Consider the following 72,089-nt stretch of genomic DNA (forward strand, 5'->3'; position numbering starts at 1 on the left):
GTATTTATGGGATGTTGCTGGAAAGGATGATTCACATGATTCATGTCTGTAATATAATGAAGTTCAGTTTCCTGTAGAATTAAACGTTTCAGATATTCCTGCGGTTCACAGAAAGGAAAGAAGAATCCGATCATAAGTGAGTATTTTAACAGACACTTTCTGATGGTCAATGATGACCTGGTAAATTCAAATCAGTCACAGACAGGAAGTGATGTCATTGTGTTGTGTTACAGTGTCGTTCAGTATCAGACAGCTCTATGAGAGATGCTTCACAACTACACCAGTAAGATCAGACGTACACATGTTATTACAACAGTTATTACTATCTAACAACACCGAAACCTTTGACTGGAAACAGACACGACAGATCCAGCAGCTCATTCAAATGTGTTGTGATGTTTCTTTATTGTCAGGAGTCGTATCGGACAGTGAGATTGGTGTCGAGGCGTCCTGACGGGGACGAGACTGACAGTCAGTATTATGAATCAGACGGTCACAGAGAGAGACGTGATGAAGTGAGAGAGGAGAAACATTTCCACTTTTTTGTGCTAATCAATATTATGCCACAAATGCTGTCGATTGAGCTCAACTTGAACTTATTTGAGTTTCTGAACAAGCTCAGTTTGATTATTCAAGCAGTATTTGTGTTGGAGTAGTTTGAGTGAGTTTTGATCGTTCCAGACGGAGGCGCTGTATGTCAATATCACAACAAGAGAGGATTCTCCATCAGGACGACAACAGGCCGACTTCAGGTGAGAGATTATTTAATGTTGTTATTGACTCACCCTCATATCATTCCAAACCCGTGTGACTTTCTTTCTTCTGTGGAGCACAAAAGGAGAGTTTTGGCAGAAAGTTATCCTCAGTCAAGAGCGGTGTGAACGTTCATCAACTGGAATAAAGTAATTCAGGTTTGGAACAGCATGAGGGTGCAGACATGCTTGAATCCTATAAATGAGTGTGTCTGTTTAAAGAAAGTGTTCACCGTGCATGTTTGTCAGTCACATTAGTGTGTGTGTGTGTGTGTGTTGTTTGAGAAGGTTTGGACCCAGCCAACACATGCACGCACCACGCACACGCACACGCACACACACACACATTTATATACATATATATATATATATATATATATACACACACACACACACACAGAGATACACACGCTACACACACACTCACACACAGATATACAGACACACAGATACACACTCATACTCATACACACACACACACATATACACACAACTGTCTCTCTTAAATATCACCAAAGCTGCTGAATTATAATTAGTCCAGATGAAAATCTTCTGGAATTAAGAATGTTTATTTTAATTGTATAATTGAATTTCATTGTTTAGTTCAAGCAATATTTAAATTTTAAAGACATTATTTTAGTTAGGGGAGGAATATGTGATATATTGAGTGATCAGCCGAGTTTCAAACCGACGTTGTGTTTTACGTTCACAACAAATACAAATAACGTATATCATGTTTGTAGCACAAAAGCATTCCGGGCTGTTATCAAACGTGCATCCCATTTATTTTCAAGTGAATACAGTCATTAAGAATATGAACTCCTATCAGTTCATATTCCCACATCTTAAGGAAATGTTTCATGGCGTCTGTGGAGCGTTCGAGTGTGTCTGAAGCAAAAGGTCGCTGCTGTCTGGAATGTGTCAAACGGCTGTGAGGTCATTAAAACTCGCCGTCACTTTAAAAACCTCTTTGTTAGGCGGTTTTGGGTCTGAGTTCAGCGTCGGGTCGAGGAGTCCACGTTCCTCTTCATACAGTCGAGTGTTACGACGGGTCGTATACGACTGATAACAACTAACAAATCAAAGCTGAAACAATCGAGCTCCACGCAAGAATAACAGCCACTAAACAGCAGCGTCTGCAGAGAGAACTACCAACACATACAACACGATTATTTAATAACATCTCACATTGAGAATAAACGAGTAATGTTATTCATTATCATGACCTGTATTTAGTTTTCGTTTGTATTGAGTAACTCATTAAGGCCAAAAGTATGCATTAATGGAAAACGTTTTCGAAATATCTCGTGTGTAGGAAAGCATCATTCTAGCGTGAACGCGAGGCACGAACGTAGCAAAATTAATGTGTTTGCAAACGAAACTGAATTAGTGTGGACGTGGCCTCAGTTTTCAAAACGTAAAACAAAAACAACTTGATACAATAATAAAACGCAACACGGCTGGTTCAATTTATTAGGACAATTTATGTAAATTAATAGTTTCCGAAAACAATTCACAAATTAATTTGTGTTCTTGCGAAGATTTCAGCGACTCCTATTTTTCGTAAAAAACAAAATTGCTGTTCGTTGCCATGCTTGTGATTAATTTACATAAATGAGGGTTTTTCGAGTTTTATTAAAAGTTTAACTACTTTTAAATTTACGATAATCAGTGTTGGTGAGTCATTCATCAGGAAGAGAGGTATACGTGTAGCGAAATTAATGTGACTTTATATAGTAAGCTTCGGTATAAAACACAACAATGCAAAGATATTGTGTGCGGCATTTTACGTCTTATTTTCGTAAATAAATATTTAATAACCGTACTGTTCGTCTCTAATAGTGTTGGGTTAGTTACTCAAAAATAGTAATCCACTACATATTACTAATTAATTATCTAACAATGTAATCATATTACTTTAGTGATTACTTTATCGAAAAGTAATCACATTACTAATTACTTTAGTTTTAAGTTACTTGATTAAGCACTTCACAGAAAGGTGCTCAATAAATTCAAAATAATGTTCATATATTTTCTTTCTTGTTTGTTGTTGTTGTGCCTCCAGCTATCACAGAAACTCAATCAGATGAACATAATTCATGTTTTAAAACTGTTCTAAAGAAGTAATATTATTTTAGAAATACATGTAGTAAGTAATAATTAACTTGACATTCAGTAACTGTAATCTGATTACGGGTTAAAACTAATTTGATTACAGTAACTTGTTACATTTGAATCATATTACACCCAACGCTGTTCTCTATATTTGTGATTAATTTCTATAAATAAGGGAGTTTATAGTTTTATTAAAGTTTAACTACTTTAAAATTACGAGCAGATTAAAGTGTGACAAACTACAGTTTCAAAGGAGCTTCACCATCTCTGAGTTTCATGTCCTCACTTTTAAAAATAAAGGCTCTTCTGTGGCTCTTCGGCCACGACTACATGAGTTTGTTTTTGATTTTAATAACGTCACTGTTTTCCAAAATATGTAATAATGGAGAGAGTTGGGGTCTGGGTAGCTCAGTGGTAAAAGACGCTGACTATCACCGCTGGAGTCGTGAGTTTGAATCCAGGGCGTGCTGAGTGACTCCAGTCAGGTCTCCTTAGCAACCAAATTGGCCCGGTTACTAGGGAGGGTAGAGTCACATGGGGTAACCTCCTCGTGGTCGCTATAATGTGGTTCACTCTCGGTGGGGCGTGTGGTGAGTTGTGTGTGGATGCCGCGGAGAATAGCGTGAAGCCTCCACGTGTGCTACTTCTCCACGGTAACGTGCTCAACAAGTCACGTGATGAGATGCGAGGATTGACGGTCTCAGACGCGGAGGCAACTGAGATTCGTCCTCTGCCACTCGGATTGAGGCGAGACACTACACACACCACGAGGACTCAGAGCGCATTGAGAATTGGCCGTTCCAAATTGAGAGAAAAATGGGGGAAAAAATAAATATGCAATAATGGAGAGAGTTTTGAAAACGCTCCATTTTCGTTGGAGAAAAACACCATTCTAGTGTGAATGAGAGGCATAAACGTAGCAAAAGAACCATTTTTGCATGTAAATATCTAGAATATTCTTTGTTCAAGAGTTGCATTGGACTGATGTAGTGACAAACTATAAAACCCATTTAAATCCAGAGAGGCTCGAGTCAGTAAAACTCCTCATCTGGGTCCCATCCAACACGTCTGCTCGGCCCGTCTGGCCTTATGCCCCCCCAAACAGCCCAGAGGTCAGGAGGTCACCTGTCCGTGTCGGCGTCCGCTAGCCTGACAGTCTCCACTGAACACTTAAAAAGCCTGAAGTCAACTCTTAAAACAAACACTTAAATTAGACGTGGAGGAGAAATTGAGGGATTTCTCCCCCATTGGCCCTACTTAACCTATATTACACCGCCGGCGCAGAGTTTAAACACACGACACCTTTCCCACCTTTTGGTTTTAAAGGTTTAGCGGTTTAATTACATTTTAGCAACATACCAGACTCACTAAACTGTTTGTGTTGCACCAAATGGCTCAAGAGAACTCAACAGTGTTTAAGTAACTGATTTGCCAATATTATACGTAATTAAAACACTTGTAATGAAGATATTAATCGCTGTTGGGTCGTTTCCACACTTGTTGTGTTTCTCGTGCATTCCCACCATCTCTGTGAACCTCAGGCCACTTTCCCATGAGAGATATACACTTCCATAACATAGTCAAACTAGTGTTTTCAAACATCGCTGTGGTTGCTAAGGTGTTCTGACTGGTTGTTAGCATTTTGCTAGGCTGCTTGATAGATGATGTGACGTGCTTTACTTCAGTTTTCCTCAGAAATGTATAAAACTCGTAAAAAATGTCGATCTCGATCTCCAAAGCTTCGGTTGTGATCAAGTTCTTCCAGAAGATTCTTCTGGAGTTTGTTCCTCTAGTTTTGCACCACACTCCTAATTTCAGCCAGATTTTATAGATTAAATGATCTGAAAATGAGAATCTTTATTATGCCCTACTGAAGACAAGCATGCGTTTTAATGCCGTTTTCTTGACTAGCAATAGTTGATTTTCAGTGTTCCTGTAAACACTGACTATACTGATTCACCAGCTGGACTGTACTAGCCCAACACAAACCTGCTTAAACCGGCTTTTTCCAAAGAAACACTGCAAATATTATTTTTTTAATTTATTTTCAGGTAGAAATCTCCAACCATTCTTAAAACAAGTAATTAGTGACTGTACAAGCAGAGTGGCATGAGATATTAACCTGTTGTTGAACGCCCCCTTTGTGAGCACAAACCATGAAAATGACCTGAGGTTAAATGGTTGTCTTTACGGGACCCTTTGGAGTTTGGACACAGTTGTGGCATCGTTTGAAAGAGACACTTTGGTCTTTATTTCACAAATTTCAGTATTAATATTTGTTGTTATTTATTAGTTAGAGAAGCTGAAGTTTATAGTAATGGAAATATTTTGTGCTGAACATGTTTTTATAATCTAATAAAACAATAATAAAAGTGTCAAGACACTCCAGAAACACAATGTTCTCAAAGTCATGAGTCTAAAGAAGTTTCATTTCTAATCTGAAGATGATTTAATAATAAATGAGTTCCTGCAGCTTTAATCTCTGTAAAATCTCTGGAAGTGTTCAGAGTCAAATTAAGCTCCGCCTCTCAAGACGACACTAAATCTGACGGCACTGCTCGACTATTATGAATAAAACTACTCCACATTATTATAAATAGACTTTGGAGATGGGCTGGTTTTGTTTATGAGACTCTAATATATCAGATCATAAACAGTTTTACAACATGAATGCTGCTCAGATTGCAGTTTGATGAAGAACGATGACGAAGGCGAGATCTCATGTAAACAATGGAAAATATATCAATATATAATATATCAATATTTCTCACATTTATCACTTTTATGGACAAAAAGTGCGATTGGATGTTTTTAATGAACGCTTGTCATGGACGACTGACCCAAGTGTGTTGAACTGGATTCATCTGGCGATCGTGTTTTCATAATAAAAGTCCCGTTTTGATATCGCACGTTTTCATAATAAAAGTCCCGTTTTGATATCGCGTGTTTTCATAATAAAAGTCCCGTTTTGATATCGCGTGTTTTCATAATAAAAAGTCCCGTTTTGATATCACGTGTTTTCATAATAAAAGTCCCGTTTGATATCGGTTTCATAATAAAGTCCGCTTGATATCGCGTTTTCATAATAAAAGCCCGTTTAGGTATCGCACGTTTTCATAATAAAAGCCCCGTTTTGGTATCGCACGTTTTCATAATAAAAGCCCCGTTTTGATATCGCACGTTTTCATAATAAAAGTCCCGTTTTGATATCGCACGTTTTCATAAGAAAAGTCCCGTTTTGATATCGCGTGTTTTCATAATAAAAGTCCCGTTTTGATATCACGTGTTTTCATAATAAAAGTCCCGTTTTGATATCGCACGTTTTCATAATAAAAGCCCCGTTTAGGTATCGCACGTTTTCATAATAAAACCCCGTTTTGGTATCCGACGTTTTCATAATAAAAGTCCCGTTTTGATATCGCACGTTTTCATAATAAAAGTCCCGTTTTGATATTGCATGTTTTCATTTGTACTCCTGCACAAATAACTCAATTACTGTTTCTGGAGGATTACTATCGTGAAACAGAGATCGGATATCAATGTTTAGCCCTTCGACCTTTGAAAAGATGTATCATTTGTTAACATGAATTACATTTATAGATGGTAAATTATATATTAAATGTAAGCAGAGTGATGTCACTACCGCGTGCGGGCGATTGCGTATCAACAGATTATGTCTTGTGATCAGAGAAATCCAACGAAATTTGGTGGGATTTACGCTTATAACAGGAAACAACTATTCACCAATGCCATAATAAAAATAATCTTGTTTTCCCCTCGAATCAAGATTTATTTTCTCACCCCATTGGCATACAAATGTTGCGGAATGGTGTTCGATTTCTCTGAGAACAAGACGAAATGTTCTTATTTTGCTTGTCAAGTAAACTAATCTTGTTTTAAGAATGTTTAGATATTTTTATTGGAAAGCAAAAGTATACCTGATCAGAAAATGTTATTTTTAATAGTTTTACAGTAAAATGAGCTCTTTCTCTGTGGGAAACGTGCAAGTCACCACGCAGCTGTACTTTTCCTCACTCGTTTCTTTTTTCAGACGTTCCTTTGATCAGTTTCCATCATTTTATATTTTTAGGTGCAGTAGTAGAGTAATCCCTCAGCCTGCTGTCAGAGGTCAAAGGTCATTCGCTCCTCAGACTGTACACAATGCAGGAGAGGACGCGGTCCTGCGGGCCATCAAGAATCTACACAAACTGTGAGACAGCACGTCATGTTAATAATTACATCTGTTTCCCCAAAGCAAAGCAGCATGATGCTCTGAAATGGAGATTATAGAAGTGAAAGAAGTTCCTAAAGACTTTGTGACTTGTTTGTCGTCCATCAGTGTTGATTGTGAAAGTGTGGAACACAGGAATCTGAAGCCGTCCGTCCGCGGGCGTCCAACCGAGAGCAGATGCGAGCTGTCCAGTCACCAGAATCCCTCGAGATCTGCCAGCGTCCAAAAACCAAAACAAAAGCAGGAGCGAAAGCGAAAGTTCGCCTCTGAAAACGGCAGCTCTGCTCAAGCAAACATCGGCACCGAGCGACCAGGTTTTGCTTTAGTACACTACACTAACTCCTACTCTAATGCACTTCCATACTTCACTCTTCAGCTTGATCGTCAACGCATTTCATGTTATATTGGGTTTAATTGGACACATCCAGTTTAAAGACGTCCGTTTTAAGGGTCTTGTTTGTAGTCATTATTTATATGCTGTTAAGAGGCGCACAAACGGCTCTGTGTTTGTTGAATGATCGCTGAATGAACAGAATGTTTCACCTCGGTTTTACACACAATAAAAGCTCAAACTAAAGTCATTTCTGTAGCCGCTCGTTACTCTGCTAATGAATACACACACGACATGAAAGTGCATGACTGTTCATGACTGTCACGAATGCACTGAAACCATTCAGATGTGTCGGTAAAGTAAACGATGTTAACTTTCTCAACAGGAATACTGCTGAACGCTTTTGGTTTAGTCGTTTTTATTCCTCTGATTAGAAAATGTTTGTTGTTGTTGTGTGAATAATATGAATAACACAAGAATATTATTAGTGTGTTTGTTCAATCACTATTACTATAGAGCGCAACGGTTCTGGAGTTTCTCCTTCGGAAAATACATTTTTAATGATAACCAACTTATAAACCGTTAAAGACGGACCTACCGTGAGCTCTGAGGTTGCTGATCGATTGTATAAGCTTCTGTTGAAGACATCAGTCCATATCATTTCAACTTAATACAAAAATAAATCATATTTAATAGCTGAATTCCTGGTGAAGAACTACACTACCCATAATCCTGAAGAGAGATCCACCAATCAGTGAATCAAGAGCTCTGCAGCTCCGCCCACTCCCATGATGCATTGTGAATGATGCAATTGAGTCGCTCTCCCTACACTCAACCTACTGATATATTTGTTTATATCAGAATATTTAGCAATTAAATGAAAATATATTTATTTATATTTATAATCAACAACATTAAATCAATAGTTTTATATTTTCCCATTATTTTTAATGTGATTACATCTACAGTAAATTACATTTGCAATGCTTCATGGGACTTCATTGGACTGTAGTTCATTCCCTCATTAATATTCATTTAATTCCCTCATTAATATTCATTTTAGCTTCAAAACAAAGTTTGTAAAGTTGTGATACACCTTGAAGTTGGTTGGTTTGGTTCATGGATTACAACGCTTTAATGAATATTTTATGAAATCACTATGAATGGTAAAAATACTTCCATAAAACAAGATGGCGAGAAAAGTGGGCGGGCCACTGTTGCGCCTCATGTGAATTTAACACTTAAAGTGTAACACTAAGTATTACATTTCAGAGTGTAACTCGTCCTGCGCGGCTTGTCCCCCAAATTATTTCCTGTCATTCAGTTAAAAAGCCAATTAAGTTTTCCTTGTGCTGAAATGTTGTTTATGGACGTTTTGAAGACGGTTATTTATTTAATAGCTTTTTCGTTTGGAGTGCAGTTTGAATTTAGGAATGCATTTGATTTAAGCTTTTCGTTTTTTATATAAATGTATTAAATAATGAAATAAATCCCTCAGTCGGGGTTTGACGATGTAATTTATACATATATATCCTGAAGGAGGGAAAAACTAATTTATTCACATGCATGATGTGTTTTCGACACGAAATACCCGGCGGGTGGATAATGCACAGATGAACAACATGCATTTTTTTTCCAGTTTCATTTGAACTTTTAGTACAAATAAAAAATAAAGTTCAAAGTTTGAAATCAAGGAGACTTGTTTTATTGTATAGGATTAACCCTAACCCCGCTTAACCAAACTTACCCCATAATACCACCTAGCACTAATACCCGTGTTCGTTGGTTTCCTGCGACCAACCGGTGATACTGGTTCTAATAAGTTTGTCGTTTTTATGTGTTTTCCTGCGACTAAACTTCGACGTTTGGTCGAATATCAGAGGGCAGCCCTAAATAAATGTCTAAATAAATGAATAAGTGTCTAAATAAATTAATAAATGTCTAAATAAATAAATAAATAAATGTCTAAATAAATGTCTAAATAAATAAATAAATGTCTAAATAAATGTCTAAATAAATAAATGTCTAAATAAATGTCTAAATAAATAAATAAATGTCTAAATAAATGTCTAAATAAATAAATGTCTAAATAAATGTCTAAATAAATAAATAAATGTCTAAATAAATGTCTAAATAAAAAATGTCTAAATAAATGAATGCATATCTAAATAAATGAATAAATGTCTAAATAAGTGTCTAAATAAATAAATAAATGTCTAAATAAATAAATAAATGTCTAAATAAATGTCTAAATAAATAAATGTCTAAATAAATAAATAAATGTCTAAATAAATGTCTAAATAAATAAATAAATGTCTAAATAAATGTCTAAATAAATAAATAAATGTCTAAATAAATAAATAAATGTCTAAATAAATAAATAAATGTCTAAATAAATGTCTAAATAAATAAATAAATGTCTAAATAAATGTCTAAATAAATAAATAAATGTCTAAATAAATGTCTAAATAAAAAATGTCTAAATAAATGAATGCATATCTAAATAAATGAATAAATGTCTAAATAAGTGTCTAAATAAATAAATAAATGTCTAAATAAATAAATAAATGTCTAAATAAATGTCTAAATAAATAAATGTCTAAATAAATGTCTAAATAAATAAATAAATGTCTAAATAAATGTCTAAATAAATAAATAAATGTCTAAATAAATGTCTAAATAAAAAATGTCTAAATAAATGTCTAAATAAATAAATAAATGTCTAAATAAATGAATAAATATCTAAATAAATAAATGTCTAAATAAATGTCTAAATAAATAAATAAATGTCTAAATAAGTGTCTAAATAAATAAATAAATGTCTAAATAAATAAATAAATGTCTAAATAAATAAATGCAATAATATATAAATAAGGACAAAAATAAAAAATACTGATTTTTAAATGTATTTCTATGTTCTTTTTATTATATTATTTGTAATATTGTGTATATATTTATACACGCACACAATAAATATATATTTTATATTTTATTTGCATATATATACTGTATATATTGTTATTTCTTTTTAATTTAGGCAGATTTGGCCCTCCATATGTTCACGTTCCACTGAAGAAACAACGTCATACGCAGTCGGAACAACATGAGGGTGAGTAAATGATGACAATGTTAATTGTGTGTGAACCGTTCCTTTAAATGTGATGTCCTGATGTCCTTTACCGTCTCACTGTCACGTCAGAGGAAGACAGGACACACGCTGATCTCGCCGGAGGATGTAAAGATGTTCCTCCACACCGTCCTCCGTCAGCCAGCAAGGTATCGACTGAGACAAATACAAGTTATTATTACACGCTTGAAATTAAATGCGTTTGGGACTGAAAACTGTATTTACAAACAGATGTGCGTCTCCAGTGTCCCGCTTTTAAACGTCATGGACTTGTTCACAATAAGAGCAGAAACGTGTATTAAGAGCGTAAACGCTTCTGGGACTTTGGTCCTGTAATTACAGTGCAGATGATGATCGTGACCTCATCATGTTGAAATTGAAGACATTGTTGAAGAGCACAGAGACATCCTGAGGCCACTGCGGTTTATTTGCATTTCCAGAACTGAATGTACCATCTGAGGCGGTTTTGACCCTCGTCACTGAACATGACATCACTAGTTACGTAATACAAGTCTATGAAGATCATGAATGCGGTGCTTTTGAATCAATTTGACAAAGTCTCTAAAAATGTGGTTAAATGTTTAATCTTCCATGCGTGTGCATGTGCGGCCACTTCATTTCTCTTTTCCAGATATTTTTTTCCGATCTGGATGAGATTCCTGGTTTGGGTGGAGAACTCGAGGAACGTGTTGAGACTTCAGAAGAACGCCGAGCTCAAGCCATCACTACCAAAGCTGTGGAGATCGAGAAGGTGAGTTACGCACAATCGAGTTGCTCTCGCCCTTTCTAAGGACATTTCGGAGGAAATTAAGACTGTTAATAGAACGCTGAATGTAACGGGATAAGGTGGGCGAGGAGGAGGCGGGGCACACGGCTGTGTGTGTCTCCCATCCCTGTGCCTCCTGGGAACCTGGGGAGAGGGCGAGTGGGAGAGACACACAGAGAGAGAAAAACTTCGCCAGTCCCCGGACACGCCATCGCCTGGTCCTCAGGCACTCCTTCCTCCGGCGGATGACAGCCGCTTCTCTCCGGGCGATGGCAGCGAGTACTCCATTCCCTGGAGGACGGAATGGCTCCTCCGCTTCCTTGCGGATGCCGGCGGTTCCTGCGACCAGGAGTCGCGAGTTTGAATCCAGGGCGTGCTGAGTGACACCAGCCAAGTCCCCATAGCAACCAAATTGGCCCGGTTGCTAGGGAGGGTAGAGTCACATGGGGTAACCAAATTGGCCGGGTTGCTAGGGAGGGTAGAGTCACGTGAGGTAACCAAATTGGCCCGGTTGCTAGGGTGGGTAGAGTCACATGGGGTAACCATATTGGCCCGGTTGCTAGGGAGGGTAGAGTCACATGGGGTAACCAAATTGGCCCGGTTGCTAGGGAGGGTAGAGTCATGTGGGGTAACCAAATTGGCCCGGTTGCTAGGGAGGGTAGAGTCACGTGGGGTAACCAAATTGGCCCGGTTGCTAGGGAGGGTAGAGTCATGTGGGGTAACCAAATTGGCCCGGTTGCTAGGGAGGGTAGTCTCACATGGGGTAACCAAATTGGCCCGGTTGCTAGGGAGGGTAGAGTCACATGGGGTAACCTCCTCGTGGTCACTATAATGTGGTTCTCGCTCTCGGTGGGGTGTGTGGCGAGTTGTGTGTGGATGCCGCGGAGAATAGTGTGAAGCCTCCACATGCGCTACGTCTCCACGGCAACGCGCTCAATGAGTCACGTGATAAGATGCATGGATTGACGGTCTCAGACACGGAGACAACTGAGATTCGTCCTCTGACACCCAGATTGAGGCGAGTCACTACACCACCACGAGGACTCAGAGCGCATTGGGAATTGGGCGTTCCGAATTGGGAGAAAAAGAAAACTGTAAGTGCTTTTCTCACTGTGAGTTCTGCGAGTTGATAATGGCTGGGAATGATTTTACCCAGACTACATTTATCACTCCAATCAGCCTAAACGAAACACATCCACCGGAACTATTAGTGATAAAATACCTCTGAATATTCTCTAATGTGTCTCAGCCCTCAAATAACGCCCCCTCACAGACCCGCTGGTTTTACTGAGCACTGTTGTGTTTGTAATGTGTTACAGACCATTGGCGACCCTCAGTACACCCCACACAGCGAGTCGGTTCTGTTTGTGTGGTCCTCAGTTATCGAACCTTGAGATCGCGTCTTTTTTTCCCTCCAATTGAGGGTAGAAATGATGCAAACTTTGCCACTAAACAAAGAAACAGCAAGTGCACACGGGGTCAAACGCTCCCTCAGTTTCCGTAACTTCCCAGTATTCATAAATATCACGACTATAAATACAGACGCTCTCAGGGTGGAGTTCATCCTTCATCACGGCTTTTGTCATGTGTTTACTTTGTTATGTCACTGTTTTATTGCAATTGTGGCGTTGTGGTTTTGAAGATCCTGTACTGTCATGTGAAATCATGCTAATTTAAGTGCACCGTTTATTATTGTTGGTGAATCAGTGTTTTACAAGGTCTTTGAAGAGTTTTGGAAAGTGCATGACAACATTTAGTGGTATGGTTGTTAAAATACAGTCAGCATTACACATTTGGGTAAAGAAAATAAATTATAACATACGTTGTATTAAATAAACAATTAAAAATGACTGAAAATGACCCAAAGAACAGCACTGTACAGTGGGACAGTTTTACCTGCATTTGTGATTTAGTAATAGCTCAAATAAATCTCTTAATTCTTTATGTACTAATGTTAGCATGCTAAATACATGAGGGTTGGAGGCAGTAGTGTAGTCACTGTTATGGTTAGCACAAGCTCTATTCTTCACCATAATGGTAATCCACAAATTGAACAAAACATTAAACACTAACAGTCCCCCTTTATTTTCATCTTGCACTAAAACACCTGAAGTTTCATCAATGCAACTTTCATGTAGTTCCAACTCAAATGGATTTAGTAAACACCCAGAGGTTACCCAGAGGTCCTTAGTGTCAAAAAACTGCCATAAAAATATTATATATTAATATTATTTTCCACTTTAATTACAAATTTGTTTTTAACCAACATCATTCCTGATCACAACTACCAAATATTCATTTATTTTCAGGATTTAAATGCCAGTTTGTTTATATAATGCCACTGTTGTATTTTACAAACACACACACACACTCACACACACACACACACATCTGCATCATGTATTCAGTTGTCCTGCAGGTCTCTATAATAAACAGTAAATAGGGGAAAAGTTTGTATTTGCTCCACAGGATAAACATGAGGGAAATATTAAAAATGTAATTTTTGAAGTCAAGATTCTGGAATAAAAGAATAATATCATAGAATTCCTGATTTGATGCTTTACTGGCACTGGGATCAAATATTGCAGTTTTAATGAGTTTCAATGGGGACATTTGTGTCCTGAAGGTCCCGAGTGTGACTATTGTGTCCACAGTGTGTTATAGATGTGTTATAGATGTGTTATAGATGTGTTATAGGAACTGAGGTTGAAATATCAACATTCCCCCAATAAATACACACCTTTGGCAAAATGTACACCATTGCCAATAATGGCCAAAATGATCGAAAAAAACAAAAATGAAAAAGACAAAAATGACCCGAAGGTCACACAAGGGTTAAATGGATAAGACACAATAAATCAAGATGTGATGAAATATTCTAGAATTGTGTTGCTTTTGTTCATTTTAATAAAAAAAAATCTGTTTTTGAGTGTTTAATATGCAACAACAACATTTAAACCAGTCTCACGTGTGCAATAAGTATAATTTCTGCCCATGAGAAATGTCCAGTTACCATAAAGAACATGTACATTCATGTAAAAGCTGCGTGCTGATTGCATGGCCACACACATTAAAGCCTGTGTGCAAAAAAGAGAACAGCAGAAATTGATGCAATCGATCAATTAAAACGTGAGATAATTTACGTTTGCTTCAGGGTCTGTGAGCGTGGATTTCCAGAGGACGAGCTTATGCTGTTTGTGTGCTAATACACTGTAATTTGTGCTAATTAATGATTTATTTATTAGCACCAGTGTTAACACCAACAGAATAAGCGCACAGGCCTGCAGAAGAGCTGTGCTGTTATTTTTCTTCACAAAAACATCCGATTTTTTTACTGTTTGATGATAAAACATGTAAAAAAAATCCCATAGTAAGAAGTTGCAGGACTCTTTTTTTTTTATTTACTTGAGACAGTTAACAACCACATAGCAACCACCCTGAAAAACCTAGCAACCACCGGAAATACCCTAGCAACCACCGAAAATACCCTAGCAACCACCGTTTTATACCCTAGCAACCACTGAAGCATGTAATAATGAAAAATAAACATTATTTTCAAACAGAATTTCAGATACGCCCTCTGTCTTGTGTTGATCGAACAAACAGATAGTCCCGCCCCCAACTCAATGTTGTTGTGTCTGGCTGGATGGGTCGCTCAAAACAGAGACATTTTTATAGCATTTACATGTTTGCATTTATGCATTTGGCAGATGCTTTTATCCAAAGTGACTTACAGTGCACTTATTACAGGGACAATCCCCCCGGAGCAACCTGGAGTTAAGTGTCTTACTCAAGGACACAATGGTGGTGACTGTGGGGATCAAACCAGCAACCTTCTGATTACCAATGTATTATACAGTGCACTTATTACAGGGACAATCCCCCCGGAGCAACCTGGAGTTAAGTGCCTTACTCAAGGACACAATCGTGGTGACTGTGGGGATCAAACCAGCAACCTTCTGATTACCAATGTATTATACAGAGCACTTATTACAGGGACAATCCCCCCGGAGCAACCTGGAGTTAAGTGTCTTACTCAAGGACACAATGATGGTGACTGTGGGGATCAAACCAGCAACCTTCTGATTACCAGTTATGTGCTTTAGCCCACTACACCACCACCACTCTATAACCTACTCCATGGCCAGACAGCTGACAGTAGAGAAGCTGTTGTTTTGCTTCAGGACGCTCCCAGTCAACAAACTCTATGATTTGTAGCTTTTGTTGGTACAGTATGATTACAAGGGTGTGTTTGTCAGCGAGACAGTCAGCTTAAAGCTCTTGAGAACGGAGCGTGATTCGGCATTTTGAATGCGGACGGGTGTCAGAATGCTCTGCAAGTCGCCGGGATTTGACTTTGGATGTGGAGGTGTAATAAATCTTCAAATGTAGCCAGCGGCTCTGAGAGCAAACGGCCTCTAATTGAGTCTTCAGACGGGTGAACCTGGTCATTACATGTTTCTGGGAAGATTGTGGGATCTCCACTTTAACCAAGTTGAGACGAGTCACCATGAGTCGCTTTGGATTGACGCCAGTAAGTGGAAGGATTTTGCTTTAAAAACAGACAGTCAACCATGTTGTTCCAGATGTGCATTCTCTCTTCTGTGGAACACAAAATATTTGTTTAATACTTTGAAGGATCTTCACGCTGGTTTGTCCATACAATGAAAAAGGCAACAAAACTTCTAAAAGTACCATAAAAGTATCTGTGAAGTCAATGTTTTGTCCAGCTTGAGTGCATGCGGTCATTACAGCAAAAAGGCGGCATACCAAATTCAAAAACCGTCTCAATTTTTCCATGTAGCATTTCAAAACATACAATCATTTTATGAATCAAATTACTATGACAACAGGTTCATTTTTAATTAGCAACGCGCAACGTAGAAGTGTTTCCACTTACATTAAGGGTGTGTCCACACTTGTAGTCCGGTTCTGTTGGTTCTGTTGGTCCGGACCAAAAAAGAAAATGATACATTTAGTCGTGGTTCGTTTATCGTTCACACTGGCATTTTAAACACCGAACCTAACCATATAAAACCAAAGGCATGGAGAAAAAGTCACAACCTGATTGGACAGATTTTATGACATATATTTTTGTGACAGAACATGCCCGTCATCTAAAACAATGCTGCTACAAACTAAGAGATGATAATAAAATGTGTAAAAAAGTCAAAACAGCGGCAGGAATTCCTCCGTTGCACACACAGATGAAGATATGCTGCGAGGACGCCTGACGGCGGTTCCGACGCCTGTCCCGAACTGTAATGTATCGCTCCTATGATGAGAAGAACCAGGCGTGCTTGAGGTCATTATTAGGCGAATTACTTCCTGTTATTGGTCCGTTTAGACGTCTTTTGTCCATGTTGCTTCATATATCAATCGGACCCCACCAGAGTTTGTTTGGAAGCGGGCAGAGACCCAATATTCAGGTGGCCCTCTTGTTTGGTGCGGATGGCAGCATCAGTACCGCCGCTCCCTACGCACAAACTCCCTACCATCTTACCCTAGGAGGGCACCAGAAAGTCCACCGGCTGCGTTTACTCACACGTTATACGTTATTCAAGGACCCGAAAGCAGCTGCGGAAAAAAGACGAACGCTTCACGCTTATATCACGCGAATACCCCCCCACGCCCGTCCACCTGGAACTCACTTTGGCCAGCGGCGGCCCTGGGCAGCAATAACAGAGCAATCGTACCAGAGTTCGTGTTAATCAAAAGTGTGAACACCCCCTTAGAAATAAACTAGAACTTGAGTGATGTAGATTTGTTTGGCATTTTGAGTTGCCGTTTTAAAAACGAGGACATTATGATGGAATCTGACATTACGGAGACCTGCTTGGTGCTCCTTTTGATAGACTGCAGACCTCTTTCAATCTCTCGCTCTGTTTTTGCGCTGGATCGGACTGGACAAACACTCTCTTTAAGAGGAAACAGACATCGTCCTCTGTTGAAGCTGTGCTGATAATCTTTGAGTCCTGAGAGCGGTTCTGTGTTTTCTCTCAAGCTCAGAATTAAACCAATGAGACTCGTGAATGGCAGCAAATCAGGAGTCAAAAGCGAACGTAACTTGAACTTTGGGAGCCGAATGAATTGCCGCTTCCTGTCCTGAACGCCTCCCCCGTTGTCTGTCTGTTTGATTAGACTTGACCTCTGACCCTAGCCCATCTCATGAAGGTTTGTGTGTTATTACTAACTTTGTTTCCTCCAGTGGAGACTGAAAGTTTGGTTTCGGTCAATAGTATTCACTGTATATTTTTATGGACGTGTGGTATGAACAAAATGGTCAAAACGGCCAGTCCTACTTCTAATCATTCCGGATCTCTCCTCTTGTTCCAACTAGCCGTTTCTCCGAGTTTGAGAACCTTGTTCTCCAGAATTCTAGAAACTTCTTCAGGGTGATTCAAAGTAATTCACCCGACTCAAACGCTCTTGATTATACAGTAGTTTCGAAATTCCAAAAATGCTTATTGAACCTGGAACATTCCTTTAAAACCTGACAGGATGTGTTGGTTTGGGTTTATGAGGTATTCCCTACAGCAGAGATCTCTCACCTTCAGGTATTGAAGGGGCCTTCAGACATGTCGCACCTGGGACATTTGCGGGGCATAATAAACCTCTTAACCACCATTTCTGCACGTCTTTAAACCTCAGGGGGAATTTGTTGGACTTTAAAGGTGGGTGTGAAATAACTTCACAGTTCGCTAACTAGTCTTAACACTTTCTGTCACACACCTGTTGCTGGACATCTTCCCACGGTATTGGACCCGGAATATATGGCCGTTACCTTCAATTGACTAATACACTGGAGGTTTGTCGTTTAGTTCACAATGAAGCGGCTTTGTCAATCTCTTTAAAATCCACACGAGACAAGTTATCATCCACCAACTATACACCGATCAGCCAGTAGATCCCCCTCGTGCCGCTCCCCCTCTGCCCCGTCGAGGCATGGACCCCACAAGACCTCTGAAGGCATCCTGTGTTATCTGCCACCAAGACGTAAGTCTTGTAAGCGAGGTGGGGCCTCTATGGATTGGACTTGTTGGTCCAGCACATCCCATAGATGATCAATGGGATTGAGATCTGGAGAATTTGGAGGCCGAGTCAATCATGTTCCTCAAACCATTCCTGAACAGTTTTGCAGTGTGGCAGGGCGCATTATCCTGCTGAATGAGGGCACTGCCATCAGGGTATACCGTTGCCATGAAGGGGTGTACGTGGTCTGCAACAATCTTTAAGTAGGTGGTACATGTCAAAGTAACATCCATATGAATGCCAGGACCCTAGGTGTCCCAGCAGAACATTGCCCAGAGCATCACAGTGCCCCTGCCAGCTTCCCATAGAGCTTCCTGCCGCCATCTCTTCCCCACGTAAATGACGCACATGCACCCGGCCGTCCATGTGATCTAAAAGAAAACGTGATTCATCAGACCAGGCCACCTTCTTCCATTGCTCCATGGTCCAGTTGTGACCCTCACTTGCCCATTTGTAGGTGCTTTCGGCGGTGGGCAGGGGTCAGCATGGGCACAGAAATTCAAGAACTGACTGTTCACTTGCTGCCTAATATATCTAATATATGCCACCGCTTGACAGGTGCCACTGTAACAAGATAATAAATGTTATTCACTTCACCTGTCAGTGGTTTTAATGGTTTTAATGATGGCTTCCGCAGAATGCGAACGTCAGCTCGCCCCTTGTGTGTTTATTAAATATTTTGACTAATATGGTAATGCTTTCAGCAGCTAATACTTCTGTGGTTTTTTCAGCTGTTTTTAACATATCTAATGTTCAAAGCCTTTGTAGAATAGCAGATATACACACATTTGTGTTGGCGCATTTATGTAGAATTCAACTGATCGTTGCCGCTAGCAACTAATCTATGCTGTGCATTGTTCCTAACAAACACCCCTTTATAACAAAGTTCTTCCATGTTGTAATTTAAAGAATTTACACATTTTGCCCCACAATCAGCACAGAAAAAGTGAAAAGGTGCATTTTCTGTAAAAGCCATATATACGGGACAACAAAAAGTTTTCATCCATGAATAATATTTAAGATAAGTGATAAACTCCAGGAGGTTTTCGAGGTGATTTGAGAGTTTATCTGGTTTTATAAGAATGTCATTTCTGCGACTCTAGCGTCACCGAACAGAATTGCAAAGAAATTATAATAATAATAATAATAATAATTTTCAAAGCAGCTTTCCGAATACGTCCCTCATCTGCTGTTGTACGAACCGTCAGATAGTCTCGCCCCGACTCGCGCCATCGGGTGAGTAAAGTTGGGCGGGTTGCTCAAAACAAGCGATTACAGTTTTCAAGAAAATGAACCTCTGAATGACTTCTAGTGTCTCTGCATATTAATCTGGCATAGAAGTATTTTAACACTGTGAATATCACATACCTCAGCTGTTGGACTCCTCGGAGATATTAAAGCTGAATCATTCCCATCTGTTCCAGTTGTACAAACAGGACTGTGAGACTTTGGGAACGGTGGTGAAGATGCTGATAGCCACAGGTCCGACTCTTGAACGGAAACTTCTGTCGGCGCTGAAAAAGAACCTGGTTGACATCAGAGAACGAAGCCTGGAGAACTTCCGCCAGTTCATCTCTGAGGACATCCTTAAAACCGACCAGAGTGCCAAACGTAACCTCGATCCATAACTGGACCTTCAAGAATTTAATCTGACTACCTCAACTGGAATAAACACACACTAAATGAACAGTTTAGAGGTAATTGTGAATTTATTTGTTTAGCCAATTTTACCCAGTTTTTGCATTGTTCAGCGCAAATAATAAATGTTTTTAAAGCTTATTTGTTAAGTAATTTTGTACGAACAAGAACACATTAGTGGCTCACCAGTTATCCTATAGTATAACTGACTGTAATAGTATATTAGTATATTAATAGTAGTATATATATATATATATATATATAGTTGAAAAACTGTATGGGTATATATGGGTATTATATCGTTATTTAGGTCAATTACCGAAGTTCATATGGTGACTCGTTCATTTTGTTGCATGTCTGGATTTTTCTTCACATGTTTTCATTCCTAATTAAAATTTTGTATTTTTGACTTGTGCACAATGTTTAACAGGTGCTTTAGAACTCAATATTAAACAATTTGCTGCTTATTCAAACAATAGTTGTGTCGACATGTTTTGTTTTTCTTCACTTTTGTCAAACTGTGCATTGGGTCACGGGTGTGTACATTGTGTCACGGGTGTGTGCATTGGGTCACGGGTGTGTGCATTGGGTCACGGGTGTGAGCATTGGGTCACGGGTGTGTGCATTGGGTCACGGGTGTGTGCATTGGGTCACGGGTGTGTACATTGTGTCACGGGTGTGTGCATTGGGTCACGGGTGTGTGCATTGGGTCACGGGTGTGAGCATTGGGTCACGGGTCACGGGTGTGCGCGTTGGGTCACGGGTGGGCGCGTTGGGTCACGGGTGGGCGCGTTGGGTCACGGGTGTGCGCCTTGGGTCACGGGTGTGCGCCTTGGGTCACGGGTGTGCGCGCGTTGGGTCACGGGTGTGCGTGCGTTGGGTCACGGGTGTGCGCGTTGGGTCACGGGTGTGTGTGCGTTGGGTCACGGGTGTGCGCGTTGGGTCACGGGTGTGCGCATTGGGTCATGGGTGTGTGTGCATTGGGTCACGGGTGTGCGTTGGGTCACGGGTGTGTGCGTTGGGTCACGGGTGTGCGTTGGGTCACGGGTGTGTGCGTTGGGTCACGGGTGTGTGCGTTGGGTCACGGGTGTGCATTTTTCTTAAAACCTTTTATTCAATGCAACAATTTACTTTTGAATGATTTTGCAATTCGTTCCATTCGTGCTTTAAGAATGAGGCCCATTTTGCATATCAGACAGTAATTCATTGTGTTAATTAGAGCGGGTCTGCAGGCAAAAGACATGGACACAGAATTGGTCTAAAGATATAATTCATATATTTTTATTATTAGCCTTAAATTCCAGTTTGCATTCATACAGATTACAGTGTTCTGTCTTTATGATCAACAATAACATCACCTCCAAACAGGCTCTGGATAATGCGCGTCATGTACGTGTCGCAGTAACATGCAGTAAGATTTCCTGCAATGCTTTTGGCCGTGGCATGTTATACATTTATTTTTAAAACCCTGATTAACAAAAGTTGAATCTCTGCAAACATTTGTTATGTAAAACATTTATCAAGAAGCATTCTTTAAAAAAAAACTTTTGAAACTCAGGGATATAAAAATATTAGCTTTAACATTTTACAATATATATACATCCATATTTGCAATGTTAAATTATTCTCTTTGTTAGTTTCTAAAAGTGGCTTCATAAATATAATATTCTTTTGATTCTTTCAAAGACTACAATCACTTTAGCACCTATTGTGCATTGCTGTGGCAATTAAACATGGTTTGGAAACTGCGTTGGCCTACAAAGTCAATGCATGGGAAGACAGGTCTTGAACTTAAAGACAATTGCAATCAAATAGAAAGAGCAACCACTGGACCAAGATGCAAGGTGCGTTCACCCTGACAGCGATTCAATCGCTGGAGGTCACCAAGTCTTTCTGCTGCTGGTTGCTAGATGGCATTTCTACTTGACTGCAGTATCCAACTGTATCAGGCGGGCAGATCACGTCACTCACTTTATTCACATTGGTAATAGCTGCATTGTATCACTGTTCATTTGCATTCATTTTCATAAAGCTGCTCATCTTAAGGCCTAGGTTATACTTCGTTTTTCCACGTGCCATTACATCTTGCACACAGTCGATCGTTATGGCCATATGGCTGCGTCTAAAACATGTGCACTACAAAGCATTGTGATACTCTTTATTCAATGACGTGCACTGACACGGACCGTCAACATATCTTGAAAAACTGGGCTGCACTAGATAGTACATGCATACTGTGCTGAAGAAGACATTTCCATTGCACACTGTGCTCGAGACGTAGCGGCATGCAGAAAACCGAAGTATATTCTGGCCAACTATCACCAATGGCCGCTCTCGCTAATGTCTCTGGAAACCTCCAACTCTCTAAATGAATGACCGTTTGCAGTGTTGCTGCAATGTTCAATGTAGGATTAAATCTACATTAAATCTAGTTTATAGACAGATGCAAATTCAGAGTCAACGGTTTCGTATTCTGTTCTACGAAATGATGCAGTTTTTGCCCTTTCGTCCTCGCTTCTGTTTGGACTTTGTCCGTGTGCCGAAGGGAAGTTCGTCGGCGTAATACTGGTACCGAGGTTGTCTTGGTTGGGGAATTGGCTGACCCAAGAAAAAGCCTTCCTCCTCTGATTCAGACGATGAAGAGGAACAGGTAGAGCACCAATCATCTTCATCACCATACAGAGAAAGAAACCGGTCCGCAGCCTGGTTGGGCAATCTGTCGGAATCAGCGTGTCCATAGCAGGCGTTTGTACTTGGCTGACACTGCCGATGGGCCTCTTTGAAGCTCCTTGAAGCCTTTTCTTTGGGCAAAATGTTAAGTGTGTTATCCGAGCGAGATTTTCGACTCCTGCGTCGCCTGTGGTGATGCCGATGACTGTGCTGGTCTTGCTCGTCAAACCGATACGATCGCCTACGTGTGCGTTCACTCATGGGAGCCGGTCGTACCACCAAGTCGTCATACCGTCCATTATCTACCACATCATCTGAGAACTTCACCTGCTGCGGTTTGGACTGGGACTTGGCCCTTCTTAAAACGGGTACATGAGGCGGTTTGGGCCTGTCCTCTGGGATTGGGACCACCTGCTCCAGGCCCTCCTGTTCAATGAGATCCACACGCTCCAGCTCAGACGTGAGGCTCTTGAGGGAGTTGGTGCTTCTGTGCAGCATTGAGGAGTTCAGCGTTCCCATGTTGCTCATGTTATCGCAGTTCTCATTTTGAAGCCCAGAGAACTTTTGGAGAGAGTAGAGCAATGGTTTGTCTTTCATATCCCCATCGATGGAAGTACCTGAAATGATAGAAGCAGCAATTGTTCAGCACTGCAAATGCAAATCTACAAGTAGAATTTGAGACATGCCAAGCCTCATTTACCCTTTTAAATATGTATGCTAATTTGTGTCACAAGCACTTTGCGCAAGATGTAGCTACATGCATAAAACCGAACTTTGGTTATCTTTGGCCTTTACATATTTCAGTGTGCTCTTGACAAATACACACTTCCATCGATTCTTCTCGTCTCACCTGTGATGTTGGAGAGCGCCAAGGAATCCATCGAGTCTCTGACGTTGTGCTCGGCTTGTTCAAGTTCATCCGTGATGCACTCCAGCGAGTCATTATACCACTGTTTATCTTCATGTTTAAAGCTGGCTCCATGCTCTTGATCCAGCTCCTGGAGTTTTCTGCTGCTCGCAGGTCCAGGGTGACTACCGTAGGCGGAATCGCCCAGGCCATCCTGGGACTGTGCCCAGTGCATGTCCGCCTTGTACTTTTTACTGGCCAGGTTCCCGTTCCCAACACTACCAGACACCCTTGACTCGGTCTGGTTTTTGACCTCAGAGTCGGTCATCCAGAGGTCAGTTGGCCTGCCGTCCTCTGGCTGCTGGAACATGCCATGTTCTCCAAACTTGAGGAGGAGTTGGGTCATGTAGTCATCATGCTCAGCCCAATCCTCGTGGTCTTCCACCGCTTCTTGCTCCTCTCGGTTTCTCCAAAACTGGTTGTCTGCAAAGCTCAACTGGGACAGCTTGTTGGACAAGGTGTCATCAGCGTTGCCCGTGAGTCCGGGGAACTTATAGTTGGCCGCCGGAGAGAAGAGAAGAGACTGTCGACATTGATCTGCAGAGCGACTACTTTTTTCCATCCTCACATTGCGCCGTGACTCTCGAGATCTTCCGGACTGAAATGCTGAATCGGAAGAATCAGAGGCCTGAATGTCGTCACCCATGCTGCAGTCCCTGGAACAATATATTCTGCCTTGTTTGGGTAAAAACGGACAACCGAGCAAGGACGTCTTGCACTGAGCACAGCTGAAGCAAGCGTCGGTGGCGTGCCAATGAAGACCATCATGCGTCATTTGGGCATGGTCCACTCCTAGAAGAAAGTAAACAAGAGAAGGTGGTCAGCTTTTCAAGGACAAAAGTGGAACGTTGTTTGTGGTAAATGACATTGAGACGTCCATGAGAGACATGTAGGCTTACCAATGTGTTCCCCACAGGCGTCGCAGTATTCGGCGTACAGAGACTCAAAGCAACCACAACAGTATGGCCGACCGTCCTTCATGATGTACCGTTGACCACCCAGGACGGTCTCGCATTCGAAGCAGGCAAAGTGCTTCATATGCCAGTGCCGACCCTCTGCCTCCGTGCATTCGTCCGCAAAAATAATCTGAGAAAGCAAAGACACCAACGATTAAATAAGGGCCTCCATCACATGACCCGTTTTATTTATAGAAATACAAGTGATTTGATCAAACTGTTGAAATTAAAGAAATTTGGAAAAATGCAAACAACTATTTATATCCATGATGGTAACTGGGTGCCACTTTTATGTACTGGTCATGTGACCACAATATACTACCGATTAAAAAGTATATTATTAAACATTAATTTGAACTAAAGCTGATTAGTGTAGACGTTCTTGAAAAGCGAAGCTCACCTCATCGCAGGCGGAACAGCGCGGCTTTAACAGTTCAGCGTGATGTCGACCGCAGTGGATATTCCCGTCGTGGTAGAAGTAAATGAGATCCACCACCAGCTCATTGCAGGTGGAGCAGCTGAAGCACGCTGGATGCCAACACTGTCCAGGTCTCGCTCGTGAAGCAAACACCACCATCTCCCCTCCACCGATGCTCTCCGAGCACTGAAGAGACAACATGAGGATTCAATGACAGTAATCAGCCTCAAACAGTCACTTCCTTTAAGTGCACCTATTATGGTTTTTAAACGTGCCTAATTTAGTTTTAAAGGTCTCATACAACAGATTTACATGCATCCAAGCTCAAAAAACACTTTAATTTGCTCATAATTTGAATTGCAGCTTTACATTTTTTTCCCCAGTGTCAAAAACGACTCGTTCAATGATCCGTTCTAAAGCATTCATTCTAAACTCCTCCTTTCAGAGAACATACTCTGCTCTGATTGGTCCGTTCTAAAGCATTCGTTCTAAACTCCTCCTTTCAGAGAGCATACTCTGCTCTGATTGGTCCATTCATTCTAAACTCCTCCTTTCAGAGAGCATACTCTGCTCTGATTGGTCCATTCATTCTAAACTCCTCCTTTCAGAGAGCATACTCTGCTCTGATTGGTCCATTCATTCTAAACTCCTCCTTTCAGAGAGCCTACTCTGCTCTGATTGGTCCGTTCTAAAGCATTCATTCTAAACTCCTCCTTTCAGAGAGCCTACTCTGCTCTGATTGGTCCGTTCTAAAGCATTCATTCTAAACTCCTCCTTTCAGAGAGCATACTCTGCTCTGATTGGTCCCTTCTAAAGCATTCGTTCTAAACTCCTCCTTTCAGAGAGCATACTCTGCTCTGATTGGTCCATTCATTCTAAACTCCTCCTTTCAGAGAGCCTACTCTGCTCTGATTGGTCCATTTATTCTAAACTCCTCCTTTCAGAGAGCATACTCTGCTCTGATTGGTCCATTCATTCTAAACTCCTCCTTTCAGAGAGCATACTCTGCTCTGATTGATGAGATGTCTGTTGTGATTGGTCTACCGCTTAGTGTAGTGTTTGAGGGTGGGTCAAAGCTGTTTGCGAGCAGCTAATGAAGACCAAAGGCGGGGTTTTTGTTACCAAATTACATATGTTAGTTCAGGAAGTAAGTCTGGAATTACTAACGACTCGTTTCAGGTGTTCAGGATCGTTCTTTTTTTTGGGAGTCAATAACTCCATTTGTGGTGCACTTTGATTTGTGAAACTTTGCAAAATTTTATAACACACAACATGAACGGTAATATCTGAAAAACCATAATAGTTGCTCTTTAAGCATTTCTTTCAGAAAAAGGTTTAAACACCTACATGTTCACAGGTGGCATGATGCAGAGTCTGTGGCAGCAGTTTCAGGGTTCCTCGCCCGAGAGCTTCCTTCTTTCTCTGAACGCTGAACATGTGAAGCTCCTTCTTCTCTTCTTCACTGAGGGACTGGCAGTATCGCACCTGAACGAGACGTTTAAAACATGTTTGCTGTCAAACTATTAGGGTAGATGCATTTAGCAGACCACATGAGCACAGAGGAAGTGTTGTTTAAAGCCTCATTTATACGACACGTGAAGCCAAACGTTTTCTCCTGATCGACCTAAAGCACCCTAGGCGAACGAAGCCTGCGCTTACACAATGCACTGCGTTGTCTTAAAATTAGACCGGTGAGGAAAATTAATAAAGAACGTCACGTCTAAATTACACCCACGATTAGTTTTAACCAATCATAGACGCTTGCCGATTAGCAGAGTTCTCCAAAGTCAAAAATATCAGGGAACAGGAGAAATATCACTAAATGAACACCTTACCAGAACAAAAGCACAAGTTTGTCATGATTTTTAAGCAAACCGGTTAACCCAGTAAGTATCTATTAGCCTTCAGGATGTCCAGTGAATTCTGCGTAAGGGATGTTGACAAGATTCTCTGAGGTGATAAAAATGTAAAATATTTAAAACAATCTAGTTTAACTAGTTTATCTGTGTTTGAAGTGTGTAGAAATGTTACATTGTGTCCATGTTGGTTTCAAATTTAAAAAATTTAACAGTAATTATATATATATATATGTGTGTGTGTGTTTTACAAATACTGTGATTTAAAAAAAATATATATTTTTTTTTGACTATTAAATGTCAAAATATCCAATATTTTTAAAAGCTTCACACAGTCATGAGGGTCTAAAGGTGGTTTTCTCTGTTTTATGGGAATTTTAACACATGAACAGAACGACTACCTGCATTGATTTGTGGACAAACGTTTTTCAAAAATGTATATTTTTATAAATAAAACAAAATTGTTTCACTGAAAAAATCCTACTTATGCCAATTTTTTTTCATTTTTTTCCCCCAATAATTTCAGCTTTTAATGAGACTTAATTTTTACTGCCTCCGGATGGTTAAACCACATGACTATTATTTAATCCATAGATCAATAATGACACCTTTTCTACAATGGACATGTTTTGAATTACTGAGTTCAAATAATAGTTTTATGTGAACTGCTTTTTTAATGTATTCTTGAATAACGTAACGTCACTGTCCCTTTAAGCATCTCCTGGTAAACTTGACGAGTACTTTTGTTCAACAATAATTAAATGAGAACACAATGAACACAAACAAACTCTTTATTAAGAGTCACGCACTGAAAAACTCTGAAACTGCATGTAATGCGCTCAGAGCAATAACACACACACACACACACACACACACACACACACACACACACACACACACACTCTCAGACCGCAGTAATGCGAAGAATCTCAGTGCATCATAAAATCGTCCATTGTGCGAGCACCTACAGAGATATGAAGCTACAAAGAGTCTTTCTGTGACAGCAGTGTGAATTCAGTGGATGTGGAGCTAAAACACCCACACCGTAGTGCGGTAAAAAGCTGTTTGCGGGGGTTTGTAATGCGATGCGTGGGCATTATTCACTGCAGCGATGCTGATAAACAATAGGAGCTTTCATGGCTGCTGATGAAGTTTAAACTCACCTCGTTGTCATGAGGAGGCAGCTGGTACAGGAGCTGTTTGATGCGGTGTTTCTCCCCGGGGCTGTTCACATAAGGGACTTTGTCCTCAGGTAGGCAAGAGAAGTAGAGCTGGACCTGCAGGCGAGATGAAGACGATCAGATGAGACACTACAGACACTAAATCTCACATTTACACCAGGTATTAACATCAGCTGATCCAATAAATCCAAACACAAGCGGATATAAATGAATGCATCTCGCCTGATCGCTCACAAGTAAATCGCCTGAGACGCTTTTGGAGACTTTTCATTCGTATGCATCCGTCAAAGACTGTCCATTGATTGACCTATGCTGAAAGTTGAGCCACCTGTTTTCCATCATTTCAGGCAGAGATGTTTTACTGTAGTGTATTGTGCTCGACACTTTGACCTGGGGACACTTTACGAGCGCTGGTCGTAACCACCCTCAGATAAAGAGCTGGCATAAAGACCGGACCATGCTGTTGAGCCGGTCTACTGGAATGAGGCCCTTGAACGACGCCGTTCTTCAATGTTTGCTCTTTTCTGCAATTATCCCCTATAAGACGCAGGGCAATTCACCAAACAGCTGCTATAAAGAGATTCAAGCTACTTTTGCATTTGACACTAAAGTTGTTTAGGGGTCTTCAATGGCTTTAGACCACCTGTAACCCATCAACATTTATTCTGGGGTGCTTCTTAAGCCCAGAGTACACTTTGGTTTGAAGCGTGTCGCTAGTTCTCGAGCGCAGTGCGTGTGATGCACGTACAGTGGGCACGTACTGTCCTCATGCAGACTAGTTTTTCTAAACATGCGGACAGTCTGCGTCTGTGCGAGTCGTCTGCATACGTGAAGAGCACCACAAAGCATTCGTAGTGCACATGCATACGGGGTCATGATTAAAAGAGCACGCATGATGTTGGATGCAGTTCAGTAAAAGATGCATGTAATACTCAAGAGTCTGTGCGAGTACGTGAGCATGTGTGTGCGTGCACGCCCGAGGCTGTTATGTCTGCAAGCACACATGCACATATGTGAGCATGAGTATGATGAACATGTTCCTGGAGACTTAATGTGTTCTCCCCCATTCATTTTCAACGGCCGGTCATTTTTGACCAGGAACACCACAAGTGTGACTGTGCCATTTTTGTACAAAATAAAAGCCTTTCAAAAGCATTGTGTGATAAATAGTACAGAATGTTTTCATATTATTACCAGAATGATCCACAGATATGCTTAAGCTCAGGTCAATGACGCCTACGATCATTAGCGGTTCTGGCTTGTTTGGCGCCCTGGGCGAAACCCGCTTCAATGTGCCCCCAATGTTGTTGGGCATTGGGGTGGGGTGTGGCGCAGGGGGGAATGCCATCAAAGTTGTTGACCCGGTTGGGGTGGTGATTCTGAATGAGAACGCCCCCAAAGTTGTTGACCGGTGGAGGGTTGTTGCGCCACCTCGTGCCTAACCCCCCGCAAGATGCCGCCCTGGGCGACTGCCCGTGTTGCTCATGCCTAAATCCGCAATTGCAATTCTGCAATTCTGCTAGACCAAATTTGGGATATCATTGGGCCCTACTTAAAGGTGCACTTTCTTTTTGCTCGTGCTACCTTGGACTTATAGTGCCACCTAGTGGTGTGGATGCAGCATCATAAAAACCATTATTCATTTAATCCAAGAGTGTGCCCTTCTAAAATGCCAGCCCCCATGAGGACTGCCCCATTTAGGATAAAACAGCTTTTATAAGGTAACTGGTTTGACTCGAGTCCTCGTGATTTTATACATATGTTTTCAAAATTACAATTCATTTCATGAGGAGTAATACTTTTTTATTTGTGAAAAATAAAGTGCACGGTATAGACCACCCTATTGCAGTTTGCTGGTCTTAGCAAGTCTTGAGCTGGTCTCCAGCCTGACTAGCTGACACATGTCTAAAACCCCTCTAAAACTGTCAAACTAGACCAGCCTGAGCAGTGGAAACCACCTTTTATTCAGCAAGGATGGAACATGGGAACAGCATCCAAGACTTGCATGCTAACTGGGACCAGTGCCACATCAGCGCGCCTCCGGTCATGAGAGAACCGCCTTTGCGGGCACGCCAGGGAAAAAAGGTTTGTGGCTGCGAGCTTGGCTGTTAGCAATGTTTCAAACCTTTTGTCTGGCAGCTGGAAATAATCACTTGCAGATTTTCCATGAAGTAGTTTGTAAATAAAATGCAGCCTTTCCTGTTTCCAAATGCCTGCGGGGTGCTGCCATTCACTGTGTTTAGCTGCGCCTGCAAAATTTGGGTTTAACTCTTTGCGATTACGACCGGAACGATTGACCAACATTTAGAGGTTTTAATAAAGATTGCATCTATACGACATGCTAACTGTATAACTACTTGTGCATTGTGTTCTCTCAAGATACTATTATCGGTACCACCCATTAATAAAACCTTAATGTTGACCAGTAATGCCAACCAATCCGTGACGTTCTTTTCACCTGATCTGGTCGCAGTCCTGGCGGCACCCATGTGTATTCCTCCAAAGCACAGCCGGAGTCATCGTCTGACGTGGAGCTCCGCTGGACACCAAACGTGAGCTTGTTGACCTTCGACTCCATGTCCAGCTGCCTCACGGCGTTGTGGAAACCACCAGATTTTTCCAAGTTCATGGGTCAGACGTCCTGGAGCGATGGAGAGAGAAGAGTGTGTCATGATCGTGAAAACCACATGATTAAAACCCTCATAACACACACACTGTATTGAGATGAGGACGGTAACGGACGGTAACGGCCTGTTAAATACATTCTGCTCATAAAACGATGGCAGTTTTATTATTACTGTCTTTGTGCCGAAGTGTCACACTGAGCGTATGGCGTGATGTGGTCAGACATTCCCTTCCAAACTTCTTTACAGTCTATTTAGCTTTCTGGTATTTTCCATTTCCTTGTTTGGGACCCTCTAGTCGAGCCGAGCAAGAATGTGCTTTTCCTACAACATTGTCCACTTCAGCGGTTCTTAACTTGGGGGTCACGACCCAAAAATAAAGTTACAGGTCTATGCCGATCAGGTAGAAACTGTGAGTATCTATATAATCGTGCATGGGTAGGATGACAAAAGGGAGAATACGCTTCCCATATCTGTTCTTGTTGACGTCAAAAGTCGTGCGTTCAATGATTTGGACAAATTCATCGGTCACATGGTAGAAGCTCATCAGATTAGCAAATATCAATATGGAGCTCAATTGTCAATATTTGTGGCATAATGTAAATTACCACAGAAACAATTTGGACTCGTCCCTTATTTACTGAAAAAAAGTGAGACACTTCCAATGGAAGTCTATGGGGTTTAATCTGTACACATTAAAATACTCACGGTTATAAAAGTATAGACCAAGTGTGCCGCACAAGCCCTCAAAAGTGAAGCCAAAACGTCTCGATCGCCCCCCGGTGACTGGTCCTAGTATAGGTCATAAGCCCCGCCTCCCCATGTTACGTGAGACCAACTAAACAATTAAATGACACTTCACATATCTTTTTTCCAAAGGTAGTTTCTGTCATTTACTGTCGTTTCTATCACGTTGATGTCATTTCAAGTGTTTGTTTTCAAAATAAGTTTGTTTTTAGTTATTTGATGCTATAAAAACGCTGCTGTGACATCATGATTGACAGCTGTGATTGACAGGTTCTCTGAGCGAAGTGGCCACTGAAGCACCAACTAACTTTTTTTGGGATCTTCGGAGGACTGAGGAGATTGGCGCTTTAAATTTAATATCTAAATTTCTATAATTCATTATTTCACACCGTCATAAGTCAAAAGGGGCGTGTGCTTGCGATTGATTCAGCGAGAGTGAGGGCGGGGCCTTGATTTCGTGGCTTACTTCCTGCTCACTACTGGGCAGGTCTGGTCCCGAAATCGCAACTGCGCAGACTCAAGTCCCAAGATGTCAGCGCCATATCGGGACACTGGCGGCTTCAGTTCTCACCAATGGAAAAGAGCGAAGGGGCGTCGGCCATCTTTTTTTACAGTCTATGGTATAGACACAAGACATAAACAATATGTGTGTTAACATGATTTTACTGTCGTTTACTCGAGTTTTCTAGATACCAGAGTTACAGAGTCTGTGTTCTGCTGGTTCACGGCGGGGCAATCTGGAGCCTATCGTAAACCGCCACGGTTTTTCTCTGACCTCAGAGCCGAACGCTGGCATAACGGGTTAATGTCTACGTGGTAGTTTCACGAGACTACCTCATGCACGTCACAGTGGCACGTCACAGTGTGTCTGTATACAGCTTTAACTCTTGTTTTAAGGACATTTAAACATACGGATTAATGCAATCCATCGTTGTTACATTGCGACAGATAAAGTAACTCCATTATATTGGTTGCATTTGGATTTTCACCATAGCATTTAATATTATTGATTGAGAATTGATTGACAGCTGCAGAGGATTATCTCAGATCTTGTAAATACCATATCGCACGTAGAGCACGTCGTTTCATCGTGTTACCTGAACACTTCTGATTTCGAAGAGCGAAGAAGTACTCCTTGCCGCAGACGGTAGCTACTGAAAACGTTACCATGGTGACGAACCGTGTTGGGTAATTTACTCCAAAAAACAAAAGTAATTAATTACTAATTACCAATACTATAATTAGATTAATGTACTTATTACTCTGTCTGAAAAGTAATTGCATTGCTTATTTCTAATAAACCCGTATCAACCTTGACCAGGAGAATAACGCAAGGATAGAGATGAAAATGTTCTTTCAAATAAATCATATAAAATCAAATTAATTATTCATGAACTGGCCAAAGAATTTAAAGGGCCAGCGTTAAATTAGAAAACATACTTTTTCATTAGATGTTTAATTTCGTACGTTGGTTTTATATAATTGTTCTATTGAGTCTATACAGTATTTAATGCAATGACATCAGAACTAACTGTAATTAAATTACTGCAAAATTAAGAGTAATCCCCTACTTTATTTATTTTTTTCAATGAAAAAGTAATTTAATTACAGTAATGCATTATTTAGTAATGATTACACCCAACACTGGTGACAAAACATTATCCCGCCTTTCGTCCCCTGACATAATCAGTTCCTGCGTAGAGACCAGCAAGATTTTGGAGTCGGTGCGGAACCAGGCTGGCCCCGGAACTGGTGGTTAATGCCGTTTGAGAATTGGTACCGGCCCAGGATCCCACACCCGAACCATGTCGGTGCAAAAGGGCTATTAGTGAAAACTCTCGGGAGCTAAAATAGACATTAGTCAGCCGTGAGACCGAAACCTCTGTTCTGTCATTCCTTTGAAGTGAATTCACAACACAAAGCATAACAAAGCCATATGGTAACGCTTGAACTCGTGTCTGTCTCCAAACCCCGCTGCTGTTTAAGAAGCTGCCACAGCGCATCATTTCCTGCTGAGTGACATCACATGTGAGGCTTTGATCTCTCGAGCGGCTGCTTTAGGAATGAAAACAGGTGAGATGGAAGAACTGAAGCCGTCGACAGCTGAGAGTTTCTCATGTACAGCTATCGGCTGAGAAATACAGAATTGGACCAAACATGCATCAACGATAATAATGCTAATCTTTTTGATGGCTGAAAGTATGAACATTAACATATTGTGCAATCTAAAGAGGGTGCACGAGTGAAAGAACTCGACACACTTGTGTGTTCTTTGAAGCGTTTATGCCTGTACTGACACACACACACACACACACACACACACACACACTAAAAGTGTCAATGTCACCGAAAACTCTCGCTTTATTATCTTCAATAAGACTGAAACACTTACATTCAAGCACTCGTAACCGCTCTCAGACAGATTAAGTGATGTCCATGTGGAAATCTTCATCATGAGACTGACTGTCGGTTCTGTGTGTGACATACCTGAAAATGACGTTTGATTTCCTTGTTTTAGACTTCCTGAAATACAGGACATGTAGATAACCTGCTTTTAGTTTTGGTTACAGCTCTCGTTTCTGTTTGGAGGTATTGAACAGCAAATGCGAGCAGGATTCTCCCTCTAACGGATGCGAAACACAGAATTGTCATTCATAAATCTGATTATAATGTAAATAGGACGGACGTGTTTACATACAGTAAGTCTATCCGGTGATCTCTTTAAAGACAACGTCATAGCCAGACAGACCTGCACCGAATCCACATCTGGATAACGGACATGTCCCGTGTGACATCTTGAATTGAATTCTTTTACTATTATCGTGCATGTAGATTTAATGAGCACATACTGTATTAAATGTAATTATGGACATGAGACAAACTTCTCAGGCTGGGTACAAATCGATATTAATCACAATATTAATCACAATATTAATTTAAACCATTCTGACATTGATTCTCAAAATCCCAAGATCGAGATTTGACTTTTACCTCTAAATGTGTAATTATATATATTTATTATATGTGTTAAATACGTATAATTTGGGCCCTTGTTGTTAATATTTAAAAATTATATTTTTTCATAATCTTCCAAGTATAATTCCTAAATGTCAGCTAAATGGATATTATAACTCAAATCATATTGAATTCAAATCAAGAGCTTGTGAATCGGAATCAGATTAAATCTGGAAGTGTTCATCGATACCCAGTTCTATTAACTTGAAAACATTCCTCCTCTCGTCTCAACAGAATGGTGTTTTCCTCCGCCCAAAACTTGGAAAACTGAAAACAGTATCGAAGTGGGCGTGGCCTTAGGATTTCAAAATGTTTTAGAATCAAGAATCTAGAATTCTGAAACATTCCAAAAATCAACAAGACTGCAGAATTCCAAAACGTTCCATAATTAGAAATTGTACTCTGGCCACGACCACAGAGTATTACGGTTCAGTTTGAAATCGCATTGATTTTGCTAAATTAGCACCGTTCATCCACACCAAAACAACATTTTCCTCCTGGAAAGTTCAGCCTGATCTCATGAAAATTTACATGTCCGTGGCAACACATTTGCAAAACAAAATTACGTGCATCATTACATGTTTCTCTGCAGTTTCCCAAATGTCCAGCAGGGGGTGCCAAAAGCGAGTTACATACAACGTCAATGCAAAGATGCGAATAGACGTGAATTTGCCCCTGGGTGGTACAAATTAATCAAATGGCGCTACTCGAACACGTGAAATCGCTTAATTCGAGTTTACATTTTTCAACTCGAGCGAGAAATAGTACCAGAAGAAATCTGGAAAGAATTGTACGACACAACGTCATACATGTACAGAGACCGGACGGAAAAAAGACATCGCTTGGAGGAAAGTGAGCGAAGAAGTTGCGCGGGAAATATGCGCGTCTACTTGATTCCAGCTATTGGTTGAACTTTATTATGAACCACGTCGTAGAAGCCCCTCCCCCTGTCCTTTTCCGGAAGAGAAGCGGGAATACTTGCGAGTTCGAGTTACTCGTGCGAACGCCAGTTTAAACACACATTTATAATCCAGCGGTCTCACGTGAGCAATGAGAGGCGAAAATTTCCTCTGCGTTGTATGTGAACGCACCATTAGATGACTAATACTTCCCTAACCTAAAACTTAAACCCCAACCTAACCAATAGTGTCCTAAAAGCAAATGCAACATGAACATATCTACATCATTTTGTGTCACTTCTATGTCACTTTCGTCTCACGTGTTAGCTGGCATACATGGCAGGGCTCGAACCAGCAGTCTTCCGAGTCAAAAGTCCAACACGCTATCAGGTGAGCTAGCGTTGAAGCTAATGACGTTGGAATTAGTGTGTAAACGCATGCGAGTCTGTAATAAACGTGTTAAAATGTATCGTTTTTCAAACGATGCGTTACAATAAAAGTGTTTGATTAGCGTAACAATTCTATAGTAACAGTGTGAAAAATAAGTGTTTATTAAGTCATAATGTGCTATTGTACTCGTGATTTGTGTGAATTGTATCGCCTCGTGTTCATTTCACCGAACGAGACATTTTGTAAAAATGTAGTTAAAGTAACGTTCTTTCTTTGAGACTAGGATTGGGAAAGTTAGCCTAAACGGTGACATTAGGAAACTAAAAAACATGTTTTCAAATGTAAACGGATTAGTGTGGATGTGACCATCTCACCTGATCCTAATCTAGTGGATTTTATAATACAACAGCGGAAGTCTCTCACACAGGACGTGCACTACAAAGGCAACACCCTTTCTGTTAAACTGTCTCTTTAAATATGCAAATTTCTACCTCAGATGCCATCAGCAGCATAATTTCCTGAACTCCCAGATCTGATCAACTGTTGAATTGATATGCAGTTATGTTTGATTGGCATTTTATGATTGAGCGTTTTCGAGTGAATCAAAAGGACCTGTGTGGGCCAAAGGCGGTTCCTGTGTGCACGCCGCTCACCATGAAAATGCCCTCAAGCGCCGGGTGTTTAACAGCCCACTCTCTTGTAGAGATGCTTGTTAACGTGGCTTTGGAGTTCTGGAGATGCATATCTGTTAGATCCACCCACACCGGCCTCAATGCCTTCAACAGGGGGTAGATGGGGCAATAGGGTGGGGGGTCAGTGCCCTGAGGAGGGGAAGCACCCCAGGTGATCACACAGGGGTAACTACAGCCACTCGTGATAATAGACCCTCAGCATAGCCGAAAACCATTTACAAAAAAACACTGTGGAAAAATAGCTGAATCGGTAAATAAAAGATGCAAGTAAATAGATTCAGAAGAACCAAATGAGAAATGCAAGAACTTCAAAACAGCAAAAAATCTGTTCTTAATCGGTACTTTTCAAGTGTTGTTTCCCCAATAAAAAACATCCTTAAAATAACACATTCAGCAACATTGCACAGGATATTAAGACTTGTTTTCAGAGAGTATGCTTCATCTTTAAAAGTGCTTATTTTTCATACTCCTTCAGCGTATTTAAATGGACATACATCGAATGCAACGTATTGTGCTTTATGTCTAAACGTGAAAATAATAACAATGGGGTGAGCAAAATAAGTCTACAAACGTTGCACAATCTGCTACTCAAACGTGCATGATTGTTAATAAATTCGGAGAGATTCATTTGTATGTGTCCTGAAGATACAAGGCCACAATCGAACAAACTGCATCTTCCTGACAGACCAATTTCCCAACTTTGATTCAGGGAAGTGTAACAATGTGACAAGTAATCGTGTTAGCCTGAAACTCACGGAATTCTGCAGAAACAGCACGAGTTAACGGGATTACATCATTAGTTTCAATTAAATTATTGTGAGCAGGGCTGTATAATGCCAGGTCTACACATCACGGATAGTATTATTATTATATCAGTTTAAATGGAGAAAATTCACATTTTCTTCTGTTAAAGGAGTCTAAATACACTCAGTATAGCAACACAAATGATTATGAATGCTCTGGTGGGAAAATAACTTTTAAAAAACACCCGGGAAATGTTGGTGCCAGTTGGCGCAGGACAGCTCCATTAGTCCCGGCCGTCAGGGCCTGTATGATTTGGCCCGATCCAGACTTGAGTCAGTGCTGGAACTGTCTATGGATTTAATGTTAAGAACGGAAGGACTGGCCGGCGATCTGAGTGATTAAAGATCCCAGAACTATCCAATGATGAGTTTCCCTCCACTGCTGTTGTGCCAGTCATAAAACTCGAATCCAACAACAACAGACATTTGTCACGATAGAAAAGCGTCTACAACTTTCACTGAAAATAACAATATAGAAAATCACTGTTTACTATACAAGAAGCTTTACGGTTTTCTACCGTAAATAGATGCCAACAGATCGACATCATAATGGTGCTCAATTAAATTAAATGTCATAGAAATCTTATTGGATTAATTTAATTAAATTGCATTACATAGAAGGAACGTTCCGGGTTCAATACAAGTTTAGCTTGCGTTTGTGGCATAATGTTTATGTTTACCACAAAAGTTTATTTCAACTCGTCTCTCATTTATGAGTGACTCCAGCCAGGTCTCCTTAGCAACCAAATTGGCCCGGTTGCTAGGGAGGGTAGAGTCACATGGGGTAACCTCCTCGTGGTCGCTATAATGTGGTTCTCGCTCTCGGTGGGGCGTGTGGTGAGTTGTGCGTGGATGGAGAATAGCGTGAAGCCTCCACACGCGTTACGTCTCCATGGTAACGTGCTCTACAAGTCACGTGATAAGATGCGCAGATTGACAGTCTCGGACAAGGAGGCAACTGAGATTCGTCCTCCACCACCCGCATTGAGGCGAGTCACTACACCACCACGAGGACTTAGAGCGCATTGGGAATTGGCCGTTACAAATTGGTGAGAAAATCAAAATAAATTAATAAAACAAACAAATAATAGAGTTAATAATCCCCATTATGCTACAAAAGCTGTCGATTGAGCTTAACTTGTTTTGAACCTGAATATTCCTTTAAATCAGGCCATTTTTTCCTCTATATACTGTATTGATTTCAGAATCAGACATAGAAACGCCGTATTGGTCGAAGGCTACTTATAAAAGTACCAATTCCCATGAGATCATAAGGGCGAGTAGATCAAAGGCAAGGGTCGGCAACAAACTAACAAGATAGAGAAACTGGAATGCCTAATAGAAACAAATGAATTACAGAAAACTAGCTGGAAACAGGAAGGATGGGAATGTTGACTTATTTTGAAGCATTTGGGTCATCCTCCCAGTCTTTTGACCCAACTTTGAAGAACTCGATCCATCTTGTTATTCCAAGAGCAAATGGTTTCAAGGCTTGTCCCAACAAACTGAAAGACCACCTGCATTCTGAGTCAATGATGCCAGATGACTACAAGCTTCTGATATTCACCCTCACGGCACAACTCCCTCAACAGACCCTGATGCAGATACCAGATCTCATCAACTCAACTCTGCGCTGCACCTACAATTAGCTTCCAAAAATAACTTGAAGTAGGACTTGACATAGCAAAATATAGGCTAAATAGTTTCCTTTGCACACGGCACAAGTCAAACACTCTTTGGAGAATCGGTTTAAAAGTCTGACATTAATTTCCTATAGGAAACACTTTCAATGTGATGTATACCCCTATATATAAAAACTCAACATTGGCCTTACCTGCTCACCCAGCAATGTCCTTCAAGCCAATTCAACACTTCCCAAAAGTCTTCTCAAAAGTCCCCTGGTTCCTTGACTGCATATCCTCAGTTTGAGCTGTATCCAAACTTTTTCCCATCTAAATCCAAACCAGACATGATGATTGTGTAATTCACATTCCCAACGCAGAAGCAACCAGCTCAAGACGTGTACAGTAGAGTGTGTGAAGAACAACTCAACCAGATGGGTCATCCATTTACTGCAGGTCATATAGAGCCACTCCCCCAACAACACAAGCTCAGCCACTCACCGCAAGCTCCGGCCCCCCTTTTCAGTTCAAACACACCTCAAATAACAGCAGTGGACACGTCAACCCCCAAACCCCTTCCTCGGGTTTCATGGGTGACCCCAGGAAACTCCTGAGAGTATCTCCACAGGGACACCCCACAAATCAGTCATGTTTGGTCAGTCTACACCACGAGTCTTCATTATCCTTCAGGTCAAGGACTCCTTAGTGGGTAGAGACAGAGCAGGGACCCCCCGTTACATGTTGTATAAAACGTGTTGCATTATAAGCCTATTGGTAACATATTAATGCATGTATGCACTTTATGATGTATAAAGCTAATAAAATAATAATTAAGTGATGTACAGCAGGGGTCTGCAACCTTTTTGACAAAGTGCCATTTTTAAATGTCCTGCTCACTGTGCCAAACCCGCTCATTCATGGAGATGGACGGATGGATTGATGGATGGACGAACTTGTTGGAAGATGGACGGATGGGTTGTTAATTTGGCCACCATACGGTACCACAGACTCCCTGTTGAAGACTCTTGGTCTAGTATACTTTGTATTTTATATATATATATATATATATATATATATATATATATATATATATATATATATAGTGTATAGTACTTTATAATTTACAGTCATTTACTTTACAGCCTATAATATACATTTACTTAACTATATACTAAACATTTCTACACTATACATTTATGTTTACTACACTATATACAGTCTATAATATATTTTTAATTATTATATATTTATACTATATACACTGTCTATAGTATAAATTTACGATTTAGTCTATCCTAAACATTTACTACTAATTAACACTATACTATACATTTATTCTATGTACAGTCTCTACTATTAGGGATGGGATGATATGATTATCTCACGATTTGGTCAGGCTGATCCGGTGCAGAACAAACAATAGAACTGAACAGAACCGGTCCTGAAAATTTTATTTTATTTAAATTGTATTCTTGATTCTTTAAAATCACATTAACTTTTCTTTTAATTCTACATTCCATGTTATTATTTGAAATTGTTTATATAATATGAGCAGTCAATGTTTGAAATAATGTGTACAATTTACAAGTAATAACATTAAGTTTGCATTCATATGTATAAAAAGCGCTTTAATGGTACTGTCACTTTAAGAGTTTAACGTGCATCTTACAGACTCGCACAGGTGTCTCTGGTTTATAGCGAATACTGTGATCAAAATTAGAGGATCATATTTCTTTTTACTTCTTTATCTGACTGTAAAGAACGGATGCTAAAAGACACCTTATTAAATGAAAGTGGAGTGCGGATCTCATCTTTGATGGATACACATTACACGGAAGAAATGGACTGTTTTAATTTCAAGTGCATCAAAATCATCGTAATGTTCTATTTCATCAGCAAATATATCATGAATATTCTGTATATTCTAGTCCTAGTTGTAGTCACTCAATTTGCGGTCAGCATATTTCAGCTGCGGTCGCACTTCATGCATTAAATGCTAGCACGGCTAGCTGAAGGCACATTTAAGGCAACTCCTGCAAATGTCACTCTTTCACTTCTCAAGTCAACGATGACGTCAGCAGCTTCACGCTGATACACCTGAAAGACTCCACATGAATCCTGACAGACCGTTTACCATACAAATTAAAAATGCCATCCCTATCAGGGTCAATACGCTCCCGTATGGAGGTTCTGTTATTAGCATGTGCGTTGTTCAGGGAAATACACATTTTTTGTCTTAAATGGGCTACAAAAAACTGATTGTTTTGGATTTACTTTTAGGATCTGAACTCAAAAAATTACATGACGGCTACCCTGAACTGTCCAACAAAACCAACACAAACCAGTTTGTGTGTGTTCCCCGCCAGGAGACCTTGAGGAACAAGGCTTTTTATTCCCAGAATAAGAAGTGTGGGATGTTCTTTGAATGTGGAGCCTGTAACTATAATGGTGACTGTCACCAAAATCCCTGAAGAATCAAGGTGTATTCTATATTCACGAATGACATACAGTCAGCTGCCGTATGCAAGTAGTGACCTCAACGACCTCAAAGTTCTGCCTAGAAAGACAGCTGACCTCATCATCTCTCCTTCATTTCCTTTGGAATGCACAAAAGGTCAAGACCTGCCTGTTGTTTCAATAAACAAAGCTTAGAGTTTGTACTCTCTTCAGGAGGACAAGGGCGCTTGTTTCCTGATTCTAGAGGAAGTTATGAAACTGAATTCTTCCCAGGGTGGTCTTTATTGGTGACCCCAAACATTTCACCACAAACCAACAACTTTGTCCTCATGAAATGGAAACTTCCCTTGGGATCTGCAAAGCGTGTCGGATTCAGCGGCTCGCTTAATTGGCCTATGATGTAGACTCCTTTGGTTAAACCAAACAGGACAGCAGCAATTGTAGCTTAAGTCCATTTTGGTCTTCATTTTTCTAAACAAATGTAGGACATCCAAGCTGACTCCTTACAGAGTTTTACGGCCTGTGCCTTGAAGAAAAGGCTTGTATTGGGTTGGTGGTCGTGGAGGTTTTCTGGAGGACAACGCCATTGTTGCAGTCAAGGCCACAGAGGTGCAAACACAGCAGGAGTTAGTGCAAAGCACAGCCCTTTGTGTTGGAGAGACAAAGAGGAAGAGGGAATTTGTACCGCCTCATTTTAGCGTATTGCCGAAAGATAAACAAACCCTCTATCCTACTAACAGGCCATTTAGGCAATCTCAAAGTGTCGTCTCCTAAACAATTAAAGTTCTACCATGTCAGACCACAGATGGTAAAAGAATGGCTTTTCTTGAATCATAATGGATGATTGAAACTTGAAACAATTCAGAGAAAAGATGAACCAGTGAAAGCCACATTTGTTTTCCCTTTCACTCAATGCATCATTCGGTTGTGTTATGAGTTGTGGTCGGACACATTTTATAATGCAACGATGCGTAAAATCAGGCTTGTGTCACAAGATCCATTTGCATTCACGTACTTGCAAAGAGTTTGTTTCAGCCATTTGAGTATTATAGTGCAGAGTTCTGTCATCATAGCTAAACGCATTGCAAGTTGAGGAACCGTTAACAAAACCAAAAGTCATGAAAATTAAACAGTTCTGTTATAAAAACAACAAAACACCAAATTGGTTCCCAAACCACTGACTGATGGCAATTAAGTCACGTGACCAAACTCGAGGGCCAAAAATACCAAGTTTCCAATAAAACCTCTTGAGAAATGACACCTCTATCTTCTAGACTCATTTTCAAAATAGCACTTAAAATAGACATCTCCATCAACTGGATAGACCCCTGGCACTGGCCTTACTGGGAGCTGCTGTTGTAGTGGTGTGGGTTTAGTTACACAGTTCAGGGTTGAACGAGGGATTCTTGTGGAATATAACAACACGAGTCACACATCCCTGACCCGGGCTCCTTTCTAAGTAAAAGAGGGCTCATAAATCTCTGCCCCCTCATGATCAGAGTGAACAGCTCCTCACACTTTGCTCTAACCTCTCAAGCTGGAAAACAGAAAGCCTGCTTTGACCTAGCATGTCCGGACACACTCTGGACCTCATACTAAAGACTCAATGCTTGTCACATTCCTCTGTCAAGCACTTTAAATAGTTCTCTAGGGCACCAAAGGACTGATCTATATTTGACAGAGTCCTAAATTGAGGCACTTAATGTGGGCCAATTATCACATGGACTATTGCGTTCCTTTAGTAGACCGTTATACCTACATCCTCAATGTTAAACACGTTGGCGGATGCATGCTCATAGTCCACAATCAGAGCTCTACTAAAGGTTATAACCTTTGGACATTTACCATGGTATTATTTGAAGTACATTGGGGAAACCAAGATGCATGACTATGGTAATCATTCAGTACCATGCATTACCATCCGGTACCATGCAACCAGAGCAGACCCGCTCTAATCATTGCACGAATCCAAACTTGTGACGTGCATTGAGATATCCGAGCATGCTGTGGAGTTCAGCGCTGAGGGTCAGTCCGGTGAAATGGCCCAGAGTTCGGCTATTTATGACAGTTCACAGCTATTGTTTCGGATAGAGCTCTGTTGGGTCCACTCCTTATCATAAAAGGGAGGCTATTCCAGGACTTAATGACCTGCCAATGGCCGTTATCAGAATACAAGACTAACAAAGGAACATCCATAAAGAACAATACAGCGCTGTTTCCTACAGTAAAAGCAATTCCTACAGCCCAAAACAATAGCAAGAGGTCAAACTTGCCTGATATTGACAAACGCAGGTCAGACCGAGAGGACACACATACAAAACCTTTTCAATTAGTGATCTGCATCAAGTCAATCACACCAAATTGAATTCATAAGCCTTCAAGAACATCTTTGGAAGTCCTTGTTGTTGTCAATTAAGATTTTGCAGTTGTTTACTCTTGACTTTACTTTGGAAGGCTTCAAACGAACTATTGAACATTCATTTTAATATTTCAAGCATGAACAAACTCTGTAAATATCATCAAACGCACTTTACGTAATTACAAAATCAGCTATAACATAAACGTTAGCTACTTTAGTTTAAAGATGAATTCAAGGCCTGATCAGTTCAGATTGGAGACGTTATTCCTGTAATTGCACAGAGAGAATGATTCATTCTGCAAAATCCTTAAAACTCAAAGCAGTTATTGTGTTGGCTTGCAAATGGATTGGCTTAATAACTTGGTTTGAGGTTTTATCTGAATCTCTCATGCCACATCCACCAACCTTGGCACAGTCCTACAGACTGTTCTGACTTGTAGTGTGTCTTTTTTAACCAATCAGACTTTGTTTTGCCATTGTAGACAATCAAAATTGAGATCATTGACAAATAAGAAATTTAGAAGAAAAAAAAAAACTCACACACTCACAAGCACGCACATACACACACTCTCACACAACACACTCACACACTCTCACACACACCCATACACAAGCACACACACCCATACACAAGCACGCACACACATACACAAGCACGCACACACATACATACACACACACACACACACACACACACACACACACACACTCACACACACTCACAAGCACGCACATACACACACTCTCACACAACACACTCACACACTCTCACACACACCCATACACAAGCACGCACACACATACATACACACGCACGCACACACATACAGTATAAAATGAATAAAAAATGTCAAGTGATGGTTTTTACAAATTTCAAACATATAATATATTGTTGAGTCACAAATGTAAAGATGCTTTCTTAGGTTTACTCCATTTGACCTGAATAAAACATATATATATATTTAAACACATTCATGAGTTTGTTTGTTTTCTTGTCACATGACCACAGAACATTAATAATATTTGAAATCAGAATTGTTCCACTGATTATTGTTTTTAGGAAATAATAATACAATTTATTCCAAACTACTCGTGCCAACATTTATTTAGTCAGGAATTTCAGCTTTTAATGAGACTTTTTCTTTTACTGTCTCCAGATGGTTAAAACACTTGACCCCAACCGTGACCCCAAAACTGAGGTAAATACCGGACAGTGCATTTTGTGTACCGTTGAAGCCCTAATAAACAATATATATACTGAATATAAATTTAAATAAACTGTTGATATGGAGTTGTGTCGGTATCATCGAGTACCAAAAGTGAAGCATACCATACTCGTTCTCAAAACAATGGCATCGGGACGTCCCAATATATATATATATATATATATATATAATTTTTTAATATTTAAAGATAACTATGTAATTATATATTGATATAAATATGTATAATCATTATATATTGATTATTGTTATACGAGGGGCTTTCTCAGCAAATATTTGTATATGCGATTAATTAATCGGGACACCATGTAATTAATTCGATTAAATTTTGTATAGATTGACAGCCCTAATATGTATATATAAATATAAACACACACACACACACACACACACACACGTATGTATTTTAAAATTACTTTGAACTAAAAAATTGAAAACATGTTCATCATAAACTTCTTTTCCATCATTGGGCCGAACAGTTCTCATCACAAAACCATGCCGTTCTGTGCCGTTCTGTGCCGTTCTGTGCCGATCTGGGCCGTTCTGTGCAGTTCTGGGCCGATCTGGGCTGATCTGGGCCGATCTGGGCCGTTCTGGGCCGATCTGGGCCGTTCTGTGCAGTTCTGGGCCGATCTGGGCCGATCTGTGCAGTTCTGGGCCGTTCTGGGCCGATCTGGGCCGTTCTGTGCCAATCTGTGCCGTTCTGGACCAGCTGGCACGGCTACGGTTTCTTTTTCACCTGTGGTGCGGTGAAATCAGGAGAATATCCGTCACAGATCCGTCTGTTGGTGACGGCGTGAGAGGTAAACAGGATGATCGCATACTCCAGTTTTTAGGACTGCTTTTCCCTTATTTTACTCCGCTAACAAACAGCAAAAACATGGACCATGAGCTTGTGTTTGCCACCGGACACGAACATGCAGAAAGGCAAAAGTTCCCAGACTAGCTAAAAGTGTATTTGCATCCATCTGAACATATTACACTGTCTAGAGCCTAAAGTACGTTTTTAAATAAGCCCAATATACCCTTCAAACGTCAAGGCTTTTTAATCTTATTTAAACCTCCAGACAAGCCAACATCAAAGTTCATCTTGACAAACCTTCCTTTTCCATTTGACTGTTGCTCATCTCCATCAGCAAACATACATTCTCAGTGTAACCACTTCAGTGTTTTTATTCTCATGCAGTTCAGCGGAAGTTTACAGAGATAAAGACACTTTAGGTACAGTGGATGTATGGGTAAATGTGCTCGAACTGAACTCTAGACTATAGACGTCGTATCTCACTGTCATTGAGTCTCTCGGTCAGTCGTTAAGATTAAAGTTCATCACGAACAAAGAGGGTTTGACAGGGCAGCACCCCGCGGTGTTACAGGCAGGAAGCTGCTTTATAGAGGCGACTATAACATCACAATGACCGTGTGGCCGTCTACATACACTTGGGCTCAATGAGGTCCACACACACACACACACACACACACACTGAAACACTCACTCACACACACACTGAAACACACACACATACACTGAAACACACACACTGAAACACTCACACACACATTCACACACACTGAAACACACACAGAAACACACACACACACTCACACACTGAAACACACACACACACATTCACACACACACACACACTGAAACACACACACACACACTGAAACACACACACACACACACACACTGAAACACACACACACACACTGAAACACACACACACACACACTGAAACACACACACACACTGAAACACACACACACACACACTGAAACACTCACTCACACACACACTGAAACACACACATACTGAAACATACACACTGTAACACACACACACTGAAACACTCACACACACATTCACACACACAGAAACACACACACACACTCACACATACACACACCGAAACACACACACACACACACACTGAAACACACACACACACACAAACACTGAAACACACACACACATACACACACACTGAAACACACACTGAAACACACACACACACACACTGAAACACACACACACACACACACACACACACACTGAAACACACACACACACACACTGAAACACACACACACACACACACTGAAACACACACACACACACACACACACACACACAGAGGGCAACAAGGTCGAGTGGGGTTTTGTAGTGACAGTTTAGTGACAATGTAACGGTTTACTTACAGAACAAAGAAACTGTAACTTCAAGACAATCCAACAGATGCTTTATATTGTAATAAGAAAATGCAGAGAAATTAACTTCAATTATTACGTATACATGGTGATATTTGTTGTATGACCTTTATGCTCAGTTAAATAAATTAAAAGCTATATATATATATATTTACTTTATTTTTACAATATTACTGTATTACAGTAAAGAGAATCCAATGAGAATAATGAGAATTTAATTGTTTAAATGCATTACAGTAAATATGTTTGGTAATAAAATGTGCTTAATTTTAAAATACCACATTTTACATGCAAAAACAGGCTTTACTTTCTATAACCACAATATCCTGTGATTTTAACCTTTTTTCCTTCCTGGTGAAATGTTATCTGGACATGTATTCATGAGATTCACCCATACAGGATTGTAACACACACACTTAAAACCGAAAGCAACACACAAACGTGAGAGTCGAGCCACAGAAAGTGTACAACAATCCTCTCCAAACATCTAACCCATAATTAACCATTCAGATCCCATGAGAAGTTGCTCTGACACAGCGTTTATATGCATTTAATGAAGCACATGCTCGAGCGCTGCATTTAACCACACACTTGATGCTGCAGTTAATTGGGCCCAATTAAAGTCATTAGAGGAAACCAGTCAAAATAAAGAGGCCCTGAATTACAGCCTTCGCCTGGAACCTCCGGAAGTCTCTCTCAGATCTCTTATGAGGGTTCTTATGAACTCAAATACAGAGGTTGACTGCAGGTATGAGGTTAAATTACCCATAATCCCCCTCAAAACACTCTCAGGCTTTTGAATGGTCCTCATAATGAATTTGACCCAAAGCAGCGACCAGTATGTCCACCCGTAGAGACACTTTGAATGACCATGGCATTGGTTATGAGGTGCAGAGGTGTGTCAGCTGATGACCTTTGACCTGTGGTTCCACAGAGGCCCTTTAGAAGTAGATTTGAATTTGTTTTACCACCCCCTTATGGCCCGTGTATACTTTCGAGGTCTCTTTCTACTTAACTGACCCTAAATCTCAGCTGTCACTAGCCTTTATACCATTTTAAGTGCAAATCAATGCAAAATGAACATGTATTTAGCATTACCAGGGTTCAGTATTGCTACAGGAACATAATATGGATTAATGCATGATATCTCTCAAAAATGGGCGGTTCATGACACGTATCGCAGCAGTTCTAAGGTGAAATGTCCACCGTGTGGCGCTAAAAGAGAGTTATATGTTCCCCCAAACAAATGTCAACCGTGTGTCGCTAAAAGAGAGTTATATGTTCTCCCAAACAAATGTCAACCGTGTGTCGCTAAAAGCGAGTTATATGTTCTCCCAAACAAACGTCCACCGTGTGGCGCTAAAAGAGAGTTATATGTTCTCCCAAACAAACGTCCACCGTGTGGCGCTAAAAGAGTTATATGTTCTCCCAAACAAACGTCCACAGTGTGGCACTAAAAGCGAGATATATGTTCCCCCAAACAAACGTCCACCATGTGGCGCTAAAAGCGAGTTATATGTTCTCCCAAACAAACGTCCACAGTGTGGCGCTAAAAGCGAGTTATATGTTCTCCCAAACAAACGTTCACAGTGTGGCGCTAAAAGCGAGTTATATGTTCTCCCAAACAAACGTCCACCGTGTGGCGCTAAAAGCGAGTTATATGTTCTCCCAAACAAACGTCCACTGTGTGGCGCTAAAAGCGAGTTATATGTTCTCCCAAACAAACGTCCACAGTGTGGCGCTAAAAGCGAGTTATATGTTCTCCCAAACAAACGTCCACAGTGAGGCGCTAAAAGCGAGATATATGTTCTCCCAAACAAACGTCCACAGTGTGGCGCTAAAAGCGAGTTATATGTTCTCCCAAACAAACGTCCACAGTGTGGCGCTAAAAGCGAGTTATATGTTCTCCCAAACAAACGTCCACCGTGTGGCGCTAAAAGCGAGTTATATGTTCTCCCAAACAAACGTCCACTGTGTGGCGCTAAAAGCGAGTTATATGTTCTCCCAAACAAACGTCCACTGTGTGGCGCTAAAAGCGAGTTATATGTTCTCCCAAACAAACGTCCACTGTGTGGCGCTAAAAGCGAGTTATATGTTCTCCCAAACAGATGAGGTTTATAAGGTCAATGCTCAACAAAACTGACCTCCGACCCTAAACCTTTAACCTAAAACTAACTGATAGTGTCAGAAATATAGTGTCAGAGATGAAAAACACAATTAGCGTCATTTTGTGCTGCTTCTATGACACTTTGGGTTCACGTGTGCTCTTGAGGACTCGTACCCGCTCCTTTACATTACAAGTGTAACGCTCTATCAGTCGAGCTACCGCACACGACACATTTTGGTTATACAGCTGTTTACGGAAACCTCAATATCCCAGCTCAGGATGGTCTGTATGTGTGTGTGTGTATGTGTGTGTATGTGTGTGTGTATGTGTGTGTATGTGTGAGTGTGTATGTGTGAGTGTGTGTGTATGTATGTATGTGAATGTGCGTATGTGTATGTGAGTGTGTGTATGTGTGAGTGTGTGTGTGTGTATGTGAGTGTGTGTGTGTATGTGAGTGTGTGTGTGTATGCATGTATGTGAGTGTGTGTGTGTGTCTGTATGTGAGTGTGTGTGTGTGTATGTATGTGAGTGTGTGTATGAGTGCGTATGTGTGAGTGTGTGTGTGTATGAGAGAGTATGTGTGTGTGTGTGTGTGAATGTGAGTGTGCGCATGTGAGTATGTGTGTGTGTATGTGAGTGTGCGCGTGTGAGTATGTGTGTGTGTGTGTGAATGTGAGTGTGCGCGTGTGAGTATGTGTGTGTGAGTGTGTGTGAGTGTGCGCGTGAGTATGTGTGTGTGTGAATGTGAGTGTGCGCGTGTGAGTATGTGTGTGTGAATGTGAGTGTGCGCGTGTGAGTATGTGTGTGTGCGTGTATGTGAGTGTGCGCGTGTGAGTATGTGTGTGTGTGTGTGTGTGTGTGTGTGAATGTGAGTGTGCGCGTGTGAGTATGTGTGTGTGTGTATGTGAGTGTGCGCGTGTGAGTATGTGTGTGTGTGTGTGAATGTGAGTGTGCGTGTGTGAGTATGTGTGTGTGTGTGTATGTGAGTGTGCGCGTGTGAGTATGTGTGTGTGAATGTGAGTGTGCGCGTGTGAGTATGTGTGTGTGAATGTGAGTGTGCGCGTGTGAGTATGTGTGTGTGTGTATGTGAGTGTGCGCGTGTGAGTATGTGTGTGTGTGTATGTGAGTGTGCGCGTGTGAGTATGTGTGTGTGTGTATGTGAGTGTGCGCGTGTGAGTATGTGTGTGCGTGCATCTGGTTTTCTGCTGTTCTTGTGTTTTCTTTCAGTCTTCAACAGGAAGACAGTTTGAGCATTCCAAACAAACTCCTGCTCTTTGATCTCCGCCGGCTGTCTCTCTGGAATACTAGCTCACTACATGATGAATACTGCACTGAGTATTGTATACCGTTTCTTAAAAACATTAGTTGAGACAATACGCATGGTCAAGTTGAGCCCATTGCATTATAGGCTACAGTATCACACAGTGTGCTCTGTTGAAAACGGCATATTTTATCCAGTGTAGTTGATAATGTATGTATTATATGCACAGAGCACATACTGCACAGACAGTAAGAGTAGCATTGTTGTATGCTACTCCAAACATCTCTCTGTGTAGTTTAGCATTATGCATAATCTCTCCGAATCATGTGTCCACACTAAACCTCAATCAATATTGACTCACCTGCGCTGTGACCCCTGACCCCACCTTACCACATAATTAAACCACAGTGTCAGGAATATACATACAGTACAAACAATCAACACTCAACAACTCTTTAGTAGAAATGGCCAGAGTTTTCCACTGGTAAATATCATAATTCCAACGTGACTTTCCCACACTCTCTCTTTGCTATGAAAGATGCTGTTATTCATTTTTCACAAGTTTATCGTCTCTGCGGCTTTATAAAAGCCTGTCAAGAGTGTTTTGGTTTGAAGCGTTGAACATGAACGGTGAACTGTGATTCGCTCGGTTCAACAAGCGTTGCTCTGTGTGCGCAGCATTAAATCAACACTCAGAAGTACACACACTAACACGAGGGCTTAACGCTCCACTCATGGCAGACTGCCACATGCACACGCCGCCAACACGCTACATCTGTTTACTTTTGAGAGCAGACACGTTTCACTCAAATACACATTAATGTGCCATGTATGCCAACATGTAAACGCTGCAATTAAAAACATACAGCATCAAAATCTGAAGAGCAACACACGACATGTGGACACAAAAACACACGTGTGCACATAAGCAATTCGATAGCAGTGGTATCCGGCTGAACTCGGGGGTGAAGCGGCTCAGACTACAAGCACAGGTCAGGGGCTGTTCAATCAGACTATGAGCACAGGTCAGGATCAATCGACATCAACTGGATCAATTGACATAGGTCAGGGGCTGTTCAATCGGACTACGAGCACAGGTCAGGGGCTGTTCAATCAGACTACGAGCACATGTCAGGGGCTGTTCTATCGGACTATGAGCACAGGTCAGGGGCTGTTCGATCAGACTACGAGCACAAGTCAGGGGCTGTTCGATCAGACTACGAGCACAGGTCAGGGGCTGTTCGATCAGACTACGAGCACAGGTCAGGGGCTGTTCAATCAGACGAAACACAACAGACTGGAACCGAACGGCAGTATCTCAAGACCATCTTCTATGTAAATGCACGCTAGACGAATGTCTTTGTTACCCTTTGTTTTGTTCATTCAGCGTCTTGTGCTGCAGCGCTGTTTTTAGATGATGTGTCTAATTAAAAATAACTTTAAAAGCATATTGATACACCTGCTTTCCTTTAAACTGTATTTTTGCGCTGTGTCTAGCCTTTTTTAAGAAAACTATCGGTGCCAACTAATCAACAAAACCGATATATCAGTCGACCTCTACATAGAAGAACCTTCCACAAAGAAATTTGATTCTCTAGTGCTGTAGAAAACCATCTATAATGGTGCTTTAAAGAACCTAGAAACCAAAACACTGAACTGAAGTAAATCTGTAACGCCCAATTCCCAATGCGCTCTGAGTCCTCGTGGTGGCGTAGTGACTCGCCTCAATCCGGGTGGCAGAGGACAAATCTCAGTTGCCTCCGCGTCTGATACCGTCAATCTGCGCATCTCATCACGTGACTTGTTGAGCACGTTACCATGGAAACAGCATGTGTGGAGGCTTCACGCTATTCTGCACAGCATCCACGCACAACTCGCCACACGCCCCACCGAGAGCGAGAACCACATTATAGCGACCACGAGGAGGTTACCCCATGTGACTCTACCCTCCCTAGCAACCGGCCCAATTTGGTTGCTAAGGAGACCTGACTGGAGTCAGTCCACTCAGCACGCCCTGGACTCAAACTCACGACTCCAGGTGTGATAGTCACCGTCAATACTCGCTGAGCAACGCAGGATCCCGCAACAACCCATGAACCCTATATAGTGATGATTGATTCTTGATAAGAGGGGATTCCTTGTTGGACCTTGGAACAGTTGAAGAATATAGTTGAACTAAATATATTTCAATGACTTATGATATCATTTAATATTACTGATAACCATAAAAGTAATTACTCCCATCCCATTGTCAGAGGTTGAATATGAGTGGTGGTGGCGTAGTGGCTAAAGCACATAACTGGTAATCAGAAGGTTGCTGGTTTGATCCCCACAGTCACCACCATTGTGTCCTTGAGTAAGACACTTAACTCCAGGTTGCTCCGGGGGGATTGTCCCTGTAATAAGTGCACTGTAATAAGTTACTTTGGATAAAAGTGTCTGCCAAATGCATAAATGTAAACATCATTGAATACAAATTGATGCAAGTTTTCTTAATTATTTCATAGACACACACTACAACACTGAACGAACCTTCACAAAGCATGGTCCAGGCCAAATACAAACACAGCTACACAACGTTCGTCTTTGTGAGGCTTTACAAAGCCTCATCTAAAAGGTCAGCTGGACAGACAGATACATCAATATAAGCCCGTCTTTGGTATTTTGGGCCACTTTAAAGATCATTTACAAGAAAACTGAAAGTCAGATCAGTTCGAAAAGACAGAGCACAATAAACAAGAACAGCCTGAAGGTCTGTACCAAATTTGGTGTGTGTGTAGCTTATAATCTGTAGGACCGAGACAATCGAAATGTTGATCTTTGTTTAAGGATTTTGGAAAAACCCTGAACAAAGTCTGAACAATAACAGTATGCTAGCTTTGTCAAGCCAAACTATTTAAAGTGGTTTAAACACACCGAGGGCCGCAGTACACTAAACACTGTGTTTATTTACGTTTCTAGTTTAGTAAGTTCATAAAACGTCACTCAAACATGCAGAACAGTCTGTATGCAGTGACGAACACCACCACTAGAGGGCGCCACTGCACAAGAGACATCTCTTTTCTCCAAGTTTCTTGAAATCAGTAGATGGATTTTATAGTGAGATTGTGTTTATCCCTTCACAGTAAACATAAAAACAACCCAAGCTCAGATTATTATCCGACAGCTGCAGTACACATCAGTACTTAAACCCCACAGCAGTGTATTAGAGCATATCTGGGCGTCTCTTCAATGAGAAGTTCATTGAGGTGTCTCAAAGCGTCTTGTTGTTGGTAAATGCATCTCCATATGGAGACCGAGTCGTGTTGACATTTGCCGTCCCCTGTGGAGCCCAAACGCTGCCAGTTGGCATCAAGGCAAACAGACTGCTGTCAGAGAAGATAAACGCTGTACCGCAGTAAACCTGATTTAAACTTCCCTTCTGGCTCACAGTCCGGTTGCCAAAGTGAAACCGACAGACGAAAGAAATATGCTTTTTGTTTTCTGTGGAACCTTTCCAAATAAAAAAATACGAAATAAAGGCAAAACAGCACGTTTATATTGCGTTGTGTTCGCAAGCTGCAATCAGAAACAGAAAGCAGACAAACGGCGTTCGAATATGGACAAATTACTCTTTTGAACAGGTTCTTTTAATAAATCGTTCTGAACAACTAACTTGTGAGTAATTGCTTTGACTCAGGATTTGTCGGACAGATGACTCATATGAGCCGGTTCTTTTAATGAACACTCCCAATGGCTCATTAACTTTACAGGAATCGTCAGACAACTGACTCTAACGAGACGATTCTTTTAAAGAATCGCTTAAAATGACTCATTAATTGTGAGTTATTGCTTTGAATCAGGATTTGTCTGACAGATGACTCGTATGAGCCGGTTCTTTTAATGATTCGCTTAAAATGGCTCATTAACTTACTGAGTAATTACTTTGAATCAGGAATCGTCAAGACAACTGACTCTAACGAGATGGTTCTTTTAATGATTCGCTTAAAATTACTCATTAACTTGTGAGTTATTGCTTTGAATCAGGATTTGTCGGACAGATGACTCTTATGAGCCGGTTATTTTAATGAACACTCCCAATGGCTCATTAACTTAACAGGAATCGTCAGACAACTGACTCTAATGAGACGATTCTTTTAAAGAATCGCTTAAAATGACTCATTAACTTGTGAGTTATTGCTTTGAATCGGTATTTGTCAGAAATATTACTTCTCAGCTAGTGCTTTTAATGAATTTCTCCAAATTATGGTTTGTGTAGTAAATATTTAAAACATTAAACATTTAAATATGTTCCCAAATAGTACATCATGGGCAATACATGCAAAAGCATTAAAAAAAAATCTTTTTTTTTTGCAGTTTGACAGACGTGGTTATCATATGGAAAAAAGATGCATGAAGATTCTTCAAATTATCTTTTGTGTTCCACAGAAAACATACATTTCTCCTCTGGCTCAAACTGTGGTTTCAAATGAACATTACAGAGCAAAGATTAATAAAGCGTCTTAAAAGCAGGGGTGTAGCAGCGTCATTATAAAAGTGGGGGGACACCCATAGCGCCCTAGGCGATATCCCTATCGGCGCACCCCCCAGCAGGTGGCGCCCTAGGCGATATCCCTATCGGCGCCCCCCCAGCAGGTGGCGCCCTAGGCGATATCCCTATCGGCGCCCCCCCAGCAGGTGGCGCCCTAGGCGATATCCCTATCGGCGCCCCCCCCAGCAGGTGGCGCCCTAGGCGATATCCCTATAGGTGCCACCAGAGCAGGTGGCGCCCTAGGCGATATCCCTATCGGTGCCCCCCCCAGCAGGTGGTGCCCTAGGCGATATCCCTATCGGTGCCCCCCCCAGCAGGTGGCGCCCTAGGCGATATCCCTATCGGTGCCCCCCCCCAGCAGGTGGCGCCCTAGGCGATATCCCTATCGGCGCCACCCGAGCAGGTGGCGCCCTAGGCGATATCCCTATCGGCGCCCCCCCAGCAGGTGGCGCCCTAGGCGATATCCCTATCGGCGCCCCCCCCAGCAGGTGGCGCCCTAGGCGATATCCCTATCGGCACCCCCCCAGCAGGTGGCGCCCTAGGCGATATCCCTATCGGCGCCCCCCCAGCAGGTGGCGCCCTAGGCGATATCCCTATAGGCGCCACCAGAGCAGGTGGCGCCCTAGGCGATATCCCTATCGGTGCCCCCCCAGCAGGTGGCGCCCTAGGCGATATCCCTATCGGCGCCCCCCCAGCAGGTGGCGCCCTAGGCGATATCCCTGTTGGCGCCCCTGCCCCAGCAGGTGGTGCCCTCGGCAAGCGCCTAGTTCACGATAGGAGAATGCAACAAAGAAATGAACGGAGCCGCGTTGATTAGACAGTATGACTGACGGCAGGGGTGGACTGGGAAGAGAAATCGGCCTGGGATTTTAGTGTTGCTGTCCTTTTCTGCATATCGCGGCACCATTTTGTGGCCCGTTCTGCATAACGTGGCGGCGGCGGCCCCAGTTCTACCAATGCACAGTCTGCCCCTGATCGGCCCCAAAGTGAGTCGGCCCACCGGGAAAATGCCCGGTATACCAGATTACCAATCCAGCCCTGACTGATGGCCTATTACGTCAGAGTTGTTTCGGCTCATAATACTCACCTGTGATTGGCTGGATGGTCGCTCAATCAGCCCAAAGTAACAAAACACAAATAATACTGTATACAAATCCACCATTTAGACTCGCTATGGGTTTATCTTGGAAAAGTGCATTGGACAATAATCACCTTTTTTAAAGTGTGGGGGACGTGTCCCGCGCACCCCCCTGACTGTAACGCCCCTGCTTAAGACAGATAGATCCAGATCAAAGACATAAAAACATAAGAAGAATTGAATGTAGCACTCTGAAGATAAACATCAAAGCCTCATTAATTCAGATACCAGCAGCTGTCAGTGAATAGACAACAGCACATTAATGGACACCCATGTAAAGAAATCATGAGCTTGTGCTGCTGGCAACTGAAAGAATGACCTGGATAATGAGTTTAGAAATAGACCACAAACTCATGGGACCCTCCCCAAGATGCTTTGAGCTTTTCCACACAATACAGGCATCTCTAATGACTATCATATAGTTTGAGCTTCTGAAGACAAATATCACCGAGCAGAACTGTATTTAAACAATTCTCAAGCTGTGGAAGACCGCAAACACCCTCAAATTACCTCATTATTCATCCATCATACCCGAGCAGAAGTTTTGTGCACCCTTTACATCATTTAAATGTCACATTTACGCGATGATGAAACGCTATACGATGAAACGCTATACGTTATACCTGTTCCCGCCGTGTCGACACAGAAATCCCTTTTCCAGATAAATCCGTATTTGTTTGCGGCGTTTCACTCGTGTGACTGACACGAGCTTCGGTCTCTCCTGTGCGTCACCGGTGAGCTTTCACTACTCCGATTCATTTGAGAGAATCGGTTCGTTCGGACGGTTCTTTTCATTGAATCGGTTCAAACGAGCGAATCGCTCCAAGTAGTATTGCTGCAGTGTGCAGACTCGGGCTAGTTTCACAAGGTCTGTCTCTCATTAAGAATAAGGTTTAAATCATAAATGTTTGTTTTATCAAGAAGTGCTTTAGCATGTTGATTAATAGATTAATTCAATTGTGTGTGTGTGTGTGTGTGTGTGTGTGTGTGTGTGTGTGTGTGTGTGTGTGTGTGTGTTTTTAAAGGAATATTACAGGTTTTATACAAGCTGAGCTCAATCAACAGTATTTATGGTATAATGTTGATTACCATAAAAATATATTTCGACTTGTTCCTCCTTTTCTTTAATAAAGCAAAAATCAATGTGGTCTGGGTACCTCAGTGTTGACGCTGACTATCACAGCTGGAGTTGCGAGATCAAACAGGGCTCCTTAGCAACCAAATTGGCCTGGTTGCTAGGGAGGGTAGAGTCACATGGGGTAACCAAATTGGCCCGGTTGCTAGGGAGGGTAGAGTCACATGGGGTAACCAAATTGGCCCGGTTGCTAGGGAGGTTAGAGTCACATGGGGTAACCAAATTGGGCCGGTTGCTAGGGAGGGTAGAGTCACATGGGGTAACCAAGTTGGGCCGGTTGCTAGGGAGGGTAGAGTCACATGGGGTAACCAAATTGGGCCGGTTGCTAGTGAGGGTAGAGTCACATGGGGTAACCAAATTGTCCCGGTTGCTAGTGAGGGCAGAGTCACATGGGGTAACCAAATTGGGCCGGTTGCTAGGGAGGGTAGAGTCACATGGGGTAACCAAATTGGTCCGGTTGCTAGGGAGTGTAGAGGCACATGGGGTAACCAAATTGGGCCGGTTGCTAGGGAGGGTAGAGTCACATGGGGTAACCAAATTGGTCCGGTTGCTAGGGAGTGTAGAAGCACATGGGGTAACCAAATTGGGCCGGTTGCTAGGGAGGGTAGAGTCACATGGGGTAACCAAATTGGGCCGGTTGCTAGGGAGGGTAGAGTCACATGGGGTAACCAAATTGGGCCGGTTCCTAGGGAGGGTAGAGTCACATGGGGTAACCAAATTGGCCCGGTTGCTAGGGAGGGTAGAGTCACATGGGGTAACCAAATTGGGCCGGTTGCTAGGGAGGGTAGAGTCACATGGGGTAACCTCCTCGTGGTGGTGATTAGTGGTTCTCTCAATGGGGCGTGTGGTGAGTTGTGTGTGGATCGTGGAGAGTAGCATGAGCCTCCACATGCTGTGAGTCTCCGCGGTGTCATGCACAATGAGTCACGTGATAAGATGCGCGGATTGACGGTCTCAGACGCGGAGACACACTGAGATTTGTCCTCCGCCACCCGGACTGAGGTAGCATGAGGAATGGGAATTGGACATGCCAAATTGGGAGAAAAATGTGCATTCCAGTGAGTCACTTCCAATGCAAGTCAATGGGGTTTAATCTGTAAACATTAAAATACTGATTCAAAAGCATAGACACAAGATATAAACCGTATGTGTGTTAACATGATTTTACTGTCATTAAATCACGCATTGACCACATCTGTGGACCATTTTCTTTGTTGCCATGACGACGCAACACTGTAAACCTTAAAATGACAATTTTAACAACTTTACAGTTCAAATAATACACCAGGTTTAACAGAATAATTAATGAAAGTGCTTTTAAAAAATTATAAGTTTAACATTTCTGACTTTAAACCCTCTAAAAATTACCCCATTGACTTCCATTGTAAGTGTCCCACTGGAACACACATTTGTGCTTTATTAAAGAAAAGGAGGGACGAGTCGAAATACATTTTTGTGGTAATCAATATTATGACACAAATGCTGTCGACTGAGATTAACTTGTATAAAACCAGAAATATTCCTTTAAGTCTTTCCACCAAACTTTAATTCCAATATCATCATATTTACTTGATTATTAATTTGCTATAGCAAATTTGAGTAAACAAGTGAACACAATTGAACCACCCTAGCATACAATAATATGAATATAATAAAGGCCTTCCTGTCATTGCAAGTTGTAACCTGTGTTGTACAGAGTTTGTGGTCATTAGTTATGTCTTCAAAGTTCCTGAAGCTCAACTGGAGGAGTATGGTGCAAGATCATCATGAGTTCAATTCCCACGAAACACTGTTTTAAGTCCATTGAGCTACTGGTCTGTTTCTGTGGGGTCAAGTGGAGGTCGTGACCCATTGACATCTGTCTAGCCATCGCCGTCAGCATCACTTAAGAGAGACCAGCTGAAAGCTGTCAATCAAATGCTACATGATCTGGAGTTTTTGACTCAACAGCACACAGGATTGTTTTTGTCAACTTCATCCACACCAGGTGGATGTTAAATGACTGCAGAGAGTCCTACCATCATTTTTTACATGTAGCTGCACATTAAATCACAAAAGCAAGAAAGACAATTATCTCAAAAATGCACGGCTTGCTGTGTCACTGCAGTAAATAATTCTCTGGTGCTGTCTCAGTAATGCAGTCGCAGATATCGTCTCTGATTTACCTCGACTAGTGTGCCTGAAAACATACTGAACCGCCCAAACCTGCCCCTCTCAATCGCCCTTATCTAGAGATTCTCTGGGGTTTATCTATGTTTTATCTGCCCTAATATTTATGGCGGTGGCTCGTAAAAATGCTTTCAGCACCATGATTGAGTTGTAAAGGAGTGATGCTCTCCTTACGCTGCTTTTAATGGACTTTCCTTGTACTGTGCAATGCTATGGGCTGAGAGACACGACTGCCAACACATTTACACATAATCTGCATTGTCGTTTTGTTACAAAATGTACAAAAGTTTGTTTTCAATGGCATCTAAGAGCTAAGCACTTACTTTGAAATAATGTAGCAGAGTGTTTGGTGCTAATGTTTATGTAGTGAGATGAAATATGTGCTAGTGCATATTTAAGGAGATTTAAAGGGACAGTGCACCCAAAAATGAAAATTCTCTCATTATTTACTCACACTGATGTTATCCCAGATGTGTGACTTTCTGTCTTCACCAGAACACAAATTAAGATTTTTAGAAGAATATTTGAGCTCTGTAGGTTCATACATTGAAAGTAAACGGTGACTAGAACCGTAAAGCTCCAAAAAGCACGGAATAAAAAAAAGGCTGCATAAAAGTAATCCATATGACTCCAGTGGTTTAATCCATGTCTTCAGAAGAGATATGATAGGTGTGAGTGAGAAACAGATCAATATTTGAGTCATTTTTAACTATAAATGATCCTCTCTGCCCAGTAGGGGGCGATGTGCGCAGAGAATTCGAATCGCCAAAAACGAAAGAAGAAGAATGTGAAAGTGAAAGTTGAGATTTAGGGCCAATTCCACTTGAAAGGGATCATCCCTATGACTCCCTTCGAAGGACAGATTTCTTTTTTTGTTTAGTTTTTTTTATTTTCTCCCCAATTTGGAAAGCCCAATTCTATTAATGTAGAAGACGAATCTCAGTTGCCTCCACGTCTGAGACCGTCAATCCGCGCATCTCATCACGTGACTTGTTGAGCACGTTACCGTGGAGATGTAGCGTGTGTGGAGGCTTCACACTAGACCGGGGTTTGATGGTGGACTGGAACCAGGTGAGTCGGCTGTCCGTCACGGGGGGGCACATTGAACTTAAACGGCTGAAGAGCCAGTGACCAACGGGTGATCCACGTGTTGGCATCTTTAATGTGGTGGAGCCATTGGAGTGGGGCGTGATGCAAGTAGACGGAGAAGACTCGCACCAACAGGTAGGACCGCAGAGGGCAGAGCTCAGGCTGGAGGTGAAGACAAAACACAAAACTCAATAGCTTCATGGATTCGTAGTTTTACAAACTCATTAGCTTCACAGATATGAACACTCATAAACTCATTAGCTTCATAGACATCATGGACTTCCTTGTGCCAGGCTCTCTCTCTCTCTCTCTCTCTCTCTCTCTCTCTGGCTGCTTATATGCCACTCTCCTAATATCACTGGATTAGAGACAGGTGTTAGACATATTCTAGCTCAGGTGCAAGCGCCCTTACCATTTTCTCTCTCTCCGGACAGAAGCTTGACCACGCCTCCGCTGCCATAAACACTCATTCTAAATCTAACCCCTCCCCAACCCTTAAACTAAACCCTAACAACTTAACACTATACCTTATCCCAAACCCCTAACCCCTAACCCATTAAACCTAACACTTGAACCCGACACCTAAACCCTAACCCCAAGCCCTAAATCAGAACCCTTAACACCTAACCACTAAACCCAAACCCTTTAACCCTAACACCTGAATCCTACCCCTAAACCCTAACACTTAGCCCTTAACCCTAACCCTTAAACCCTATCCCTAAAACCTAACACCTGAACCCGACACCTGAACCCTAGCCCTTAACACAAACCACTAACCAATTAACGCTAACACCTGAACCCTAGCCCTAAACACAAACCCTTAAACCCTATCCCTAAACCCTAACACCTGAACCCGACACCTAAACCCTAATCCCTAGCCCTAACCTCTAACCAATTAAACCTAACACCTGAACCGACCCCTAAATCCTAATCCCTAGCCCTAAACACAAACCATTAAAAACTGACCGCCAAACCCTAACACCTGAACCCAAACCCTAATCCCTTAACCCTAACACATGAACCCGACACCTAAACCCTAATCCCTAGCCCTAAACCCTAACCCTTAAACCCTATCCCTAAACCCTAACACATGAACCCGAAACCTAAACCCTAATCCCTAGCCCTAAACCCTAACCCTTAAACCCTATCCCTAAACCCTAACACATGAACCCGACACCTAAACCCTAATCCCTAGCCCTAAACCCTAACCCTTAAACCCTATCCCTAAACCCTAACACCTGAACCTGACACCTAATCCCTTGCCCTAGCCCTAGCCCTAGCCCTGTGACCAATAGAAGATGGATGCTGTCCTCTTGGCTCAAAACAAAGAAAGCTGTGTGATGTTAGTGTTGCAGGAAAGGGATTTCACAGTATATTATAACATTTTGAATATAATATTATTTACTTTAACTGTGACATCATGTCCTGGTCCATTGTGGTTTCTAAAGTAATTTCACGTTTTGCTGTGGCTTAACAGGGCTTGGTGACATCATCCAAAAAGGAAAGTCGTTCCAGAGGCGAAGCAAGTTACACATTTTGATTAATTGTTCACAGTACGACATTTTGAGTTCATGTAGAACAAATGTTCAAAATATCAGCAATGTTTTGTGATGGTGTGCGCTGCATTCTCTAATTTCATCCTGAAGCTTTTCACTGCGTCTCTGCCAGATTTCTGCCGCTCGCAGGGATATCTGTGGGTTGGAGCGATGTGTAGGAGAAGGATGAGGGCAGCAGTCCATTTATTTGAATTGGACTTCAACAGGCAGTGTTAATGTCAAAGCGAGTCAACACCTAAACTGAAGTGTCAATGCCTGACCTCACTGATGCTCTTGTGTCTGAAAATGAAAACAAATCCCTGCAGCGATGTTTCAACTTCCAGTGGAAAGCTTCCAATAAGAGTAGAAGCTTTTATAGTAGCAAAGGGAGGTAATAATGCCATGCCTTTGATGCCTAAATACACACATTTCTCTAGAATGTCACTGTATGTCATAGCATTAAGTTATGTCCAAACCCGTTAATTTAAAGGGGATGTCTAAACACTTTTGGCCATATTGTGTACATCAAGTAGATAGTCAATTACATAGAGTAATAACCTAGATTGAGTTGCGTTTGACCATCCAAAACATGATGCAGAGTGTGGTCTTGTGAGGACATCAGGTGTGTTGCACCCTAAATAGCATTTGAGGCATTTATCTTAATCAGTCCTGATCGTCTATATCCCTCTGAGACGCTACTGTCATCAATTCAGAGCACTGGACCGGGACATTGCCCCCCTCACCCACCTGTCCATTCTTTCACAACTCCTGACACACGATGTCAGCAGGCGGTTTGATGTCCTTCTGTTCTGTAATAAGCTTGTGCAAACTGCAAAAGTGTCTCTTTTTGAAAACTGCTCAAGTGTAAGACGCCTGGCTTTCAGTCTTCTCTAAAGGAACAGGCGTGTGTAAAAGCATCATCCATTTCTAAAATTACAGATTAAGGAGCTGCATCAGCTGACTTACATTTTAATGTCTAAATCCATTGAAATTCATAAAATGTAATTATTCGTTGAAAAAGCCCAAATACTGTTATTCTACAGACTCGGCTTAGGATTTTTCCAAAATCCTTTGACCAAGACAAAGGTTTCCAATTGTAACTGTGCCAAGAGATTTCAAGCTACATGGACCAAATTTGGCACAGACCTTCAGACTGTTATGATTTGGGTTGCTTTGACTGTTCTAACTGATACGACTTCAGGTTTTCCCTTAACGGACAATTAAAGATGGCAAAAATACCATAGATGTCCATTGATGGAATGTTCAAACCTGTCTAGCAAAACTCTAACTAGCTATAACCCCATATTAATGCCTAGCAACGATCCAGAACAGCATGGTAACACCTAGCAACCAACCAGAACACCCTAGCAACCACTTGATAATACACAGTCTGTCTATAAGGCCTGAATAACTTTTAAACTTCACATTTAAAGCTATTTTAAACAAGGCAGGTTGTCTTGACAAACTTACATTTTATCAAGTAACTTTTTTGCTATCTTATAAAAGCAATGTTTAAAGATGACAAATATTAAACAATATCAGAACCATTGAATGTGCAGTTCAGGAGAGGAACAATTTTAAAGGTTTCACATAAAATGTCAAATTCTGAAAATGTTTCTGAGGAAAACTTACGGACCTGTCAGCTCAATATATTCTTCATTAACAGAGGCGCTCTCATTTAATGCCTCAAGCGCAAATAGGTTTGCAGGGCTGATGTTTGCATGTTAGTTGCTAGGCAACTATACATCGCATCCATCCCACAATCACCCAAAATACGATTACCCACTGACCCTGCAAGCATGCAAAGTTTGGTGAGTTTTCACTCTAGAGTTAAAAAGTTATAGCTGTTTAAATTGAGGATGATTATTCTGGATCCCTAATAATTCACTTCATAAGACTGTTTCCTTATCGAATGTAAAATGTCAAGTGATGGAACACAGGCCTTAAATATCCATCCCATAATGGCTGAAAATATATGGCAAGCTGTAAAACGGTGTCATAAATGACATTTGAAGTGAGTGTTTATTCTTTGTGTGTTTTAATGCACTGGTAAATCAATATGTAGTGCATTATATATGATGCATGTTATAGATGAATTACATTTGCAGTCAAACTCTGAAATGGCTCAAATACTTCTTTGTAACATCTCTCTGGTTTTGACGTCCAAAAATAAACAAGCGCTCTTTCTGCCAAGTGCACCGAGCCAATACTTGTGTGTGTGTTTAGTAAAATTCCTCCAGAGCTGCCGGACTGTAATTTAATCCCTGTCCCTGGAATTCAGCACTGGCTAAAACTGCAGGAGAAAATACCATCAGCAGGTTTGTTCCGGTGCAGAAATTCCTCTGACATTAAAATGGGACATCATAAACTACACAAGCGTTACAGTCTCCTGCTCGCTGGGCCGAAAGCCATATAACTAGATTTACTGGAACATAGAATGCTGCTGTCAGAGCTGCATGCACAGTGTGTTTGTAAATTATTCTGAAATTGAGTGGAATTTGTGGCTGTGATATCCAAGGAAAGTTCTGTCTGCACCTCATGTTCTGTACAGGTCAAGTTTGGAAAGGTACTTCCGAGATATTTGCTCTCCAGTGGAATCTGCATAGATCCTATAGTGCAGGATATGAGCCAGAAATTAGACTCCAAACGCAAACACTTAATAATGGACAAGGACGTCACTTAAATTACCCATAATACTCTTTTATTCCCCTGAAGTCCACTTATAATATTGCACCAAAACCAGTCATAATTTAGTTCTTTGCGATCGTTGTTTATCCTCTCTTTGACACATGTAAACAGGGCTGGACTGGTAATCTGGCATACCGGGCATTTTCCTTGTGGACCCAGGGATGGATTACCGACTGGGCCAATGGGGCCAGTGCCCAGGATCCCTTGACCACCAGAGGCCCTTTACTTTACTTTAAGGTTGCATGATCCAGTTTTGCGATCCCCCAGTTTGAAAACCCATCAACAATGAAAACGAACCCCCCCAACAACATTTGGGCATAGAAATGAGCCCCCTTTTTGGAGGGGGGCCCTTGGAGATAATTGGCCCCGGGGCCTTTGCTTGGGGCCATTCAGGGGGGGACTGGCCATCGGGAGAACCGAGCCACCGCGAAATGGGCCGAATTGGCCGCGATGAGCTAAAATGAGCAGAAAATTATGCAGAACAGACCACAAAATGGTAAATGGTCTGCACTTATATAGCGCCTTTTTAAGCCTTAACGGAATTCAAAGTGCTTTACACTGTGACTCATTCACCCATTCACACATACATTCATACACACACCAATGATGGCAGAGCTGCTATGTAAGGTGCTAGCCTGCCATTGGGAGCAACTTGGGGTTGCTCTACCAACTGAGCCACAGTGCCACGATATGCAGAAAAGGCCAGCCCCTCCCCAAAGTCCAGCCTTGCACGTAAACCGTATGCTATGATTCCTGCATTTCGTTCTCGAGTTAAATCAATGAAATGCTCCTTAACGGCCTACACTCAAATAATGTCTGCTCACACTATAGTCAGTCCTACTGGCAGTCTCGCGTTTCCAGTGCGGGTCGATCAAATCGTGTGACGGGTGGTTACGCGGGCATTTCGGAGGGCTCTTGGGCTGTAGTTTGGGGACCCCTGATTTAGATGAATGTGTATGTCATTGCTCAGATCATTTGCTCTTGAAGGAGTTCATATTGAGATCTCAATGTTATCTTGGTGAATCTGGAGAGCTCTGATGAAACTCTAGAGGAGACACATTTGAGAATAGATTGAGATCATTATGGCACTATATTCTTCCTATTGTCTTCTACTGTTTGGTCAAATGTCACTTTGATGAGAAAGTCTTAGCTAAGGGAATGGGAATGTTAAGATAACACAATTTAAATGCAAATTAGTGGAATGCGACGCGGAGCACAAAAAGCTCCCAAAGGGATTTTTAGGTCAATACAGTGATCATAAGTATTGATCATGGATCACAGTGTGACCATTCCCAGATAATTATGTAGCCTTTTAGTATTCATGATTCACATGAAATCAATAAACTGCTATCAATGTGTTTTGTGTAGGGAAATGAGAAACCAACAGTGGTTGAATAAAATGTTCTGTCTACCCATGATGCATCAGAAATGTCATACTTGCTCCAGTAGAATCCCACTCCAAAAGACAACTATGTATATTCAAAAGCGACTACTCACTTAAAACCAATATAAAGACCCAATATGTGTAACCCATCTATTGGGTCAAATAACTCCAGGTTGTGGTGGTGGCGTAGTGGCTAAAGCACAGGGCACAGGGCTGTTAATCAGAAGGTCCCTGGGTCGCTGGTTCGAACCCCACAGCCACCACCATTGTGCCCTTGAGCAAGGCACTTAACTCCAGGTTGTTCCGGGGGGATTGTCCCTGTAATAATTGCACTGTAAGTCGCTTTGGATAAAAGCGTCTGCCAAATGCATAAATGTAAATGTAAATAAATAACCCAATGTTTTTAGAGAGACCCAATGTCATTTCATAGGATGCCAGACATAGAAGCAGCACCTCTTCGTTGTCTCTGTATATTAAATATCCCCTTTAAAGCAGCGCCACTAACAATATCATCAGTCGACTAGTCGGCCATCTTGTCCCATCCCTAAAAACAGTCTAAAAATTGGTTATGGAAGCTTTGAGAGGTGCCATTTGCTTCAAAAAGCCGCCATCACCCAGGTGCTGTAGTATAACGTTTAAGTAACATCTAAAAGGACCAATGTCTTTCTCCTTTAAAACTGTCCATCCATCATCGTAGATATTCGTGGTTTCTCGCTCTCAGTCACTGGCGTGTATGTGTGAAACACCTGCCGTGGTGGATGGAGGTAATAGTGGGACGTTTGTAGATTGATGGAGCAGAAGAGCACAGCATCGCTCCGGGCGACATTCAGCATTAGTGACCAGCGCTATGAGCTCTCTCGCTTACACAGCGCCATCCATCATACTGGATACAGTCTGTCAGTGGGATAATGGTGTGCAGATTAAAATTACGCCGGTGCTGGGGGGTGTCGGTCGGTGGGCGGGCGTAACTAAATCGTGTCTGTTTTCATGCTTCGGTCAGAGATGGGAATCGACTGTGATAAAAGCAATATATATGGATTAAGGGTTGGGGAAACTCAATGTCATGCTGCACAATTTACTGCAGTTTTAATTTAACGCAGATTTAAAACATAAAGGGTGAAAAACAGAAGATAGTAAATTCACCTCAGAACTTATGAAATGATCTGGACCGCAGAAAAGGTGGCTTGTAGTTTGCAATTCTGGATTCCTTCGGATATAAAGAGTTGTAGGATCTGACAGATAAAAAGCTTGCTCAATTTCAGCCCTTTTTTATTTTCGGATGGTCAAGTTTTGACGATAGATGACTTTTCACATTTAAAGAAAACAAAATGATCAATTTGTAAAATCTTTGGTGTTTGGGGGATTCGATGGGAAACTCACTAAGAATTAATTGCATGCACTAAATTGCAATTATTCACCAGAATAATCAGACTTTTCAACTCTGGGAATTTTACATTTGTGCATTCCTGGAAAAGTGATAGAAATGAATCAAATCTACAGAAATTCCCATGACTCATAAATATTTTAAGCATAACATTACATTTTTACATTTATGCATTTGGCAGATGCTTTTATCCAAAGCGACTTACAGTGCACTTATTACAGGGACAATCCCCCCGGAGCAACCTGGAGTTAAGTGTCTTACTCAAGGACACAATGGTGGTGACTGTGGGGATCAAACCAGTGACCTTCTGAGTACCAATGTATTATACAGAGCACTTATTACAGGGACAATCCCCCTGGAACAACCTGGAGTTAAGTGCCTTACTCAAGGACACAATGGTGGTGGCTGTGGGGATCGAACCAGCGACCTTCTGAGTACCAATGTATTATACAGAGCACTTATTACAGGGACAATCCCCCTGGAGCAACCTGGAGTTAAGTGTCTTACTCAAGGACACAATGGTGGTGACTGTGGGGATCGAACCAGCAACCTTCTGAGTACCAATGTATTATACAGAGCACTTATTACAGGGACAATCCCCCCGGAGCAACCTGGAGTTAAGTGTCTTACTCAAGGACACAATGGTGGTGACTGTGGGGATCAAACCAGCAACCTTCTGAGTACCAATGTATTATACAGAGCACTTATTACAGGGACAATCCCCCCGGAACAACCTGGAGTTAAGTGCCTTACTCAAGGACACAATGGTGGTGGCTGTGGGGATCGAACCAGCGACCTTCTGAGTACCAATGTATTATACAGAGCACTTATTACAGGGACAATCCCCCCGGAGCAACCTGGAGTTAAGTGTCTTACTCAAGGACACAATGGTGGTGACTGTGGGGGTCGAACCAGCGACCTTCTGAGTACCAATGTATTATACAGAGCACTTATTACAGGGACAATCCCCCCGGAGCAACCTGGAGTTAAGTGCCTTACTCAAGGACACAATGGTGGTGGCTGTGGGGGTCGAACCAGCGACCTTCTGAGTACCAATGTATTATACAGAGCACTTATTACAGGGACAATCCCCCCGGAGCAACCTGGAGTTCAGTGTCTTACTCAAGGACACAATGGTGGTGACTGTGGGGATCAAACCAGCAACCTTCTGAGTACCAATGTATTATACAGAGCACTTATTACAGGGACAATCCCCCCGGAGCAACCTGGAGTTCAGTGTCTTACTCAAGGACACAATGGTGGTGGTTGTGGGGATCGAACCAGCAACCTTCTGATTACCAGTTTTGTGCTTTAGCCCACTACGCCACCACTCTATAAGCGTTGCAACATTTAGTTTGATTTCTTCTAGATATCTTCTGTCATTTTGCTTCTCATGGACTGTAAATACACTGTATCTTATTTTAAGTCAGAAATACTCAATAAAAATGTGTTTGCCATGTTGGAACCCTGATATGGTTGTTGCATCAGTTTCATTATCTGTAAAGCTGTGTGCACCGTTCAATTTCACATTAAAGCCAGCGTTAGTATATCATATTCACATTACACGCTGCAACTCAATGGATAAAACAGGTTGTTCCTGGGAAAGCTACACTAAAACGCTGAGCGTTTGCCATGCTACTGAAAACTGCAGTACAGCTAACAGCGTTACTATCCTCAGTTAGTTACTCCTCAACACTGATGCAAACACATCATGACGGTCAACTGTAAAGTGTATGTTTTAAATCAATGTTTTCAGAGTAAGCTGAGCTAAAGAGTGAAACTCTAATGTTTCTGTTATCGCTCCTCTCCACACACCGTATGACAGAAACGACTCAGAGCGTCTCACGGAGATCTCATGAGGGTTCAGAATGAGGGTATGAGACACAAGACCACATCCATGGAAAATGGGATGTCATGTGTGAGAAATGAGTCACTCTGTCGACATCCAGACTCCAGCACTGAAGCACTTCAAAGAGAATGTCGAAGCCGTTTGTAGAAATAACTTACAAATCCATCTTGTTGTGTGTGTACACAACCACCCTACAATGTTAAAAGTATTTCTTATATTTCTATTCATCAAAAACAGTGTGTCAAAATGAACGCTTTTCCTTTCTGCTCTAAAGTGACGTCACGTTAGATCAGGCCACGCCCACGATTGGTGACTGACTCCACCCTATTATCATAGCTCCTCCCCTGAGTGATGGACACACAGTCCTGGAGCAGATACAGTGAGAAGAATAATGTCTCATAAGTGTCTGTTGTTGCTGTAAAAGTGAACATAAGAGTCTTCATGTACTCCCGCATCAGAGACACTGAAGACGCAGTGGACAAGCTGGACTGGTAAACTGGCATACTGGGCATTATCCCGGTAGACTGACGCACTTTGGGGCCGATCAGGGGCGGACTGGCCATCGGGAGAACCGAGTGGGCCGGTGAGTCGGCCGTGAAACTAAAGCTAAAATGAGCCACCACGTTATGCAGTTCGGACAACAAAACAGCACGCGATATGCAGAAAAGGACAGCGAACACCCCCCGCTCAGCTTTAAGGCCAGTTGCTATGTAAAATCCCGGGTTGGGAAAATTTGGTTCTGATTTGTTGTTGCTGTAGTAACCGATGCAGGAGCTGTAAAGTCACAGCCCTCTTCCGGAAAGGGGGCGGGGTGCAGCAGCTCATTTGCATTTAAAGAGACACACACACGAAATCAGCGTGTTTTTATTCCACCCATTTATAACAGGTATAATAAATGATCCGTGGGGTATTTTGAGCTGAAACTTCACACACACACATTCTCCGGTTCTTTCCAGAGGTCCTGAGACCACTTAAGACCCTCCGTAATTTGCACCATGCAGGTCCTCTCATATGAAAACAAAACACATAACCTGACAGCATTAAACGATCAAACCATTAATCCTGAGCAGAGAACAACAGACTATCTCAGAGTTTGAAGTGTTATTAAAGTGATTTCCCAAGGACAAACCCTAACCCCACACTAAACCTTAAAGATACTCTAAGTAAGATCTTAGCTGGCCCAACCTGTCAGTCTCAGTAGTACTTGTGGTTTCGGATTCTACACCCATGGTCCTGGAGCACTCGCACTTCACACCGAATATGTATATATCTTCTGTTTAGATACTCATACTCCTGTACACACTAGAGACAGACTGATACATCGGTTTAACCGATTAATCCTGCCGATAGTTACTTTTTTTGTGGTTTTTGCATTATCTGCAAACATCTATGGTGATAGTTTTCTCTTCATTTCGTCATTTCAAAATAAGTGTCCCCGGTGTGTTTTGTGCTTGCATATACTTAAAAAGTGTCGCGTTGTGCACCAAATATTTTATTTTGACTATAAACTGCATCTGGGATTTTATTCATTTGGGCTCTTTGTCATAGTAAGGAAAGAATGATCAAATTTTTTGACATTCTATAAATACATTTGAAAAACGATTTGCCGATTAATCGGTTATCGGCATTTCGCACCACCATCGGCCTCTACAACACACATCCCTATTATGGACATACTTGTATCCAATCCTAACCACATTTTTGCACGACTGTGACGTGTTCGACGTCGTGCCGTTTATCCGTGATCCGCGATGTTACAGCTGCAAGTCGTAGCGGTTTATTGCGGTACTCCTTGTTTGGACATTTTATCTTTTCGCTTGCACTCATTCTGTTCAGAAGTCTGGTGGATCTCACTCTTGTTTATCGATGTCATACCATCACTCTGGACTGTTGACTTGCTCTCTGTTGTTGTTTGCAGGAAGTATATTGTGTTTGTGGGTTTATCGGTTGGTTTGCTTGTTTTGTTTTCATGTACTTTCATGTTTGAGCATTGGCTGAAAACATTGCCGCTATATGAGGTAAACATGTTATTATTGTTGTTGTTATTAGTGGTAGTAACTAACTACCATTTTGTACATTGGCTGTGTTTAGCTCAGGTGGTAGAGCGGGTTGGTCACTAATCACAGGGTTGGTGGTTTGAATCCCGGTCCACATGACTCCACATGCAGAAGTGGGCAAGACAAGACACAAGACCAAGTTGCTCCCAATGGCAGGCTAGCACCTTGCATTGGTGTATGAGTGTGAATGGGACACAGTGTAAAGTGCTTTGTAACCTCTAAGGTTAAAAAAAAGTAATTATATCAATATTAAACAGTGGCAGAAGCTACATGAATGGCAACCATTATAATTCAAACTCTCCTCTATATGAGCATCTGTTATTCCGCCACTACGGATGGAAAATCTGAGATCTGTTTGTTTCTGTGAGCAGATCTTGATATCATTCAAAGCTCAGGGTCCAGGAAATGTCGACTCACCCGCTCCAAGGAAAACCGAGTGAGAATGGAGGCGTTTGTTGTGGACGAAGCGCCTCAAACCCGTCGACGATTACTCTGACCAGCACCTGGGTCCCTCAAACAAGAGCGGCACTGAGCGAACAATCGCAAGAAGATCATCCCATCTCAAGATCTCTTTCATAAACGCAATCACATTCAATCTTCCCTCTCTGCCCTTGTTTTTCTAGTCAGTTTAGAGGATTCGTCACACACCATCAGTGACTAACCCTCATGAAAATGTATGAAATCACCAAAAATTCAAGAAGTTGTATTGGAGTTTTGTGGTGGAGGTTTGGATCTCCATGGAT

General features: G+C 41.6%; 2 protein-coding genes across 5 annotated transcripts; one reads left to right on the top strand and one right to left on the bottom strand.

The window, feature by feature from the left end:
• Nucleotides 1-10,563: 10,563 nt before the first annotated feature.
• On the top strand, nt 10,564-20,278 carry LOC127640143 (periphilin-1-like). Of its 2 annotated transcripts, XM_052122560.1 has the most exons (3): nt 10,564-10,705; nt 11,188-11,307; nt 19,779-20,278. In XM_052122560.1, exons 1-3 carry the CDS (start codon nt 10,599-10,601, stop codon nt 19,816-19,818), a joined length of 267 nt encoding a protein of 88 aa, XP_051978520.1. In that variant the 5' UTR covers nt 10,564-10,598; the 3' UTR covers nt 19,819-20,278. The 2 variants fall into 2 exon arrangements, with proteins under 2 accessions (XP_051978520.1, XP_051978521.1); XM_052122561.1 differs by lacking the exons at nt 10,564-10,705; nt 11,188-11,307 and adding an exon at nt 15,630-15,856.
• Nucleotides 20,279-21,252: 974 nt separating this feature from the next.
• Nucleotides 21,253-56,802, bottom strand: prickle1a (prickle homolog 1a). Of its 3 annotated transcripts, none has more exons than XM_052122533.1 (8): nt 56,680-56,802; nt 30,439-30,621; nt 27,963-28,076; nt 26,291-26,428; nt 24,926-25,129; nt 24,469-24,655; nt 23,513-24,361; nt 21,253-23,279 (listed from the first exon to the last, which is right to left on the bottom strand). In XM_052122533.1, the coding sequence occupies exons 2-8, from the start codon at nt 30,607-30,609 to the stop codon at nt 22,471-22,473; spliced, it is 2,472 nt and encodes an 823-aa protein (XP_051978493.1). In that variant the 5' UTR covers nt 30,610-30,621; nt 56,680-56,802; the 3' UTR covers nt 21,253-22,470. The 3 variants fall into 3 exon arrangements, with proteins under 3 accessions (XP_051978493.1, XP_051978494.1, XP_051978495.1); XM_052122534.1 differs by lacking the exon at nt 56,680-56,802 and adding an exon at nt 38,985-39,167; XM_052122535.1 differs by lacking the exon at nt 56,680-56,802 and adding an exon at nt 33,744-33,834.
• Between the last annotated feature and the right edge of the window lie 15,287 nt (nt 56,803-72,089).

The sequence above is a fragment of the Xyrauchen texanus genome, chromosome 49, assembly GCF_025860055.1.
Source record: "Xyrauchen texanus isolate HMW12.3.18 chromosome 49, RBS_HiC_50CHRs, whole genome shotgun sequence".
NCBI lineage: Eukaryota > Metazoa > Chordata > Actinopteri > Cypriniformes > Catostomidae > Xyrauchen > Xyrauchen texanus.

Bases quoted from the DNA above. Each gene is read 5' to 3' on its own strand.
- LOC127640143 (XM_052122560.1), top strand. From the start codon at position 10,599: ATGTCCTTTACCGTCTCACTGTCACGTCAGAGGAAGACAGGACACACG. The intron at 10,706-11,187 runs GTATCGACTGAG...TCTCTTTTCCAG, and splicing joins GTCCTCCGTCAGCCAGCAAG to ATATTTTTTTCCGATCTGGA. The intron at 11,308-19,778 runs GTGAGTTACGCA...CATCTGTTCCAG, and splicing joins AAGCTGTGGAGATCGAGAAG to TTGTACAAACAGGACTGTGA.
- prickle1a (XM_052122533.1), bottom strand. From the start codon at position 30,609: ATGAACTTGGAAAAATCTGGTGGTTTCCACAACGCCGTGAGGCAGCTG. The intron at 24,362-24,468 runs GTAAGCCTACAT...ACTTTCTTCTAG, and splicing joins CGCCTGTGGGGAACACATTG to GAGTGGACCATGCCCAAATG. The intron at 23,280-23,512 runs GTGAGACGAGAA...CTATCATTTCAG, and splicing joins GGCGCTCTCCAACATCACAG to GTACTTCCATCGATGGGGAT.